The sequence below is a fragment of the Pongo abelii genome, chromosome 15 (genome assembly GCF_028885655.2).
Source record: "Pongo abelii isolate AG06213 chromosome 15, NHGRI_mPonAbe1-v2.0_pri, whole genome shotgun sequence".
In the NCBI taxonomy this organism is placed as follows: Eukaryota; Metazoa; Chordata; class Mammalia; order Primates; family Hominidae; genus Pongo; species Pongo abelii.
This window is the reverse complement of record NC_072000.2, coordinates 78,595,392-78,659,397: the sequence shown is the minus strand read 5'-3', so window position 1 is coordinate 78,659,397 and position 64,006 is coordinate 78,595,392. Positions and strand designations below refer to the sequence as shown.

Below are 64,006 nucleotides of genomic sequence, written 5' to 3'. Positions count from 1 at the left end.
GCTCCTGGACAATGTGGAGAGGAAGGCATCTCTGCCTGCCTCAGGCCTCAGCTCAGCACCAAATCTCCAATATCCTCTCAGAACTGAGCCCCCAGGAGCCTGCCTGGGCCAGCACAGGGACTGGCCTGGCCTCTAGGTCACTTGGATGGAGGGCCCTGGGGAGGCAGGTTATGCACATCCCATATCCACGTGTGTACCTACTTGTAAGACACAGCTATACACGTATGCACACACACATGCTGCTGGGTCGTGAACCCCAGAAACAGAGATTAGCCTGTGAGATGGATATGAGGGGCTGCTGTTGGGATAACATTTGTAAAAGCATGGAGAGGGAGGCAGATATGGGCAGAGGGAGAGGTCAGGCTGCAATGCAGTCCTGAATGACAGGCTGGGCCAACCCACAGGGGAGCCAGAGTTGACCCAAACTGGGGTGAAGAGCCAGGTCTTTCCACTCCCTCATTGACCAGTCATTAGATGTGGGCCACCCAGAAAGAGGGTGTGACCTCAGGCTAGGCAGTGGTCTTCAGCTGAGACAACGCAAAAAGATTTGCCCTGAAGACTGTTTGCTGCCAGGACCTGCAGCAGCTGGAAAGCTGTCCATCCTTCCTGAAGGGGCCCTGAACGGCATACCACCACGTCCACCACACCCACCCACCCAGCAGCAGATGCGCTGGTGCCCACCTAGGTCCCCTCTGCATTCACCTCTTCACACTGAAGGCTGTTTCAGTCGTGTTCTACACAGGTTCCCTGGGCTCCCCAGTGGGCCTGAGTTCAGTTGCCTGCAGCAGCACTCTGCTTGATACATGCCCTTCATTGGCTGACTCCCTCTCCCTGCCTCCTTCCCTACTTCCCAACCGTGCTTCCTGGGATCATCTCCCAATAAACCGCCTACAATTGAACCCTTGTCTCAGGGTTGGCTTCTGGGAGAAGCCAAACCCCGGCACACAGCATGCATGTTCACGCACACATGTACATGTTCCATATATATGCACACACTTGCACATACATGTACCCACACACAGGCATACACATACACATAGGCACAGCCATGCACCACGCAAACCTTTGTGCACACACATGCACACGTACACAGGCACAGCCCACACGTGCAAAAGCTGTATGCACACACATACCCACACATGCACCACGTGCACATACAAGAGGTGAAGAAGGAGGCTCACACCTGTAATCCCAGCAATTTGGGAGGCTGAGACAGGAGGATTGCTTGAGCCCGGGAGTTCAAGACCAGCCTGGGCAACATAGTGAGACCCCATCTCCACAAAAAAATTTAAAAACTAGCTGGTCGTGATGGATGGTGGTGCATGCCTGTGGTCGCACTACTACATGGGAGGCCGAAGCAGGAGGATCGTTTGAGCCTGGGAGGTCGAGGCTGCAGTGAGCCATGACCACACTACTGTACTCCTGCCTAGGTGACAGAGTGAGACCCTGTCAAAAAAAAAGAGAGATTATTTTTAAAAAAGGAGGAAGAGAAGGAGGCACGGTGGCTGAGGAGTCTCACCTGGCCCTGCCTGTGCTGTGGTCCCACCCATCACCAGCCTGGCTGGGGCCCCGGAAAAGGCACTGGGCAGCGTGCACCCTGGTCCAGGCCCTGCTTGGGCTGGGCAGGCAGCCTCACGGTCCACAATTCTCACCTCCTTCCCAGCCCTCTGAAATGCTGTTCCAGGCTTTCAGAAGGGGAAAGAGAAGCCAAACAATTTTCTATCTTTTTTTGTGGGGGGGATGGAGTTTCACTCTTGTAGCCCAGGCTGGAGTGCAATGGTGCGATCTCGGCTCACTACAACCTCTGGCTCCCAGGTTCATGTGATTCTCCTGCCTCAGCCTCCCGAGTAGCTGGGATTACATATGCATGGCACCACACCCAGCTAATCTTGTATTTTTAGTAGAGATGGGGTTTCACCATGTTGGTCAGGCTGGTCTGGAACTCCTGACCTCAGGTGATCCGCCTGCCTCGGCCTCCCAAAGTGCTGGGATTACAGGTGTGAGCCACGGCGCCTGGCCACAATTTTCTATTTTCAACCCTGGACCTGCCCCTCTCCTTTTCACCCCATCCATACCCTCAGCTGCAAATTCAGGCTCTGTAGGAGAAAATGGAATCAGAAACAAAGCCCTGGGGGCCTCCCTCATGCAGCCCCTAGAAAGGATCCATCCTGTGGAGCCCAGGCTTGTCCTGATCAGTCCCTGGAGCACAGACACCCACCCACCCACCCCCTTCCAGCTAAGGGCCGCCTCTGGCACGCCTGGGGCACTTGAGGCCTCCTGCTTCCCAGCTCTGCCTGCGTCTGGCTGCCTGAGGCCCCTGGGAGGCATAGGGGCTTCAGCTACTCCCCTTCAGGCTGGTTCCTCAGGCTGGCAGAGACAGGCTGGGGGCAGGGAGGGTCCCCTGGGTAAAGGTGCCCGTGACGAGCTGCAATGCCAGCATATCTGTGCAAATATTACCAATTATTTTCCTCACTATAAACACCCAGCAGGAAGACAGAGAAGCAACCAACCCAAACTGTTCAAAATAGAAACTGAAATTGCTGCACAGGGAAGTCAGGGCAGCCAGCAGAGTGGGGGCCCTGCAGCAAGAACCCAGCCCCCGTCCCCGCAGCTGCCCTGATGTTGGACCTGCTCTGGCCGCCCCCACCCTCCAACCCCATCTCAACTTTCTCCCCTACAGGCCAGGCTGGAATGGGATGGAAAAGGGCCTCACCTAGGGGACGTGGGATATAAGGGAGGATGGCCAAATGGGCCCTGTGTGGGGGTCGGCAGATGGCAGAGGGGGCAGCCCCAGAGGAGCCAGGAACTGAGGCCACCTGGCCTGTGGTCCAGGGCAGCTGCTGGGCAAGTGGAGCCACGGGGGCTGTGGGCAAAGTAGTGGGAGGAGAGCCTCCCTTCACTGTTCCCCAGCCCCAGGGAAGAAGGGGTGTCCTAAGGGTGGCAGGCCAGGGGTCCTGGGGGCTGGACCAAGGGGCAACAGTGACCTAGCCCCACTCTGAGTGACAGGAATTTTTCTGATGGTGGGAAGGACTAGAAACCCACTCCCAGAACCCCGGCAGCCTTCTCCATCTCTCCCTCCCCATGAACAGGGCGGATAGACAGCAGGTCCGTGGACACAGCTGCAGGGATTGTCAGAACAGTGAAATACTTCCACAGTAGTTGATAAACAGGCCAAGCCCTAAACCCTCCCAGTGTTTCCCTCTCCTGCCTCCCCGGCCCCTCCCCAGAACTCCAGACTTCTCCACTCCAGGAGCTGAAGTGTTAACAGCTGACACAGGGCCCCACCCCCTCCCAAATGCATCTGTCCAAGCCTGACTGCCCTGGTGGTTAAATGGCTCTGATGTTGCCCCTGGGCACATGCACCACTCTGCACCCTGCTGCTTCCCAGAGACTCCGCACAGTCCCTGAGCCCCACTCAGAAGGTGGGGCAGGGGTCAGTGGCCAAAGGTGTGAGTCCTGGAACGCTGCAGCAGGAAGGAACCCGGGAGGTGATCTAGTCACAATCTCTCGTGCTATAGATGAGACAACAGAGACCCAGAAAGGGTTGCCAGTTGCCCAGTGTCACACAGCAAGTCACCAGCCAAGCCCAGGCCTTGCCTCACAGGCCCTGGACTTGCTGAGCTAGGCTGGTGATGTCTGCTTGCCTTGGAAACAGAAAACCCAGGGACAACTGCCGCTGCTGCCCAATGAATATTAACAAACTTGCTTCTCTCAGCCTTCCTTCCCGGGCTGTTTCCGGCTTCAAAGGCTTCCCCGGCTGGCCCCTCCCTGGGGCTGACACCTTGGCCCTTCTATTTTTGGTGGCTTGGTAGGGGTGGGGCAGGAGAGCGACAGCCTTGCTTTTGGCAGCCCCCGGGTGCTCTCTCATCCTCTCTGCCATGGGGGGAGGCGCTACTCTGGGCGGGGGAGTCCCCACGGAGAGACTCAGATGTTCTGAACAAAAATAAAAGGTGCTCGTGCGGCCCATCTGCATTTCCAAATACTTCCAGCCCACATCCCTTGAACTGCTTTTACCTCTCTCCCACTAAAGAGCCAGGCGGGTTTCAAAGCCGGTTCTAGCTCCTCCAGGAAATGACAGAGAAAGGAACTCCCAGGGGGCAGGATCCCTCAGAGGCAGCCAGAAGGGGACAAAGGGGACAGTGAGTGTGCTTGCACCAGTGGGCAGGTCTGGGGTGAGGCAGCAGGGCCAGGCTACGTTGACAGAGAACCCTGGGTGCACAAAGGACCTTCACACCACTCTCTCTACCACTGAGGCTGGTGTTCTTGTCCCCATTTCACAGACAGGAAGACTGAGGACTGTGAGGCCTTTCCCAGTTCCACAGATCAGTGAATGATGCCTCGGCCTCTGGGAGCCTGCTGTGGCTCCACCCTCACCCACTGCCTCCCTCCCTGAAGCCAACTCCTGGCCATTTTCCCTCATTAACTTCCTCCAGCCCTGTCCCTAACACTTGCGCTCTGAGCTGGCTGGCCCAGAGCACAGCCCAGTGGTTAAGAGCAGAGGGGAGCCCACCACCCAGTTCAAATCCCATCCCCAGCCTCTGTGCAACTTCGGGTAAGATGTTGCTTGGTGTTTTCTCATCTGGAAAACGGGGATCGTGATGGTGACTGACCCCATTAAGATGACTGTGAATATTACATGAATTAACACTTGTATGGCTCCCGCAACATTGAGTGTCCCGTAAGTGCTATATGGAATTTCTTTAAAATTATCTCCAGCTGACCACCATTTAAATGGCTTCCCTGCCAGAAGTGTGTCACCTCCCTCAGCCCCATCCCTTCCATAGCCAGAGATAATAGCCAAAGTCCCGATAGCTCCAGCCCCTGATGATCTCTGGGCAGATCTCCTCTGGCAGCAAGCTGAAGGCAGGGCCTGTTTCCCGTCTCGCTGCCTTTGTTTAGGCTGCTCCCCCTGCCTGTGATTCTCTTATCTGCCTCCACACCCTGAAATTCTTTTCTTCCAAACTAATAAAAATAATTTTCCAAGACACGTCTCAAGAAAACCTCATTTTCTCGGCAGCTGTTTCTGTCAACTCACCCCAGCCCCAACACCAGGTAGAACTAGCCACCCTCTTTCGTGAACCACCACTACACCTGTTCATATCGACATGACGGCCACATCTACACATCTGCTTTTCTGAGGATGGAGCTCGTGTTTGCTCAGGGCATCCCAGGTCTGATGTAGGGACTGCCTTCAACAGACTCTTGTTCACTGTTAACATCACTGGGAAAGAAGTGACTTGCCTCCAGGCTGGAGGGAGTCGGGGCAAGGTTCTTTCCACTTTAATTTCTTCTTCAATGGGAAAATCACCCACGTCTTGGGGGAGATGGGAGCAGGGAGGAAGTCTCTAGGTGGCAAGGACTTTACAATTCCAAGGACGATCAAAGAGACCAGAAACAGCAGTATGAGCCCGTGGGGTGCCCAGCCTGGTGGTATCTGCAAAGGGACACAGCACAGAACTTTACCCACCTCCTCCCCCCTTTCATCAGGGATGCCATAAAGACCACCCTTCTGGTGCTGCAAGGTCTGTGCTCTGTAGGAAGAATAAACAAGGGGAACAAAGAAGCCAGAGCAGCTACTCGCTGCTCTCCTCCTCTGGTCTCCCCCAGGCTGTGGGCTGAGGATAGAGAAGAGGTTCTTCCTTGGTTTCCTCTGCATCCAACTTAGACCCTGGGTCACCCCCAACCCCCATTGTCCAAAGGAGCCTACAAGTCTGGGTACCACTGGCCTGTCCACAGTCACCTCTGAAGACCAAGGCCAGAAAATAGGAGCACTTTCCCATCCTTCACCAAGTCCTGTGACTCTACCACTCCCCAATCTCCCTGACTCTATTTCCTGCCATCACCATCTCTAAGCCCTAATCCAAGCCCCCATCAGCTCTTACTCAGACTCCTGCAAAACCTCTTAAATGACCTATCACATGATGCAACATGGATGAACTTTAAGGACATCAGGCTAAGTGAAATAAGCCAGTCTCCAAAGAACAGATACTAGATGATTCCATTTATGTGAGGTACCTCGAGTAGTCACATTCCTAGAAAGAGAAAGAAGAATGGTGATTGCCAGGAGCTGGGGGAGGGAAAAACTGGGATTTGTTTAATGGGCATAGAGTTTCAGCTTTGCAAATTGAGAAAGTTCTAGAGATCTGTTGCAAAACAACATGCAGGTACTTAATTGTACTGAACCGTACACTTAAAATGGGTAAGATGGTAAATTTTATGCTATGTGTTTGTTTTGTTTTGTTTTGAGACGGAATCTTGCTCTGTCTCCCAGGCTGGAGTACAGTGGCACAATCTCTGCTCACTGCAACCTCTGCCTCCCAGATTCAAGTGATTCTCATGCATCAGCCTCCCAAGTGGCTAGGACTAAAGGTGCATGCCACCGCACTCAGCTAATTTTTGTATTTTCAGTAGAGACAGGGTTTCGCCATGTTGGCCAGGCTGGTCTCGAATTCCCAACCTCAAGTGATTCCCCCACGTCGGCCTCCCAAAGTCCTGAAGTGCTGGAATTACAGGCGTGAGCCACCACACCTGGCAAGAAATTTTAAACATAGTTTATCTGTTTCCTTGTAAGTACCTTAGAGCAAGCTTGTCCAACCTGTAGCCTACACAGCCCAGGACAGCTTTGAATGCTGCCCAACACAAATTCGTAAACTTTCTTGAAACATTATGAAGTGTGTGTGTGTGTGTGTGCACGCGCGTGTGTTTAGCTCATCAGCTATCGTTATTATTAGTGTATTTCATGTGTGGCCCAAGGCAATTCTTCTTCTAGTGTGGCCCAGGGAAGCCAAAAGATCGGACACTCCTGCCTTAGAGTAGGGGAGCGCTGTAATTGACACATCTCTTATTTGAGAAGTAGTGCCTGTTGCCCTTATTAGGTTTAATTACAAAATTTGATCATGATCATACTGTAGCCTCTCAAAGTGGTCTAGAAATTGTCAGTGGTATACATGAAGCGGCAGTGGTGTCTGGAGCACTCTGAAATGCTATGAAAGTTGTACGTATTTCCAAACATTTTTAAAATGAAAAGGCACTCTTGTGTTCTCATTCTGTGCGCTTTGCTATTGGAGTGACAAGGCATTTAAAGATGTTTCTGGCTTTTTTTTTTAATAAGGTGGTGTTAACTATCTGGTTATTGACTAGAAATCCTGAGTTATCAATTGTATATATGTACGGTTTGTAAAAAGAACAAAACAACCAAGGCAGACTCTTGACGGCTCCTTGCTTGGCATTGAGGCTGTGGGGGAAGATGCCTGTTGGAGGGGCTGTAGCTCAGGGCGTGCACTGTGAGGCTGGACCTGTTGACTCTGCAGGGCTTCCATTTAGCTCCAAGTTGTCTTGTTTCTCCATATAGTGACACAGCATTCTGCTGCCATTCTTAGCTGTGGACAAAGAGGGTCAGCTGGCATGAGAAGTGTTTGGGGGGTTTTGTTTGTTTTAGTTAAGTGTGGTAATTTTTAAACTTTTTTTTTTGAGACAGGGTCTCACTCTGTTACCCAGGCTGGAGTGCAGTGGCGTGACCTCGACTCACCGCAGCCTCAACCCCCTGGGCTCAGGTGATCCTCCCACCTCAGCCTCCTGAGTAGCTGGGACTACAGGTACCTGCCACCAGGCCAGGCTAATTTTTGTATTTTTTTGTAGAGATAGGGTTTTGTCATGTTGCCCAGGTTGGTCTCCAACACCTGGGCTCAAGTGATCCGCCCACTTTGCCCACCTCGGCCTCTCAGAGTGCTAGGATTGTAGGCATGAGCCACCACGCCCAGCAGAAAACTGTTTTTAAACAAACTGTAGAACTCCTCATTATCAGCAAAGCAAGAGACATCACATCAATGAAAGTTCAAGAACTGTCTGTATTTAAACACGATTTGTAATGTTCTGTTATTTTTTGTATGTTGAGAATGCTGAAATGTGTTTGAAGTTAAACAAATGTGTCACATTTTTTAAATATTCTAATACTATTATAAATCTGTCCAGTCTCTTTTCGAGGATGATTTTAATGCAGAGAGGAAAAAAAAGCAACCCTCTGAAATGTCCTCCCTGTCCCCTCCCTGGCCTCTTTTTAGCCAAATTGAACTTTCCTGAAGGCAAATTTGGTCAAGTCATCCTCCCTTGATTAAAGCTTTCAAAGGACATCTATTTCTCTTAGATAAAAAACCAAACTAACCTGCTTATGAGCCCCTGCCACTTCACACCACACCCCAAGCTCTCTGCACCCCACCATGTCTGCCTTCCTTCAGGCCTTCACACTTGCAGGGTCTTTGCGTATGCAACTTCTTCTGCCTGAAATACTTTTCCTTTCCTTCTTGGACTAATTAGCTCCTATTCGTCCTTCCTGCCTTGGTTCTAAAGCCACTTCCTCTGGGAAGCCCTCTTCTACCCAGCCTGGCCAGGTCTATTCCCATGATTGAAATCTTTGAGCCCCATGTTCTCCTTCTTCAAAGCCCGGGTTCCAGCTGCAATTGTGCGTTTATTTCTCTGAGTATCAGATTAATGTCTGTCTTCTCACATTATAACTCCTGTGCCCAGGTAGGTGACAACTTAAGCAAACAAAAACAAAAGGACTGTCAAAGACTCATAAAATCAACTACATAAATTGAAGCATCATAATAAAAAGATAGAGTATTTACTCCGTGCCAAACCTTGTTCTAAGCACTTTACAAATATTACTCAGTGAACCCTTGGAATATCCCTAGGAGGCTGGTTCTATTCAGATCCCTGCTTTAGGGATAAGGAAACTGAGGTCCAGAAAGGTAAAGTAACTTGCCCTTTGTCACACAGCTAATAGGTGGAAGTTGGAATCTAAACCCAGCTAGCAAGGGGAATTTGAGCACAGGTCATCCTCCTCCACAGTTCAGGCACCTCAGTCATGACCCCATCCCAAACCTCAAGCCTGATGCCACTGATCTGTTTCTCTCTGCCCTCCTCACTTCCCCCATTGCCTCTTTCCTCTTACCTTCCCTAAATGACACTAGGGTCATAGAGAGAGGCATGTGTGTTTTAAGGAATAGCTGCTCCCTGCAACCTCAAGAAGCCCGGCAAAACTGCCTAGCACCTGTGAAGCCAGCTAGTGGATGGTGATGACCAAGAATAGCCTTTGGTCTTCTACGAGGAGGACAGAGCCATAGGAACCCACAGCCCATAGGGACCCAGAACAGACACCTAGAGAGGGAACAGGGATCCTGGGAAACAGAACCATCAGGACCTGGGGAGGGGGTTGGTCCCTGCGTTGGGGATGACAGCCAGTATCCAGCCAGAGACGTGTGTCAGTGGCATGAGTGCAGGTCCTGGCTGCCATACCCTTCCCACTGCGCAGCCCCCTGCCTGGGAGACAGGCCATTTGCCACCCTGCCCATGCAGGGAAACTGTGTGTTGCTCAGGATAGCTGGAGGGATGTGCTGGAGCCAGAGGTTTCCTGTGGATAGCTGCCTGCTTACGTTGGATAAACCACGAGCAGGCAATGAAAGGAGACTTCAGAGTTTTAGACTTGGATTCTAAAGTGCCACCATATGCCAGCTACTGTGCTTATTCTTTTTTGAATTAGCCCACATTTTATAGACCATAAAACTGAGGCTCAGAGAGGTAAGTTAAATTGCCCAACTAGCAAGGAAGTGGGGCGCCTTTGAATTCATTGCGAGGTCTTCAGTCTCCAGATTAACCCTCCGCTCCTCAAACCCCATCTTCCAGCAAGGAAGAGTCTGAAAATGGGGGAAAAACTCAGGTGCAGGGACCAGCTTCCACTCCTACCTGAAATAATTCTTCACTTTCTTCTTTACCTCAACCTGGGCAGGAGCTGTGTCTGGTTGTGTGAGCAGGGAAACATCTCATTACTCACCAGCCCTCTGCCCAACACAGCTGGCCCCCTTAACTCAAAGCCCCCTCCAGTCCCCCTACAGGCTCCGAATCCCCTCTTTTCACACTCCCACAGCCTGCAGGTAGAGGGGTGATGAGCAGCCTTCTCCAGCTGCACCATCTCCCAGGGGCAGGATGTGGAGGATTCCACACTCCAAGAAGCCAATTAAGGATCCTCACCCTGGCAGAGCTGCTGGACCTAGTGCTGCTTGAACACTCCCTGCCCCACTCGCCCCTGCTCCCAGGAGTCTACCTGGGATGCCTCAGAGCTCCCCAGCCAGGGGCCAGGCCGAGTAGGATGGGGAGCTGCCCTCTCCCCTTCCACCAGCCAGCTCTGGCCCCTGCCCAGGCTCTGCCCAGACTCCCAACTTCCTTCCATGATTAAGCATCAATTAAATATTGACTGAGCATCTGGTAAGCATAAAACAGTCTACTACGTTCTCCACAGCAGAAACCATCTCTTTTCTGCAGAAGTGAGGCCAGTGGGGATGGCCTCCGTGCTGATCCTTGTGCACACCAAGCATGCCCCTGCCTGGGCTTTTGCACTGGCCGGTCCTGGTCCTTCCTCCAGAAACAGCCTTCTCCCAGTGTCTGCCATATCTGCATTGCTCACTCCAACATCACCTCCTCCAGGCCATCCCAGACAGGCCTGTCTTAAGTAACCACCCTGCTCCTATCCCCTGACCTATTTCATTTTTCTTCATAGCTCCCCTCCTTCCTGACATTTGTTTACCGGTCTGTTGGTCAGCCTTCCCCTGTTTGGAATGCAAACTCCACGAGAAAGAGACTCCTAGGTCTTATTCATGGCTGACTCCTTGGGGCTTAGAACAGGGATGGGCACATGGGTTCCCAGTAAAGATCTCTTCAATGAATGAGACCCAGCTGGAACCAGCTCTGTGACCCCCTGCAGAGCCCCTCCATCCACCTCCCAGGGCTTTGGCCTCCCACTCATAATGTGAAAGGATTGGTGCTTTCTAACTGGGGTCTTAATCAGGATCCCTAAGTGTGATCAAAAGGAGAATGAGGGCAAGGGGTCCATGAACTATTTTTTTAAATTGAAGTAAAATTCTCATAACATAAAATGAATAATGCCGTGGTGTTTATTTCATATACAGTGTAGTGCAACCACCACCTCCATCTAGTTTCAAAACACTGTCGTTACCCCAAAAGGAAACCTGCACTCAGCAAGCAGGTGCTCCCCATCCCCACGCATGCCCAAGCCCTTGGAAACCACCAATCTGAGTCCTGTCTCTATGGATTTACCTATTATGAATATTTCATATAAATGAAAAAATACAATACATGGCCTTTTATGTCTGGCTGCTTTCCTTTTACATAATGTTTCTGAGGTTCGTCCACATTACAGCATGCATCGGCACTTCATTTCTTTTTATGGCTGAACAATATTCCATTGTCTGGATAGACCACTATTTGTTTATCCATTCACCCATAAAGGCTGTGAGCTATTTTTACAAGCTTTTCCCAAATCTGTGATAAGACCATAAAATTTATTTTGGCTAAAGACAAATTTGAAAAATTTGTTTTGACTGTCCCCTATATTTTCATCTAAAATCTGACTACATTTTGTTGGGCTAAGATGTGTTTGGTGCCAGGCACGGTGGCTCATGCTTGTAATCCCAGCACTTTGGCAGGCTGAGGCGGGCAGATCACGAGGTCAGGGGTTCAAGACCAGCCTGACCAACATGGTGAAACCCTATCTCTACTAAAAATACAAAAATTAGCCAGGCATGGTGGGCATGCCTGTAATCCCAGCTACTCAGGAGGCTGAAGCAGGAGAATCGCTTGAACCCGGGAGGCAGAAGTTCCAGTGAGCCGAGATCGTACCACTGCACTCCAGCCTGGGCGACACAGCAAGACTCCGTCTCAAAAAAAACACATGTGTTTGGTAGACAAGAGCTTATAAAATACGAATCATAGAAAGAGAAGTGCTTGTAGGTCTCAGGACCTGATTCTATGGCTCTGCTTAAAATAACGTGGTCAGCCCCACCAGCACAGCCTCCTCTGTGGGTGGCTCGGAGTGGGCCACCATTCTCAGCCTTGTGTGCACTTTATCTTCACTCCTCACCCTCAGGCTCTCTGAGATAGGGACTGTCATGACCATTCTGTAGATGTGGCAGCTGCTCGAGGTCACACGGTGAATAGTGGTGGATTTGGCAACCGAGCCCAGACTGGGATTCAGAGGACAAACCCGTAACCACCCGGTGCTCAGCTGGTATCTTGGTCACACCTTGTCAAGCAGCCCTGCTGACCAGGAACCAGGTGAGCAGAGCAGACAAAAGCCCTGAGGAGAGGCAGTAGAGCTCAGTGGTTGGCGAAGGCGGGGTATGCACTGATTCAGGTGATAACAACCTGCTTCACGAGGTTGATGGGGCACTTAAATGAGACCAGGTGAAAAAGCAAATCTCGGTGCCTGTGACATCACCGTAACTACTGCATACTGACTGCAGGAGAAAGGGAACTCAGGCTTATGAAGGAGGTAAAATAGATAGGATAGAACCTAGCTTTCAGAAAGTCTAGCTGGGTGCAGTCGCTCACACCTGTAACCCCAGCACTTTGGGAGGCCGAGGCAGGAGGATCACTTGAGCCTAGGAGTTCGAGACCAATCTGGGCAACGTGTTGAGATGTTGTCTCTACAAAAAATTTAAAAATAGCCAGGTGTGGTGGCGTGTGTCTGTAGTTCCAGCTATTTGGGAGGCTGAGGTGGGAGGATCCCTTGAGATGAGGAGGTTGAGGCTGCAGTATGTTGTGACTGTGCCACTGCACTCCAGCCTGGGTGAAAGAGCAAGACCCTGTCTCAAAAAAAAAAAAAAAAAAAAAAAAAAAAAAAATCCTGAAAGTTGGTATTCTAAAGAGGGAGAGAGAGCCACACCAATGATCACACAGTAGTCACTTTGGCATATGGGCTTTGGTTTCATTGTCTATAAAATGTCCCTACTATGTTTCACACATACCCTTATTAAAGTACCTACTGATTTCAATCATTTGTTTGCATGCCTGTCTCCTTATTCTACTGTGAGCTCCTTGAAGAGAGAATCCCATCTGTTCATCTGTGAACCGCTGTGCCTAGCATATGCCCAGCCTAGGCCCATGGGAGTTTAGAACATGTTTGAGAAATAAACAACTGTGAACTCTGAGGACTGTTCCAGCTCAGAACTTCTCTAAGTCTCAGTTTTTAGTTCAACAAATAATCTGTGGTGCACTGGCCTGGGCACTGCAGGACACAAAGAGATAAGCCAATAAGCTTTCAACAGTATTCCAAGAACAGGTATTTGTGATGAATCAATTTTTAGGAAGTCATACTACAGATACCCTTGTCCACCTGCCCAAAGATGTAGGCTCAAGGATTCTCACTGAAGCCTTGTGTTATGGTAGCATTAAAAGATTGGAAACAGGCCTGGCGAGATGGTGCATGTCTGTAATCCCAGCTTTTTAGGAGGCCAAGGTGGGAGGATCACTTGAGCTCAGGAGTTTGAGACCAGTCTGGGCAACACAGTGAGACACCATCTCTACAACAAATACAAAAATCAGCCTGGCATGGTGGCATGTGCCTGTAGTCCCAGCTACTCAGGAGGATGAGATGGGAGGATCACTTGAGCCCGGGAGGTCGAGGCTGCAGTGAACCAAGATCACACCACTGCACTCCAGCCTGGGTGATAGAGCCATACACTGTCTCAAAAAAAAAAAAAGATTGGAAACAACCTAAATGCCCATCAGTAGAGGGCTGGCTGCATAAATGCTGGTATTAAAAAGAATGAAGCAGGCTTAAATATGCAAAACATGATACAATCTCTGAGACAGATGATTCAGTGCAAAAATAAATTTACAGAAGTCTATGTACTATCCTATTTGTGTGGTTTTTCCCCAAGGAATACATACATACATACATACTTAACAAATGCAAAGACTAGCTCTAGAACAGTGCTGTCCAATAAAATCATAATGTAAGCCACAATTGCAAGCCATGTATGTAATTATGTAATTTTAAATTTTCCAGTATTCTCATTAAAGGGTAAAACCAAATAGGGGAAATTAATATTAATATATTTTACTTAATATAGCCAAAATATTATTGTTTGAACATTTAATCAATATTTTTAAATTACTTTGTATCTATATTTTTGTACCAAGTATTTGAAATCTGTATATATTTTACACTTACGACACATCTCAATTCAAACTAGCCACATTTCAAGTGCTCCATAGTCACATGCCACCATACTGGACAGGACAGTTCTGGAAGGACTTCAGAGGATGGTAACAAGAGAGATTTCAGGTAATTGAAAATCAGGAAAGGGGCTGGGAGCAGTGGCTTGTGCCTGTAATCCCAGCACTCTGGGAGGCCGAGGAGGGCAGATCACCTGAGGTCAGGAGTTCGAGACCAGCCTGGCCAACAAAGCAAAACCCCATCTCTACTAAAAATACAAAAATTAGCTGGGTGTGGTGGCACATGCCTATAATTCCAGCCACTCAGGAGGCTGAGGCAGGAGAATCACTTGAACCCGGGAGGTGGAGTTTGCAGTGAGCCAAGATCACACCACTGCACTCCAGCCTGGGTGACAGAGCAAGACTCTGTCTCAAAAAAAAAAAAAAGAACAAAGAAAGGAAGGAAGGAAGGAAGAAAGAAAGAAAGAAAGAAAAAGAAAGAAAAAAAGAAAGAGGGAAAGAAAGAAAAGAAAAAAGAGAAGAGAAGAGAAAAAAGAAAGAAAAGAAGGAGGGACGGAAGGAAGGAAGGACGGAAGGAAGGAAGGAAGGAAGGTAGGAAGGAAGGAAGGAAGGAAGGAAGGAAATCAGGAAAGGAAGAAGTAGCTTTCACTATATGCTCTTTTGTTCTGTTTGACCTTTTTTTCCCTATGCACGTGCGTTACCTATTTTTTAAAACTCATCATTTTAAAGGAAAGGAAAAGCCAGAAAGAGAAACAGAAAAGCAGGGATGTTGGTAGGAGATTCCAGATATGCAGATGCAATGTCACGGGGGTCAAGAGAGGGGAGCTTTTCAGAAAATGAGGAGGAGGTGGAGGAGGTACCCTGAAGTGACTTCAGATTTGACACCTGGGACATTGCTCATCACTCATCGGTGACATCTGATCACTGCTTCGGGAGAGGGGAGGGGTGGAACAAGACTGCAGCCAGTTAGGAGAGGGAGGCCATCCATGTGGTCCTCCATGGAGAGGAGAACCACAGACTCTCACAAGGGAGCTAAGCAACCCATGACCGATGCAGAGGTGGCCCAGGTGATAAGGGCTGCAGGGTGGCTCCTGGAAGCCCTGGGCAGGGAGCATGGGATAAAGGCAGGTGGAGAACAGGTGGCTCAGGTAGCAAACATGACCTGGAAACAGCATAATGCTGAGGAGCGGAGATGAGTCCCCCTGGGACTGAGTGATGAAGAGGAGGGGAACCCAGGAGGCTGGGAGAGAGCAGTAATAACCAGCTCAGCTAACAACTGACTTCTTACGCTCTTGGGGCCCCAGACCCCTTTGAGAATTTGACAGCAGCTGAGGACCCTCCCTGAGGAAAAGCACCCCTGCACACACAATTTTATACACAACTTCAGGGCTGGTCAGAGCCCCTGAGGGCCACCCCAGGTTACACCTACCACACCGCTCACTGTGGCCTACAGGATGTGGCCGAAATTCCTCACCCGCCCTTCACAGTCAGGCTCCACCAGCCGCTCTGGCCTCATCCTCTGCCCACTCACCCCTGTTTCTCAAGAGCCAATTCTCTCCTTCCCTTTGTTCTGGGTGTGTTTGACTCTAAGCTGGCCTTTCCCTTTCAGGAATTCTTCCTCCTCCTCTTCACCATTCAGAAGCTGCCTCCCTCCTCCAGGCACTGTTAATTATGTCTTCCACTGAGTACACACACCCAAATTAAATGTCGCATATTATTATAGTTTGCTTGTGTTTCAGTTGTTCCCATCTCCTCTCCCACCAAGATTTTACTTAACCTGAGAGCCAGGACCTTATCTGTTGCATAGGAAGTACCTAATAAATGAATGAGGAGGCCAGGCTCAATGGTTCACGCCTGTAACCCTAGCATTTTGAGAGGCCGAGATGAGAGAATTGCTTGAGCCCAGGAGTGGGAGACCAGCCTGGGCAACATAGCAAGACCCCCTCTCTACAAAAATAAAAAAATTAGCCGGGCATCGTGCCACGTGCCTGTAGTCTCAGCTACTCAGGAGGCTGAGGTAGGTGAACTGCTTAAGCTCGGGAGATTGAGGCCACAGTGAGCCATGCTTGTGCCACTGCACTCCAGCCTGGGTGACAGAGCAAGACCCTGTCTCAAATAAATAAATGAAATAACATCGAATTAGGGAAGAGACCCCGGGTGGTCCTGTTTCCAGCAGCCCCTGAGGACCCAGAGAAGGGTTTGTAGGCACTGTAGTTGAATGTTTGGCCATGCTCCCACCTAACAGGAATGATATCTTTTGCTTAGGAAGTGAGTGTTGACTCTTACTCCATAGTTGCAAGGTAGAAGTCCCAGATTGTGGACTGGGGAGAATGAAGCATAGGGCTGAGGAGGAGCCCTGTGAGTGTGGCTGCCAGATGGTTTTTTGTTTGTTTGTTTTTTTGTTTGTTTTGAGACAGAGTCTCTCTCTGTTGCCCAGGCTGGAGTGCAGTGATGCAATCTTGGCTCACTGCAGCCACGGCCTCCCTGGTTCAAGCGATTATCCTGCCTCAGCCTCCCGAGTAGCTGGGATTACAGGTGCCTGCCACCAAGCCCAGCTAATTTTTGTATTTTCAGTAGAGACAGGGTTTCACCATGTTGGCCAGGCTGGTCTCAAACTCCTGACCTAGTGATTCCGCCCGACTCGGCCTCCCAAAGTGCTGGAATTATAGGCGTGAGCCACCGTGCCCAGCCTAGCCAGATGTATTTTTTAATTGAGGTGGAATTAACATAACATACAATTGACCATTTTAATTCAGTGGTATTTTGTGCATTCACAGTGTTGTGCAATCACTGTCTCTTTTTAGTTCCAAAACTTTTTCGTCACCCTAAAACACCCCTAGCCATTAAGCAATCGCTCCCCATTTCCCCCTCTTCTCCTTCCTCAGCAATGATCAAAGTTGTTGAGTTGCAAGAGTCCTTAGTCTGAATATTAAACTCCTCTACTTTGCAAATCTTTTCTCCCTTTTGTAGATAACATCCTAAGATGTGCAAAACTTTTTAATTTTTATGAAGTCTGGTGAACCTATTTTTGTTGTTGTTGCTCATGCTTTTGGTGTCAAATCTAAGACTTCTTTGCCAAATCTAAAGTCATCAAGATGTACCCCTTTGTTTTGTGCTTATCGTTTTAGCATTTATATTTAGATTGTTGATCCATTTTTAGTTACTTTGTACATGTGGAGTAAGGTAGGGGTCCACTCCATTCTTTTGCATGTGGTTATCCAGTTGTACCAACATCATTTGTCAAAGAGTTTATTCTTTCCCCTTTGAATGGTCTTGCAACCCTTGTCAAAAATCAACTAGCCATAGATATTCTAGGTCTATTTCTGGAATCTCAATTCTATTCCATCGGTCTATATGTCATATTTATCCCAGTACCACATCATTTTGATCACTGTAGTTTTGAAGTAAGTTTTGAAATTGGGGAGTGTGAGTTACCTAGTGTTGTTTTTCCTTTTCAATATTGTGACTATTCAGGGTCCCTTGCAATTCCATAAGAATTTGAGGATAAGCTTTTCCATTTCTACCAAAAAAAAAAAAAAGCTACTTGGATTTTGATGGGGATTGCATTGAATTTGTAGCTCACTTTAGGGAGTATTGCCATCTTAACTACACTAAGTCTTCCAATCAATAACATGCGATGTCCTTCCATTTATTTAAGTCTTCTTTAATTTATTTCAGCAATGTTTTGTAGTTTTCAATGTGCAAGCCTTTCACTCCTTGGTTAAATTTATTTATAGGTATTTTATCTTTTGGATGCTACTGTAAATGGAATTGTTTTCTTAATTTCCTTTTCAGATTGTTCATTGCTGTTATATGGAAACACAACTGATTTTTGTGTATTAATCTTGTACCCTACAACTTTGCTGAATTTGTTTATTAGCTCTAGTGGGGTTTTTTAGGGGAGATTCTTTGGCATTTTCTAGATACAAAATCATGTGATCTACAAATAGAGATAGTTTTATCCTCCCTTTCCAATTTGGATGCTTTTTGTTTCTTTTTCTTGCCTAATTACTCTAGTTAGGACTTCCAGTACATTCTCAAATAGCAATAATAAGGTTGCCAAATTTAGCAAACAAAAATACAGGACACACATTTGGACAGGACAGGATTTGGGACATACTTACACTAAAAATTTTATCATTGTTATTCTGAAATTTAAATTATCTGGATTTAAATTTGTCTGTATTTTATCTGGAAGATCCCAGGAAACGGCCCCACAAGTGTTCACGCTGCCAACCAATCCTTCTTTACCCTCCCCACGATTCCTCTCAGGCTATTGCCATTCTGGCCCTGCCCTTCTGGAAACTTGGATACCAGAAACAGCTTTGTTTAAGCCTCAACTCTGTGATCCCCACTGTGCCAGACACTAAGAAAGTGGCTCAAAATAACTGCTTCCTTTCCACTCCTGCTCTCAACAAGCAGAGGTGACGGTCAGGTTTTGGGAGAAGCTAAAAAGACAAAGCCTATGCCACCATCACCCTACAGCCAGATGCTGAGGCCCTGCAGAGAAAGGGGTTTAACCGAGGTCCAGAAGTTTAGGTTGGGGGTGGGAAGGGTTTTGAGAACAGGGTGAATGTCTAGGACTTCCCACCTCCATAAAGATGTTTCCACAAGTTTTTCTCTTTGATCTTCTCAGCAATCCCTAAGGAATCCTGGCAGTTATGATCGCCCCTAGTTCATGAGTGGTGGAAGTCAGCACCAGAGAGCTGAAATGACCACCCAAAGCCATGCAGCTGACGAATCCTCTACAGAGCAGGGTCTGCACCAGGCTCTCTGAGTTCCACCAAGCTCAGTGCTCTCCAGAATGGAAGGCAGTGGGACTTTGACTCCTCATCCAAGCAGAATAACCACTGGGCTTCAGGAAGACCAGTCCCTCAACTCACTCTAGACTATTTCAACACTTGTCTCATCACTAGGCTTGCTGGGCCTTCCTATGGCACCCCATCCACCTCTCCACCCTCAGCCCTAGGGATTCTGGGGAGACAGAACAGAGCCCACTTGCATCTAACCAAAAAATGAGACTTTCTGCCTCTTATTTGCCCACCTTTAATCCTGTTAATCTGCCTTTCACCCCAGGACCTCTCTCCTTGCCTCCTTCCCCATCCCAAAACTGAGTTGAATGCCTGTGATGCCTACTTTATTGTTTTTATTTGTTATATTGTTAGCATCATTATTATTAATGGCCAAAATTTATACATTTATATTCACCCACTCCTTGGGACTGTTTATCCATTTAATTCATATTTGCTGTATTTTTTGAGCACCTAGTGTGTGCCACAGACTATGTCAGGCCCTGCATAGAACCAAAATTTATACATTTATATTCACTCACTCCTTGGACTGTTCAACTCTCCATTTAATTCATATGTGCTGTATTTTTTGAGCACCTGCTATGTGCCACAGACTATGTTGGGCCCTGCAACTAAGCCGAAACCTTGGCAGTGGTTCTCAACCCTTGAGGAAGCACTAAACATGGAAAGGAAAAACCGGTACCAGCCACTGCAAAAACATGCCAAATTGTAAAGACCATCGATGCTAGGAAGAAACTGCATCAACTAATGAGCAAAATAACCAGCTAACATTATAAGGACAGAATCAAATTCACACATAACAATATTAACCTTAAATGTAAATGGGCTAAACGCTCCAATTAAAAGACACAGACTAGCAAATTGGATAAAAAGTCAAGACCCATCAGTGGGCTGTATTCAGGAGACCCATCTCATGTGCAGAGACACACATAGGCTCAAAATAAAGGGATGGAGGAAGATCTACAAGCAAATGGAAAACAAGAAAAAGCAGGGGTTCAATCCTAGTCTCTGATAAAACAGACTTTAAACCAACAAAGATCAGAAGAGACAAAGAAGACCATTACATAATGGTAAACGGATCAATTCAACAAGAAGAGCTAACTATCCTAAATATATATGCACCCAATATAGGAGCACCCATATTCATAAAGCAAGTCCTTAGAGACCTACAAAAAGATTTAGACTCCCACACAATAATAATGGGAGATTTTAACACCCCACTGTCAACATTAGACAGATCCATGAGACAGAAAGTTAACAAGGATATCCAGGAATTGAACTCAGCTCTGCACCAAGCAGACCTAATAGACATCTACAGAACTCTCAACCCCAAATTAATAGAATATACATTCTTCTTAGCACCACATCACACTTATTCCAAAATTGACCACATAGTTGAAAGTAAAGCACTCCTCAGCAAATATAAAAGAACAGAAATTATAACAAACAGTCTCTCAGACCACAGTGCCATCAAACTAGAACTCAGGATTAAGAAACTCACTCAAAACTGCTCAACTACATGCAATGTGAACAAGCTGCTCCTGAATGACTACTGGGTACATAATGAAATGAAGGCAGAAATAAAGATGTTCTTTGAAACCAATGAGAACAAAGACACAGCATACCAGAATCTCTGGGACACATTTAAAGCAGTGTGTAGAGGGAAATTTATAGCATTAAATGCCCACAAGAGAAAGCAGGAAAGACCTAAAATTGATACCCTAATATCACAATTAAAAGAACTAGAGAAGCAAGAGCAAACACATTCAAAAGCTAGCAGAAGGCAAGAAATAATTAAGATCAGAGCAGAACTGAAGGAGATAGAGACACAAAAAGCCCTTCAAAAAATCAATGAATCCAGGAGCTGGTTTTTTAAAAAGATCAACAAAATTGATAGACTGCTAGCAAGACTAATAAAGAAGAAAGGAGAGAATAATCAAATAGACACAATAAAAAATGATAAAGGGGATATCACCACTGATCCCACAGAGATACAAACTACCATCAGAGAATACTATAAACACCTCTATGCAAATAAACTAGAAAATCTAGAAGAAAGGGATAAATTCCTGGACACAAACACCCTCCCAAGACTAAACCAGGAAGAAGTTGAATCCCTGAAAAGACCAATAACAGGCTCTGAAATTGAGGCAATAATTAAGAGCCTACCAACCAAAAAAAGTCCAGGACCAGACAGATTCACAGCCAAATTCTACCAGAGGTACAAAGAGGAGCTGGTACCATTCCTTCTGAAACTATTCCAATCAATAGAAAAACAGGGAATCCTCCCTAACTCATTTTATGAGGCCAGCATCATCCTGACACCAAAGCCTGGCAGAGACACAACAAAAACAGAGAATTTTAGACCTACTTCTCTGATGAACATCAATGCAAAAATCCTCAATAAAATACTGGCAAACCGAATCCAGCAGCACATCAAAAAGCTTATCCACCATGATCAAGTGGGCTTCATCCCTGGGATGCAAGGCTGGTTCAACATATGCAAATCAATAAACATAATCCATCACGTAAACAGAACCAAAGACAAAAACCACATGATTATCTCAATAGATGCAGAAAAGGCCTTCGACAAAATTCAACAGCCCTTCATGCTAAAAACTCTCAATAAATTAGGTATTGATGGGATGTATCTCAAAATAATAAGAATTATTTATGACAAACCCACAGGCAATATCATACTGAATGGGCAAAAACTGGAAGCATTCCCTTTGAAAACTGGCACAAGACAGGGATGCCCCCTCTCACCACTCCTATTCAACATAGTGTTGGAAGTTCTGGCCAGGGCAATCAGGCAGGAGAAAGAAATAAAGGGTATTCAATTAGGAAAAGAGGAAGTCAAATTGTCCCTGTTTGCAAATGACATGATTGTATATTTAGAAAACCCCATCATCTCAGCCCAAAATCTCCTTAAGCTGATAAGTATCTTCAGCAAAGTCTCAGGATACAAAATCAATGTGCAAAAATCACAAGCATTCCTATACACCAATAACAGAAAAACAGAGAGCTGAATCATGAGTGAATTCCCATTCACAATTGCTTCAAAGAGAATAAAATACCTAGGAATCCAACTTACAAGGGATGTGAAGGACCTCTTCAAGGAGAATTACAAACCACTGCTCAATGAAATAAAAGAGGACACAAACAAATGGAAGAACATTCCATGCTCATGGATAGGAAGAATCAATATCGTGAAAATGGCCATACTGCCCAAGGTAATTTATAGATTCAATGCCATCCCCATCAAGCTACCAATGACTTTCTTCACAGAATTGGGAAAAACTACTTTAAAGTTCATATGGAGCCAAAAAAGAGCCTACATTGCCAAGACAATCCTAAGCCAAAAGAACAAAGCTGGAGGCATCATGCTATCTGACTTCAAACTATACTACAAGGCTACAGTAACCAAAACAGCATGGTACTGGTACCAAAACAGAGATATAGACCAATAGAACAGAATAGAGCCCTCGGAAATAGTACGACACATCTACAACCATCTGATCTTTGACAAACCTGACAAAAACAAGAAATGGGGAAAGGATTCCCTATTTAATAAATGGTGCTGGGAAAACTGGCTAGCCATATGTGGAAAGCTGAAACCAGATCCCTTCCTTACACCTTATACAAAAATTAATTCAAGATGGATTAAAGACTTAAATGTCAGACCTAAAATCATAAAAACCCTAGAAGAAAACCTAGGTAATACCATTCAGGACATAGGCATGGTCAAAGACTTCATGTCTAAAACACCAAAAGCAACAGCAACAAAAGCCAAAATTGAGAAATGGGATCTAATTAAACTAAAGAGCTCCTGCGCAGCAAAAGAAACTACCATCAGAGTGAACAGGCAACCTACAGAATGGGAGAAAATTTTTGCAATCTACCCATCTGACAAAGGGCTAATATCCAGAATCTACAAAGAATAAACAAATTTACAAGAAAAAATCAAACAACCTCATCAAAAACTGGGTGAAGGACATGAACAGACACTTCTCAAAAGAAGACATTTATGCAGCCAACGGACACATGAAAAAATGCTCATCATCACTGGTCATCAGAGAAATGCAAATCGAAACCACAATGAGATACCATCTCACACCACTTAGAATGGCGATCATTAAAAAGTCAGGAAACAACAGGTGCTGGAGAGGATGTGGCAAAATAGGAACACTTTTACACTGTTGGTGGGACTGTAAACTAGTTCAACCACTGTGGAAGACAGTGTGGTGATTCCTCAAGGATCTAGAACTAGAAATACCATTTGACCCAGCCATCCCGTTACTGGGTATATACCCAAAGGATTATAAATCATGCTGCTGTAAAGACACATGCACACATATGTTTACTGCAGCACTATTCACAATAGTAAAGACTTGGAACCAACCCAAATGTCCATCAATGATAGACTGGATTAAGAAAATGTGGCACATATACACCATGGAATACTATGCAGACATAAAAAAGGATGAGTTCATGTTCTTTGTAGGGACATGGATGAAGCTGGAAACCATCATTCTCAGCAAACTATGGCAAGGACAGAAAACCAAACACCGCATGTTCTCACTCATAGGTGGGAATTGAACAATGAGAACACTTGGACACAGGGTGGGGAACACCACACACCGGGGCCTGTCGTGGGGTCGGGGGAAGGGGGAGGGATAGCATTAGGAGATATACCTAATGTAAATGAAGAGTTAATGGGTGCAGCACACCAACATGGTACGTGTATACATATATAACAAACCTGCACATTGTGCACATGTACCCTAGAACTTAAAGTATAATAATAATAAAAAAAAAAAAAGAAAAAGACTACCTAGGGAAGTTAAAAAATTCCCAGACACACTCTAGATTGATGATCAAAATTTTGGGGGTAGGACTTAGGCACTGATTTTTTTTTAATTGGCCGATTAATTTTATGTCATTTACTTCCTATTTATTAAGTGTAGACTATGACATCTTTAGCTGGCAGGGTTAGATAGGACAGACTGATAATCTTCTTTGATATTTAAACATCATCTTTGACATTGAATGTTTAAGAGTGGCATATTTTAAGCAGGACTCAATACTTCTTGGGAGAGACTTCATTAAAACACTCATTTTTCTCTACATTTTATAATAAAAAAAGCCAGGCTCAGTGGCTCACGCCTGTAATCCCAGCACTCTGAGAGGCCGAGGCAGGTGGAGTACAAGGTCTGGAGTTCGAGACCAGCCTGACCAACATGGTGAAACCCCGTCTCTACTAAAAATTCAAAAATTAGCCGGGCATGGTGGCGCATGCCTGTAATCCCAGCTACTCAGGAGGCTGAGGCAGAAGAATCACTTGAAACCGAGAGGCGGAGGTTGCAGTGAGCTGAGATCGGGCCATTGCACTCCAGCCTGGGTGGGCAACAGAACGAGAGTCTGTCTCAAAAAATAAATAAATAAATAAAATAATAAAAAACTTTAAGCATGCAGCAAAGGTGAAATAATTTTGTAACGAACACCCACCTAGATTCTCTCAGTGACATTATTGCTCTATCCATCTATCATCCTTCCTCCATCTATCATTCCATCCTCATTTTTAAAATATATTTCAAAGTAAATGACAGACATCCATCCACGCTCCCTAAATATTTCATCATGCATATTATCAACTAGAGTTCAATATTTGGTTATAGTTTTGTTTTCCTTTTTTTTTCCTTTGAGACAGAGTCTCTCTCTGTCGCCCAGGATGGAGTGCAGTGACACAATCTCAGCTTACCGCAACCTCCACCTCCCAGCTTCAAGCAATTCTCCAGCCTCAGCCTCCCAAATAGCTGGGAGCTGGGATTACAGGTGCCTGCCACCACGCCCAGCTAATTTTTCTGTATTTTTAGTAGAGACAGAGTTTCATCATGTTGGCCAGGATGGTCCCAAACTCCTGACCTCAGGTGATCCTCCTGCCTTGGTCTCCCAAAGTGCTGGGATTACAGGCCTGAGCCACCGTGCCCAGCCTCTTTTCCTTTCAATATAAAATTTACATTATAATGAATTGCCAAATGTACATTTGCTTAAGTGTACATTTGCTGAGTTTTAACAATTGCATACACCTGTGGAAATCAAATCCCTATCAAGATATAAAACATTACCATAACTCCAGAAAGTTCTCTTTTGCTCATTTCCTGTCAATCCCTTCCTTTTTCCTTTAAGAGGCAATCACTTTTTCTGGTTTTTATTTTCTACCATAGATTAGATTTGCCTGTTCTAGATCTTTATAGAAATGGAATTATGTAGTACAAACTGTTTCATGTTAGGCTTCTTTTGTTCAGCGTAGTGTTTTATTCATGTTACATGTATCAGTAGTTTATTTTTATTAATGAATAGTGTCATTCTTATAGATAAAAATAGTGTTTTAGCATTTTCTTACTGATAAACATTTGAGTTGTTTCCAGTTTGGAGTTTTTAGGAATAAAACTTCCATGGGCTGGGTGCAGTGGGTTACACCTGTAATCCCAGCACTTTGGGAGGCCAAGGTGGGTGTATCACTTGAGTTCAGGAGTTGAAACCAGCCCGGCCAACGGATGAAACCCCACCTACTAAAAATACAAAAATTAGCCAGGCGTGGTGGTGCATGCCTGTAATCCCAGCTACTCCAGAGAGTGAGGAAGAAGAATTATTTGAACCCTGGAGGGGAAGGTTGCAGTGAGCCGAGATCATGCCATTGCACACCAGCCTGGGCGACAAGAACAAAATTTGGTCTTTAAAAAAAAAAAAAAAAAAGCTTGAACATTCTTATACAGATATTTTTTGTGGAAATATATTTTCTTTTCTCTCAGGTAAATACCTAGAGGAGAAAATGTTGAGTCAGAGGGTAAGCATATATTTAGTTTTTTAAAGAAACTCCCAGGCTAGGAGCAGTGGCTGACACCTGTAATCCCAGCACTTTGAGAGGCCAAGGCAGGTGGATCACGAGGTCAGGAGATGGAGACCATCCTGGCTAACAGGGTGAAATCCCGTCTCTACTAAAAATACAAAAAATTATGCTAAGAAATAGATCTCGATCTCGATCTCTCCCTCTCCCTCTCCCTCTCCCTCTCCCTCTCCCTCTCCCTCTCCCTCTCCCTCTCCCTCTCCCTCTCCCTCTCCCTCTCCCTCTCCCTTCTTCGGTCTCCCTCTCCCTCTCCTTTCTTCGGTCTCCCTCTCCTTCTTTTTTTGGTCTCCCACTATTATCGAAGCTGGACTGTACTGCCATGATCTCGACTTGCTGCAACCTCCCTGCCTCGGGCTCCTGTGACTCTCCTGCCTCGGCCTGCCGAGTGCCTGGGATTGCAGGCGCGCGCCGCCACGCCTGAATGGTTTTTGTATTTTTGGTGGAGACGAGGTTTCGCCGTGTTGACCGGGCTGGTCTCCAGCTCCTGGCCTCGAGTGATCTGCCTGCCTCGGCCTCCCGAGGTGCTGGGATTGCAGACGGAGTCTCGCTAACTCAGTGCTCAATGGTGCTCAGGCTGGAGTGCAGTGGTGTGATCTCGGCTCGCTGCAACCTCCACCTACCAGCCTCCTGCCTTGGCCTCTTAAAGTGCTAAGATTACAGCCTCTGCCCCGCCGCCACCCTGTCTAGGAAGTGAGGAGCATCTCTGCCTGGCCACCCATCGTCTGGGATGTGAGGAGCCCCTCTGCCCGGCCGCCCTATCTGGGAAGTGAGGAGCGCCTCTGCCCGGCCGCCCATCATCTGGGATGTGAGGAGCGCCTCTGCCCGGCTGCCACCCCGTCTGGGAGGAAGTGAGGAGCGCCTCTGCCCGGCTGCCCCGTCTGGGAGATGAGGAGCACCTCTGCCCGGCCGCCCCGTATGGGAGGTGAGGAGCGCCTCTGCCTGGCCGCCACCCCGTCTGGGAGGAAGTGAGGAGTGCCTCTGCCCGGTTGCCCCATCTGGGAAGTGAGGAGCGCCTCTGCCTGGCCGCCACCCCGTCTGAGAAGTGAGGAGCGCCTCTGCCCGGCTGCCACCCCATATGGGAAGTGAGGAGCGCCTCTGCCCAGCCGCCCCTTCTGGGAGGTGAGGAGTGCCTCTGCCCAGCTGCCCCGTCTGGGAGGTGAGGAGTGCCTCTGCCCGGCTGCCACCCCGTCTGGGAGGAAGTGAGGAGCGCCTCTGCCCGGCTGCCCCGTCTGGGAGATGAGGAGCACCTCTGCCCGGCCGCCCCGTATGGGAGGTGAGGAGTGCCTCTGCCTGGCCGCCACCCCATCTGGGAGGAAGTGAGGAGTGCCTCTGCCCGGTTGCCCCATCTGGGAAGTGAGGAGCGCCTCTGCCTGGCCGCCACCCCGTCTGAGAAGTGAGGAGCGCCTCTGCCCGGCTGCCACCCCATATGGGAAGTGAGGAGCGCCTCTGCCCAGCCGCCCCTTCTGGGAGGTGAGGAGCGCCTCTGCCCAGCTGCCCCGTCTGGGAGGTGAGGAGTGCCTCTGCCCGGCCGCCCCATCTGGGAGGTGAGGAGCGCCTCTGCCTGGCCGCCACCCCGTCTGGGAGGAAGTGAGGAGCACCTCTGCCCAGCTGCCCCATCTGGGAAGTGAGGAGCGCCTCTGCCAGGCTGCCACCCACTATGGGAAGTGAGGAGCGCCTCTGCCCAGCCGCCCACTCTGGGAAGTGAGGAGCGCCTCTGCCCGGCCGCCCACTCTGGGAGGTGAGGAGTGCCTCTGCCCGGCCGCCCCGTCTGGGAAGGGAGGAGCGCCTCTGCCCGGCCGCCCCGTCTGGGAAGGGAGGAGCGCCTCTGCCCGGCCACCCCGTCTGGGAGGTGAGGAGCGCCTCTGCCCGGCCGCCACCCCATCTGGGAGGAAGTGAGGAGCGCCTCTGCCCGGCTGCCCCATCTGGGAAGTGAGGAGCGCCTCTGCCCGGCTGCCACCCACTATGGGAAGTGAGGAGCGCCTCTGCCCAGCCGCCCACTCTGGGAAGTGAGGGGCGCCTCTGCCCGGCCGCCCACTCTGGGAAGTGAGGAGCGCCTCTGCCCGGCCGCCCACTCTGGGAGGTGAGGAGGGCCTCTGCCTGGCCACTCCGTCTGGGAAGGGAGGAGCGCCTCTGCCCGGCCGCCCCGACTGGGAGGTGAGGAGCGCCTCTGCCCGGCCGCCACCCCATCTGGGAGGAAGTGAGGAGCACCTCTGCCCGGCCGCCCCGTCTGGGAGGTGAGGAGCACCTCTGCCTGGCCGCCACCCCGTCTGGGAGGAAGTGAGGAGCGCCTCTGCCTGGCTGCCCCATCTGGGAAGTGAGGAGCGCCTCTGCCCAGCCGCCACACCGTCTGGGAAGTGAGGAGCGCCTCTGCCTGGCCACCCCGTCTAGGACGTGAGGAGCGCCTCTGCCCGGCCGCCCAGTCTGGGAAGTGAGGAGCGCCTCTGCCCGGCCGCCCTGTCTGGGAAGTGAGGAGCGCCTCTGCCCGGCCGCCCTGTCTGGGAGGTGAGGAGCGCCTCTGCCTGGCCGCCACCCCGTCTGGGAGGAAGTGAGGAGCGCCTCTGCCCGGGCGGCCCCGTCTGGGAAGCGAGGAGCGCCTCTGCCCGGGCGGCTCCGTCGGGGAAGTGAGGAGCGCCTCTGCCCGGCCGCCCCGTCTGGGAGGAGAGGAGCGCCTCTGCCCGGCTGCCCTGTCTGGGAGGTGTACCCAACAGCTCCGAAGAGACAGCGACCATCGGGAGCGGGCCATGAGGATGATGGCGGTTTTGTTGAAGAGAAGGGGAGGAAGTGTGGGGAAAGGAAGGAGAGATCAGATTGTTGCTGTGTCTGTGTAGAAAGGGGTGGGCATAGGAGACTCCATTTTGTTCTGACTAGGAGAAGTTCTTCTGCCTTGGGATGCTGTTGATCTCCGGCCTTTCCCCCAGCCCCGTGCTCTCTGAAACATGTGCTGTGTCAACTCAGGGTTAAATGGATTAAGGGCGGTGCAAGATGTGCTTTGTTAAACAGGTGCTTGAAGGCAGCATGCTCTTTAAGAGTCATCACCACTCCCTAATCTCAAGTACCCAGGGGCACAAACACTGCAGAAGGCCGCAGGGTCCTCTGCCTAGGAAAACCAGAGACCTTTGTTCATGTGTTTATCTCCTGACCTTCTCTCCACTATCATCCTATGACCCTCCCATATCCCCCTCTCCGAGAAACACCCAAGAATCATCAATAAATACTTCATAAATTAAAAAAAAATAAAAATAAAAATAAAAGCTACAACTAAAAGGAAAAAAAAAAAAGAAAGAAAGAAAAAGCAAAGCAAAAAAAAAAAAAAAAAGAAATAGATCACAATGCAGAGTACACAAGTAAGGTTGGAGAACCCAAAGGCCAGTGGGGCAGAAAAGTTTTGTGTAGACACAGTGTCCCCCACTCTCACCCACTACAGATTCTGTGCCGCTGTCCACAGAGTATGAGTGCTGGATCCATCCTGTCCATCAGCCAGGCATGGACTGGTGACCAACCCATATGTTCACCGGCCCCACTCCCTATTGTCAGGGTGTCTTGAGTAGAAGAACACAACCACTTCAACAGGTGGCCTTAATAGGTCCTATCTGAAGGGCAGAAGCTAGCCGACTCCCCAGCTCATGGAGCAGCCAAGGGGTATTGGGGTACACAGTCTCCTATGGGGACCCTGGGGATAGGTACTGACAATTGGCAAGCCAAAACTAACTTAGAAAAGGGCTGTTGTTGCCCAAGTTGGAACTGGCCTAATTTGAAACATGCTAGTAGTGACTGGGCCTTACACAGGATGCCCTTCTAAGCAGTCTGTTGTGTCCAATTTTGCTCTGGGAACAGCCACATTCTGCCTTAGGATCCAGCTGCCAGCCATAAGCAGAATTTTAGAACTGATTCTGGTTTCTACCCATCACAGATGCAGAACTATTCCCTCATATTTTTTTTTTTACTTTTTGAATTTTAAAAAATATTTTCATATTTTGAAATTATGTTTTTATGTGTTACTTTTTATCTGTTGTAATACTGACTTGAAGTAGGGATAGGGCAATGTACTTGTCCCCCCAAATAAGAATTGGAAAATTTTACTGCTTAAAATGGATGATGACTCATTTGACCCTCAGGAACTGTTTCCTAATGAATCACTGACTTGAATTATGTCATTTATTTATTCTGTCTCTCCTTTTGTGTTAGTTCCCTGGCCTCATGTTGGTGAAAAGGGAGTTTGGTGATGTGTAACCTTTAAAAAGTGCATTTATTACACATTTCCCAGCACCATGTAATTTGAGCATTGTGATTCTGGCTTTTTATTATGTCTCTTTTGTGCTTATTTTCAGTTTTTTTAATTCCTGAATGTTCTGCAATCTCTCCTTACTAAATGCTTGAATTACAAGTATACGCAAAAAAAAAAAAAAAAAAAAAAAAAAAAAAAAAAAAAAAAAAAAAAAAAAAAAAAAAAAAAATACAAAAAATTAGCCCGGCGTGGTGGCAGGCGCCTGTAGTCCCAGCTACTCGGGAGGTTGAGGCAAGAGAATAGCGTGAACCCGGGAGGCGGAGCTTGCAGTAAACCGAGATCGTGCCACTGCACTCCAGCCTGGGCAAGAGAGCAAGACTCTGTCTCAAAAAAACAAAACAAAAAAACAAAAAAAAAAAAAGGAAAAGAAACTCCCAAGCCCTTCCCATCAACAATGTATGAGAGTTCCAGTTGCTCCATATCCTCACCAATATTTAGTGTTACCAGTCTTTCTTAAGTTTAGCTGTGGGCCAGGTGTGGTGGCTCATGCCTGTAATCCCAGCACTTCGGGAGGCTGAGGTGGGAGATTGCCTCGAGCTAAGGAGCTCAGGACTAGCCTGGGCAATATAGTGAGATCTTGTCTCTACAAAAAATTAGCCCCAGTTACTTGGGGGACTGAGGTGGGAGAATCACTTGAGCCCAGGAGGTTGAGGCTGCAGTGACCCACGATTGTGTCACTGCACTTCAGTCTGGGTGACAGAGCAAGACCCTGTCTCAAAAAAAAAAAAGTTTAGCCAGCCATGGGTGGGTAATACCATCTCATTGTGGGTTTTTTGTTTGTTTGTTTGTTTTTGTAGAGGCGGGGGCGTCTCACTATTTTGCCCAGGCTGGTGTCAAACTCTGGCTTCAAGTGATCTTCCCACCTCAGCCTCCCAAAGTGAGGGGATTACAGATGTTGGCCACTACTCCTGGCCCGCATTGTGATTTTAATTTTCGTTTCCCTTGTGTCTTACGATTTTGAGCACAATTTCATGTACTTATTGGCCATATGTATATCTTTTTTTGTGAAGTGTCGGTTCATATTTCTCGTCAATTTTGTTGTAATTGAGTCATTTGTCTTAAGTTGCAAAAATTCTCTTATATCCTGTCTACCAGTTCTTTGTCAGATATATTTTATGAATATTTTTTCCCAATTTGTAGCTTGCCTATTTGTTTTCTTAATGGCATTTCTCAACCCAGAAATCTGGGTTTGTTTTTTTTTTTGAGACAGAATCTCACTCTGTCACCCAGGCTGGAATGCAGTGGTGCGATCTCGGCTCGCTGCAACCTCTGCCTCCCAGGTTCAAGCAATTCTCCTGCCTCAGCCTCCTGAGTAGCTGGGATTACAGGTGCCCACCACCACGCCCAGCTAATTTTTGTATTTTTAGTACAGACAGGGTTTCACCATGTTGGTCAGGTTGGTCTTGAACCTCTGACCTCGTGATCCACCCGCCTCAGCCTCCCAAAGTGCTGGGATTACAGGTGTGAGCCACCACAGCCGGCCTGGGTTTGTTTTTTTTTTTTTAAACTTTTTATTGACGTATACATAAAGTACCCAAACACAAGTATACAGCTTGGCAAATTCTCACAAACTGAACACACCCAAGTACTAGAATTTGATTTAAGAAACAGCATTTCTGGCAAGGGTAGTGGCACATGCCTATAATCCCAACTACTTGGGAGGCTAAGATGGGAGGATCACTTGAGCCCCAGGAATTTAGGGCTCCAGTGAGCTCTGACAGAGTGAGACCTGTCTCTAAAAAAAAATACAGAGCATGGCCGGGCGCGGTGGCTCATGCCTGTAATCCCAGCACTTTAGGTGGCTGAGGTGGGAGGATCACGAGGTGGGGAGTTTGAGATCAGCCTAGCCAACATGGTGAAACCCCGTCTCTACTAAAAATACAAAAAGTATCCAGGCATAGTGGCATGCTCCTGTTATCCCAGCTACTCGAGAGGCTGAGGCAAGAGAATCGCTTGAACCCAGGAGGCAGAGACTGCAGTGAGCCGAGATTGTGCCATTGCATTCCAGCCTAGGCGACACAGCAAGACTCTGTCTCAAAAAAAAAAAAAAAAAAACTGAGCATTTCCAACACACCATAAGTGCCCCCTCATGCTTCCTTCCAAGTACTATCTCTCCCCAAAGGTAACCGTTATCTGACTTCTAACAGCATAAATTAGTTTTGCTTGTTTTTGTGCTTTACATAAATGGAATAATACAATAGCTCCTCTTTCATATCTGGCTTCTTTAGCTCAACATGTTTTTTTAAGATTGATCCACATTGTTGAGTATAGTTGTAGATCATTCATTCTCATTATCACGTAGCATTCCATTATGTAACTACACCACAGCTTATTTATCCATCCTACTGTTGACAGGCATTCAGATTATTTCCTTTGGTTATTATGAAAAGTGTTTTTATGAATATTCGTAAACACATTTTTGCTAAACACGTTTACATTCTCTTCGGTATGTATAGTCATGCGTTACTTAACAACAGTGATATATTCCAAGAAATTCGATGCTAGGTAATTTTGTCATTGTGCGAACGTGATAGAATGCACTTACACAAACCTAAGTGATGCAGCCTACTACACATGCAGGCTATATGCTACAGCCTATTGCTCCTAGGCTACAAATCTATACTGCACGTTGCTGGACTGAACACTGTAGCCAATTACAATGCAATGGTAAGTATTTGTGTATCTAAATATAGAAAAGGTACAGTAAAGCCAGGCACGGCCTGTACTCCTGAGTAGCTGTTGGGATTACGCCTGCAATCCCGACACTTTGGGAGGCCAAGGAGGGAGGATTGCTTGAGCCCAGGAGTTCAAGACCAGCCTAGGCAACATAGTGAGACCTCATCTCTACAAAAAAAAAAAAAAAAAAAATCAAAAAATTAGCTAGGCACGGTGGCACGCACCTGTGGTCCCAGCTACTCTGGAGGCTAAGGTGAGAAGATTGCTTGAGCTTGGGAACTTGAGGCTGCAGTGAACCTTGATCCCGCTACTGCACTCCAGCCTGGTTAACAGAGTGAGATCTTGTCTCAAATAAATTTATTTACTTTAAAAAGGTACAGTAAAACCATGGTATAAAAGATTTTTTTTTAAAATTATACACCTGTATAGGGCACTTACTATGAAGGAAGCTTGCAGGACTGGAAGTTGCTCTGGGTGAGTGAGTGAGTGAGTGGTGAGTGACTGTAAAGGCCTAGGGCGTGATTGTGCTCTACTCCAGATCATATAAACGCTGTATATTTAGGCTACACTAAATTAATTTTTTAATTTTTTCCTTTTTTATTTTTTCTTTTGAGATAGAGTCTCGCTCTGTCACCCAGGCTGGAATGCAATGGTGCAATCTCACCTCATTGAAACCTCCGCCTCCTGGGTTAAAGCAATTCTCCTGCTTCAGCCTCCCAAGTAGCTGGGATTACAGGTGCACGCCACCACCCCCAGCTAATTTTTGTATTTTTAGTAGAGATGGGGTTTCACCGTGCTGGCCAGGCTGATCTCGAACTCCTCAGCTCATGATTCACCCACCTTGGCCTCCCAAAGTGCTGGGATTACAGGCGTGAGCTGCGGCGCCCGGCCACTTTTTTTCGGTTTTTTGTTTGTTTTTTTGTTTGTTTGTTTGTGACGGAGTCTCGCTCTGTCGCCCAGGCTGGAGTGCAGCGGGCTATCTCGGCTCACCACAAGCTCTGCCTCCTGGGTTCACGTCATTCTCCTGCCTCAGCCTCTGGAGTCGCTGGGACTACAGGCGCCCACCACCATGCCCGGCTAATTTTTTCTGTATTTTTAGTAGAGATGGGGTTTCACCGTGTTAGCCAGGATAGTCTCGATATCCTGACCTCGTGATCCACCTGCCTTGGCCTCCCAAAGTGCTGGGATTACAGGCGTGAGCCACCGCGCCCGGTCTTTTTTTCTGTTTAAAATTATTTTGGGGGCTGGGTGCAGTGGCTCACGCCTGTAATCCCAGCACTTTGGGAAGCCAAGGTGGGTTGATCACTTGAAGCCAGGAGTTCGAGACCAACCTGGCCAATACAGTGAAACCCCATCTCTACTAAAAATACAAAAATTAGCCGGGCGTGGTGATGGATGCCTGTAATCCCAGCTACTTGGGAGGCTGAGGCAGGAGAATCACTTGAACCCAGGAGGCGGAGGTTGCAGTGAGCTGAGATCACGCCACTGCACTCCAGCCGGGGCAACAGAGAAAGACTCCATCTCAAAAATAAATAAATAAATAAACATTTTATATTTTAAACTTTTTTTGTTAAAAACAGACACAAACCTTCTTATCCGAGAAAACACCAAATGGCGGATGATGCCGGTGCAGCGGGGGGGCCCGGAGGCCCTGGGGGCACTGGGATGGGGAACCATGGTGGCTTCCGCGGAGGCTTCGACAGTGGCATCGGGGGCCGGGTTCGCGGCCGTGAACGTGGCCAGGGCCGAGGCTGCGGAGCTCGCGGAGGCAAGGCCGAGGATAAGGAGTGGATGCCGTCACCAAGCTGGGCCGCTTGCTCAAGGACATGAAGATCAAGTCCCTGAAGGAGATCTGTATCTTCTCCCTGCCCATTAAGGAATCTGAGATCATTGACTTTTTCCTGGGGGCCTCTCTCAAGGACGAGATTTTGAAGATTATGCCCGTCCAGAAGCAGACCCGTGCCGGCGCGTTTGTTGCCATCGGGGACTACAATGGCCACGTCGGTCTGGGTATTAAGTGCTCCAAGGAGGTGGCCACTGCCATCCGTGGGGCCATCATCCTGGCCAAGCTCTCCATTGTCCCCGTAAGCAGAGGCTGCTGAGAGAACAAGATTGGCAAGCCCCACACCGTCCCTTGCAAGATGGCAGGCCGCTGCGCCTCTGTGCTGGTGCACCTCATCCCTACAACTGGGGACACTGGCATCGTCTTGGCGCCTGTGCCCAAGAAGCTGCTCATGACGGCTGGTATCAATGACTGTTACACCTCAGCCCAGGGCTGCACTGCCACCCTGGGCAACTTCACCAAGGCCACCTTTGATGCCATCTCTAAGACCTACAGCTACCTGACCCCCGACCTCTGGAAGAAGACTGTATTCACTAAGTCTCCCTATCAGGAATTCACTGACCACCTGGTCAAGACCCACACTAGGGTCTCGGTGCAGCGGACCCGGGCTCAAGCTGTGGCTACAACATAGGGTTTTTATACAAGAAAAATAAAGTGATTAAGCCTGAAAAAAAAAAAAAGAAACACAAACATACACATTAGCCTAGGCCTACACAGGGTCCAGATCATCAATATCACTGTCTCCCACCTTCCATTGTCACATCTCATCCCACCAGAAGGTCTCTAAGGGCAGTAACACATATGGGGCCGTCATCTCCTATAATAACAATGCCTTATTCTGGAATACTTCCTAAAGGACCTGCCTGAGGCTCTTCTTGAGAAGGTATCATTCTGAAGAAATACATGGTGGTTTGCTTGGTTTGTTTCTCCTTCCTTTTCCTTTTTTTTTTTTTTTTTTTTGGGACACAGATTCTCACTCTGTCACCCAGGCTGGAGTGGAGTGCCGTGGCACAATCACAGCTCACTGCAGCCTCAACCTCCTGGGCTTGTGATCCTCCCATCTCAGCCTCCCAAGTAGCTGAAGCTACAGGCATGTGCCACCATGCTCAGCTAATCTTTTTACTTTGTTGTAGAGATGGGGTCTCACTATGTTGTCCAGGCTCTTGAACTCCTGGGCTCAAGCAATCCTCCTGCCTCAGCCTCCCAAAGTGCTGGGATCAGAAGTGTGAGCCACTGCACCTGGACCTGTTTCTTTTTTCATCATAGATTTTCTTGTCAGCAAATACTGCACCATAAACATTCCTCTCTATTAAGGAAAATAGAGAGGAATCCATTGTCAGGGGGTCCATGTTTCCAAAATTTTTTGTTTTTTTTTTTTGAGACAGAGTCTCGCTCTCTCGCCCAGGCTGGAGTGCAGTGGCGCGATCTCGGCTCAGTGCAAGCTCCACCTCCTGAGTTTACTCCATTCTCCTACCTCAGCCTCCCGAGTAGCTGGGACTACAGGCGCCCACCACCACACCCGGCTAATTTTTTGTATTTTTAGTAGAGACGGGGTTTCACCATGTCAGCCAGGATGGTCTCGATCTCCTGACCTCGTGATCCACCCACCTCGACCTCTCGAAGTGCTGGGATTACAGGCGTGAACCACTGCGCCCGGCCCATGTTTCCAAGCTTTTTAAGGAGCTGGTTGAGGTCTGTAAAAGCTTTTGCTAAGCCCTTCACTGTGAATTTTCTTGGAAGTTCTTTTTCTTCTGCAGTTTCTTTTTCTCTTGTCTGTTCTTCAGCTATGTGTTCCTGTTCCAGTTCCAATAACCTCTCATTCATCGGTTCCTTAGGAACCCCCTCTAGGACCTCCTCAATGGCATCCTCATCCACACTGAGGTTAAAGTTGTTTGCCATCTCCAACCACAGCTATGCTAATTTTTTGCAATCCTTATCCTTGGCAAATCCTTTGAAGTCATGAACAAACCTATTCAGTTTCTTCTTCAGATGCCATGCAGACGTGCCTTGATGACATTGCCCCAGTCCCAAGCAAGGTCCTTGGTGCGGTCGTAAACGTTGTAATCCTTCTAGAATTACATTAGTGTCTTCTTAGTGTCTCTCTCAGTTGCAGTAATAGCCTGGGTAAAGGTCTTCCTTGGGTAGCTGATATGGTTTGGCTGTGTCTCTACCCAAATCTCATCTTGAATTGTAGCTCCCATAATTCTCATGTGTTGTGGGAGGAATCCGGTGGGAGATAATTGAATCATGGAGCGGTTTCCCCCATACTGTTCTCATGGTAGTGAATAAATCTTACAAGATCTGATGGGGCCGGGCATGGTGGCTCATGCCTGTAATCCCAGCACTTTGGGAGGCCAAAGCAGCCAAATCACTTGAGGTGAGGAATTTGAGACCAGTCTGGCCAATGTGGTGAAACCCCACCTCCACTAAAAATACAAAACTTAACCGGGTGTGGTGGTGCGCATCTGTAATCTTAGCTATTGGGGAGGCTGAGGCAGGAGAATTGCTTGAACCCAGGAGGTGGGGGTTGCAGTGAGCTGAGATCACGCCACTGCACTCTAGCCTGGGCGACAGAGCGAGACGTGGACTCAAACAAACAAAAAAAGATCTGATGGTTTTATAGGGAGAAAGCCCTTTCTCTTGGTTCTCATTCTGTCTTGTCTCCAGCCATGGAAAATATGACTTTCATCTTCCACCATGATTCTGAGACCTCCCCAGCCACGTGGAACTATGAGTCCATTAAACCTCTTTTTCTTTATAAACTACCCAGCCTGGAGTATGTCATTATCAGCAGCGTGAAAACGGACTAATAGAGTAGTAGCCCTTAAAAGCTGCTACAGCTCCTTGATCCATTGGTTGGATCAAAGAGGTGGTATTTGAAGGCAGAAACACCACTCTGATACTGGGATGAAGATCACCAGTAAAAGGCAGACGTTTGGGAACATTATCAACAATAAGCAAAATCTTGGAAAGTATGTTCTTCCCCAAACAATACTTCTCCACTGTGCTGGCATAGCAATTCAGGAGTGCACCTTGGAAGCGGAGGTTCCATGACTTTTCATTGCTCCTGAAGTACACTGGCAGTGTGTGCTTGTTTTTTTGTTTTAATTTTTAATTTTTAATTTATTTATTATTTATTTTTTTCTGAGATGGAATCTCGCTCTATTGCCAGGCTGGAGTGCAGTGGCATGATCTCAGCTCACTTCAACCTCCACCTCCCGGGTTCAAGCCATTCTCCTGCCTAAGCCTCCCGAGCAGCTGGGATTACAGGCATGCATCACCATGCCCCGCTAATTTTTGTATTTTTAGTAGAGATGGGGTTTCACCATGTTGGCTAGGATGGTCTCGATCTCTGGACCTCGTGATCCACCCACCTTGGTCTCCCAAAGTGCTGGGATTACAGGTGTGAGCCACCACGCCCAGCCTTTTGTTTGTTTTTTAAAAGACAGGATCTCACTCTGTCACCCAGGTTGGAATGCAGTGGCATGATCATTGCTCACTACAGCCTTGAACTCCTGGGCTCAAGAGATCCTCCTCCCTTGGCCTCCCAAAGTGCTGGGATTACAGGTGTGGGCCACCATGCCAGGCCTCAACATGCATTTATTGATAAGCTGCAAGGCCCTGGAGTTCTTCCTGTTCCAGATCACAAAGGGTTTCCGTTTGTAACCTGCCACATTGCTCTCAAGCAAGACTGTTATTCTGTCCTTAAAAGCCGTGAAACCTGGCATTAACTTGGCCTCTTTATAAATGAAAGTACTTTCAGGCATCCATTTTCAGAATAGGAGGTTTCATCCATATTAAAGATTTGCTCCTGCAAGTAATTTTCCTCACAATCAGCTTATCTAGAGTTTCCAAAAATTCTTCAGCTGCCTTCACATCAGCACTTACAGACTCACCACTCACTTTCACATTATGTAATGAATAACGATTCTTGAATAGTTTAAGCCACCCAGAGCTAGCAGTAAATTCCACACTGTAGTTGGATTCAGTCTTTTCTTTCAACATCACAAACTTTGCTTTGTCAGTGATTGTCATGTGGCTGAGAGGGATATGCTTCTGTGTCTGGTCTTCAATCCAGGTCATTAGAAATGTAACCAGATCAGATTTAGGCCCTTCTCTCATTTTTGTTCATTTCATTGCCTTCAATGAAGCAGATCCTTTAACAGCTTCCATCATTTTGTTCTTGTTCTTCAAAATCATAGCTATGGTGGAATGGACCTGCCTGCCTGGCAAGCAATAGCCATTGCGGATTTGCCACCTTTGTAGTTCTTAATCACTTTTAATTTTGCTTCCAGGTCAACCACTCGATGTGGCCTCTTCCTGGCAACATTAGCTGTGAATTTTGTATGTGTGGGGGCCATAAAACAAAATGACGCAAGGTCAAATCAAACAGAGAAAAAGGTGTAATCAAGAGATGCAGTAAACGCAAGATGTATGTAGGAGTGTACTCTAAAATAACAGGAAGGCTGAGGCAGGAGGATCACTTGAACCCGGGAGTTTGAGGCTGCAGTGAGCTATGATTGCACCACTGTACTCCAGCCTGGGAGACAAAGCAAGACCTTGTCTCTAAAAATAAAAATCAGACCAGGCACAGTGGCTCATGCCTGTAACCCCAACACTTTGGGAAACCGAGATGGGCAGATTGCTTGCACTCAGGAGTTCGAGACCAGCCTGGGCAACACGGTGAAACCCCGCCTCTACCAAAAATACAAAAGTTAGCTAGGTGTGGTGCCGCATGCCTGTAATCCCACCTACTCAGGGATGGGGAAGGCTGAGGCAGGAGAACCACTTGAACCTGGGAGGTAGAGGCGGCAGTGAGCCGAGATTGTACCACTGCACTCCACCCTGGGCAACAGAGTGAGACTCTGTCTCAAAAAAATAAATAAATAAAAAATAAAAATCAATTAATTTAAAACATGTATTTTTCTAAAATAAATAAATAAAATAACAATTAAAACGCGCAGCATAGGCCGGGTGCAGTGGCTCATACCTATAATCCCAGCAGTTTGGGAGGCCAAGGTAAGAGGATTGCTTGAAGCCTGGAGTACAAAACCAGCCTGGCAACAAAGTGAGACCTTTATCTCTACAAAATAAAATAAAAATTCAAAGTAAGTACAGTATAGTAAATACATAACCCAGTAATAGAGTCGCTAATTATCATTATCAAGTATTATGCACTGTACATAATTGTGTGTACTATACTTTTATATGACTGGCAGCACAGATTTGTTTACACCAGCATTACCACAAACACATGAGTAATGCATTGCACTACAGTGACTTTATTTTTCATTTATTTATTTATTTATTTATTTATTATTTTTTTTTTTTTGAGCAAAGTTTCCCTCTGTCGCCCAGGCTAGAGTGCAGTGGCACAATCTCAGCTCACCACAAGCTCTGCCTCCTGGGTTCACGCCATTCTCCTGCCTCAGCTTCCTGAGTAGCTGGTACTACAGGCGCCCACCACCACACCTGGCTAATTTTTTTGTATTTTCAGTAGAGATGGCGTTTCACCGTGTTAGCCAGGATGGTCTTGATCTCCTGACCGCGTGATCCACCTGCCTCAGTCTCCCAAAGTGCTGGGATTACAGGCGTGAGCCACCGCACCGGCTTATTTTTCCTTTTTTTTTTTTTTTTTTGAGACAGAGTTTCGCCCCTGTTGCCCAGGCTGGAGTGCAATGGCACAATCTTGGCTCACTGCAACCTCTGCCTCCCGGGTTCAAGTGATTCTCCTGTCTCAGCCTCCCAAATACTTGGGCTTACATGTGCCTGCCACCATGTCCAGCTAATTTTTTTTTTTTTTTTTTTTTGTATTTTTAACATAGGCAGGGTTTCGCCATGTTGGTCAGACTGGTCTCGAACTCCTGACCTCAAGTGACCCACCCACCTCGGCCTCCCAAAGTGCTGGGATTACAGGTGTGAGCCACCACGTCCAGCCTACAATGACTTTAAGACTTCTACCACATCACCAGAAGATAGGAATTTTTCAGCTCATTTATAATGTTATGGGACCACTGTTTATAAGTGAACTGTCATTGACAGAAACAAAATTATGTGGCACATAACTGTATTTAGTAGTAGAATTCCTAGGTCATAGAGGATGTATATATTCATTACTAAAATATCTTTAATAGATATTGCCAGACAATTTTCCAACGTGGGTGTACCAATTCACCATCCCATCTGAGGCACCAGAGGTTTTTAACATTCTGCAGGTGATTCTAATATTCAGCCAAGGCTAAGAAGCACTGCCTTGCAGTGTTGATGATAACTTTAGGGAGGGCTCTGATGGAGAGCTATGAGAACCTGTAATGACGAGGCTTGATCCAGGAAGGAAGGAAGGAAGGAAGAGGTCCCAGAAAGGGTGCTTGGCTGATCTCTGAGGGTTCACTCTAAGAGGCCAGACGGTAAGGAAGGCTAGCACAGCTGCAGCACAGGGAGAGTGGTCGGAGACTGTGGGGCAGAGAGGCAGGCAGGGGTTAGAAAATACCAGGCTTTCAAGGCCATGTCAAGGATTATCTTTTTATCCTTTTATTTGGAAATAAGGCCGGGTGCGGTGGCTCATGCTTGTAATCCCAGTGCTTTGCGAGGCTGAGGTGGGTGGATCACTTGAGGTCAGGAGTTAGAGACCAGCCTTGTCAATATGGTGAAACCCCATCTCTACTAAAAATACAAAAAAAAAAAAAAAAAAGGCCAGGCACGGTGGCTCACACCTGTAATCCCAGCACTCTGGGAGCCCGAGGCAGGTGGGTCACTTGAGGTCAGGAGTTCGAGACCAGCCTGGCCAACATGGTTAAACCCTGTCACTACTAAAAATACAAAAAAAATATAGCTGGGCATGGTGGTGCATGCCTGTAATCCCAGCTGCTCAGGAGGCTGAGGCAGGAGAATCACTGGAACCTGGGAGGCTGAGGTTATAGCTAACTGAGATCACATCACTGCATTCCAGCCTGGGCAACAGAGTAAAATGTGACTTTCATCTTCCACCATGGAAGATGAAAAATAAATAAGTAAAACTATCTCAAAAAATAAATAAATAAAATAAAATCATTTTGAAATAATTTTAAGCTGATAGAAAAGTTGCAAAAATAATAAAGTCCCATGTATCCATGTAACTTCCCCTCATGTTAAAACTCACATAAGTATCATAAAATGATCAGAACCAGAAAAATAGCAGTACAATATTACTAACCAAACTACAGTGCTTAGTCACATTTCACCAGTTTTCCCCCAATGTCTTTTTCCTGTTTCAGGATCCAATCCAGGGTCCACGTTGCATTTAGTTGCTGTCTCCCTCGTCTCCTCCAATCTATGTCAGTTCTTCAGGTTTGCCTCATGGCTTTGACACATTTTAAGAGTACTGGTCAGTTAGGATGCAGAGTGTCTTGCAATTTTGGCTTGTCTGACATTTTCTCAGGATTAGATCAAGGTTATAAATTTCTGGCAAGAATTCCACAGACATTATCTTAGCACTGGCACTGTTAACCTCAATCACTTCATTTCCTTGGCGTCTGCCAGGTTTTCCCATTGCAAAGTGACTGTTTTAACATTTTTACTAAGAAAAAAGGGATGGCATTGAAGGATTTGAAGCAAGGGAAGTAACTTTAGATTTATGTTTTAAAAATCCCGCGCTGGTGGCAACATGAAGAACAGATTAGAAGGGGCTAGAATGTATGTGGGGAAGATTGGTTGGGAGTATACTGCAGTCTAATATGTGATGGTGGAAGCGGAGAGAAGTAGGCAGATTCTAGAGATGTTTAGAAATATCCTGGCCAGGTGTGGTGGCTCATGCCTGTAATCTCAGCACTTTGGGAGGCTGGGAGGCAGGAGGATTAGTTGGGCCCAAGAGTTCAAGACCAGCCTGGGCAACATATTGAGACTCCCATCTCTACAAAAAAAAATATTTTTTTAAATTAGCTGAGCATGGCTGGGCACAGTGGCTCACCCTTGTAATCCCAGCACTTTGGGAGGCCAAAGTGGGTGGATAACCTGAGGTCAGGAGTTCAAGATCAGCCTGGCCAACATGGTGAAACCCTGTCTCTACTAAAAATACAAAAAATTAGCTGGGCGTGGTGGCGGGTGCTTGTAATCCCAGCTACTCGGGAGGCTGAGGCAGGAGAATCACTTGAACCCAGGAGGCAGAGGTTGCAGTGAGCCGAGATCACAACATTGCATTCCAGCCTATGTAACAACAACGAAACTGTGTCTCAAAAAAAAAAATTAGCTGGGCATAGTGGTGCACACCTGTGGTCCCAGCTACTCAGGAGGCTGAGGTGGGAGGATCGCTTGAGCCCAGGAGGTCGAGGCTGCTCCAGCCAGGGAGACAGAGTGAGACTCTGTCTCATAAAAAGGAATATCTAGAGATATTTAAAACCGTAGGGCAGGTTAATGAGACCATGCAGAGATTCTGATTTAATTGGTGTGCAGTCTGGCCTGGGCAGAGCCAATCTTAAAAGCACCCATGTAATTGTAATGTTGAGCCGCAGGTGAGGTCTGTGTCCAGCCCACAGCTTGCTCTACACGGGCCTCAGATGAAAGCTACTCAGAAGAACAACACTCAATCTGCTCAGGTCTGTTTGGACACATGGGGATGAAGATGGAGCTGGGGGGGCATCCCCTGCCATCTTCTCACAACCCAGAGAAAGCTGACTGGTGGGGAGGGTAGAGGAAGCTAATGAGAGCAGGGGACCCAGGGAGCACTTACTAGCACACCACTGACTCCCTAGGTAGGGTTGCCAGAGAAAATACAATCAAATCAGAATTTTTGGTAAATAATGAATAATTTTTAGTATGTCTCAAATATTGCATGGAGCATATACATACTAAAAAATTATTATTTTTGGCCAGGCACAGTGGCTCACACCTATAATCCCAGCATTCTGGGAGGCTGAGGTGGGTGGATCAATCGAGGTCAGGAGCTCGACACCAGCCTGACAAAAATGGTGAAACCCCATCTCTAATAAAAAAAAAAAAAAATACAAAATTAGCCAGGCATAGTGGCACACAGCTGTAATCCCAGCTACTCGGGAGGTTGAGGCAAGAGAATCACTTGAATCTGGGAGGTGGAAGTTGCAGTGAGCCGAGATCACACCATTGCACTCCAGCCTGGGCAACAAGGGCAAAATTCCGTCTCAAAAAAAATATCTATTATTTGTTTATCTGAAATTCAAATTTAATTGGGTAGTTCCTATTTTTATTTGCCAAATGTGGCAATTCTATCCCCAAGACAAGGATCCAATGGGTTTGGCTCATTCCCATCCAGTTCAGCAGCTTCCAGACCAAAGGGACTATTCTCTGCCTCTGCCTCCTCCTCTCGCTCCTGTCTCATCCCTAGTCTGGCCTGACCAAGAGCAGGTCAGTACAGGCACCGGCTCCCTCTCACCCCACTGACCAGCCTTTACTTGAGAACACACAGGGGTTTCTGTCACAGGACCTGGGGGAAACACTCAGCCTTCCACTCCAAACACACTCACTTCTTCATTCAGTGAATATTTTTTGAGCACCTACTATGTGCCAGGCGCTGTTCTAGCCAGAGGGATAAGCAGTGGACAAGTCAGATGAGTTCCTGCTCTCTGGGGGCCTCTGTTCCTGCATTTCAGGTTGAGGAAATGGACAATAACCCAGAAAACGACTGTTGAAATGGTGATGACAGCAGTGAAAGGACATGGCAACAGTGACTGAGACCAACTTGAGATGGGGTCTGAGAGGGCCTCACTGAGCAGGTGACATTACTTTGAGTTGAAGGACTGGCAAGAGCCAGCTACATAAACACGTAGGGAGGAGTCTTCCATCGGGTAGGGCTCCAGCACGTCTGGCCGGTTGGTGGGACTTGCCAGTTCCTGTGGTGTGAATACTCCATCCTAGCCAATTCCAAGCTACCCATATGACACGGCAATTTTAAGAAAGCTAATATTTATGTATTTATTTATTTACTTTTTTGAGATAAGGTCTCACTCTCACTTTGTTACTCAGGCTGGAGTGCAGTGGCACAATCACAGCTCACTACAGCCTCGACCTCCCAGGCTCAAGTATTCCTTCCACCTCAGCCTCCTGAGTAGCTGGTACTACAGGTGCACACCACCACACCCGGCTAATTTTTTTTGTAAAGATGAGGTTTTACCACAGGCTGGTCTCAAACTCCTGGACTCAAGCCATACTCCCACTTTGGCCTCCCAAAGTATTGGAACTACAGACGTGAGCCACCGCGCTTGGCCAGAAGCTAACATTTTAAATGGTTTTGGACCTTAGAGTGTGAGGGCCAAATGGCTGTATTAAGATCCTACTCACATGGGGTTTTTCCAGGCTATAGGCCTCAGTTTCTTCTCCCCATCCATCTTCTCCACTCATTCACGGCAATTTTTGATTTTTAGACAGGGTCTCACTCTGTCGCCCAGGCTGTAGAGCAGTGGTATGATCTCCAGGGTTCAAGTGATCTTCCCACCTCAGCCCCCTACCTCCCAGTAAGTAGCTGGGACTACAGGAGTGCACCACCATACCCAGGTAAGCACTGAGACTTTTGAGAGGCCCTTTCGGAAATCCAGGAGAGGCAGTCTTGCTCCTTTTTGCCCCACAACACCATTGCCTCCCTGTTTCCTCTCATAACATATTCCTGGCTGGAGAAAAACTGACTTTAAAAACCAAAGTCTTAGGCCAGACGCGGTGGCTCACACCTGTAATCCCAGAACTTCGGGAGGCCAAGGCGGGTGGATCACGAGGTCATGAGATCGAGACCATCCTGGCTAACACGGTGAAACCCCGTCTCTACTAAAAATACAAAAAAATTAGCCAGGAGTGGCGGCGTGCGCCTGTAGTCCCAGCTGCTGGGGAGGCTGAGGCAGGAGAATGGCATGAATCTGGGAGGCGGAGCTTGCAGTGAGCCAAGATCGCACCACTGCACTCCAGCCTGGATGACAGAGCAAGACTCCGTCTAAATAAATAAATAAATAAATAAAAAACCAAACTCTTGCCAGGCAAGGTGGCTCATGCCTGTAATCCCAGCACTTTGGGAGGCCGAGGTGGGTAGATCACCTGAGGTCGGGAGATCAAGACCATCCTGGCTAACACGGTGAAATCCCATCTCTACTAAAAATACAAAAAATTAGCCAGGCGTGGTGGTGTGCGACTGTAGTCCCAGCTACTCGGGAGGCTGAGGCAGGAGAATTGCTTGAACCCAGGAGGCAGAGGTTGCAGTGAGCCGAGATTGTGCCACTGCACTCCAGCCTGGGCGACAGTGCAAGACTCTGTCTAAAAAACAAGCAAAACAAAGAAAACACAAGTCAAAGATATTTGGCTCCCTCCTATTTCCATGAAGATGAGCTCTGAGGATCAGTGGATCCTGCAGCCATCAGCCCCTGTCCTGGATACTGCCATGCAACTAAGTTATGCCTCCCTTGTTGTGTCCCAATTCTATTTTTTGTCTTTTGTGTGTGTGTGTGTTTGTGTGTGTGTGTGTGTGTGTTTTGTTTGTTTGGTATTAGATTCGAGGTTTTTTGTTTGTTTGTTTGGAGACAGACTGTCGCTCTGTCACCAGGCTGAAGTGCAGTGGCACAATCTCAGCTCACTGCATCCTCCTCCTACGAGGTTCAAGCAATTCTTCTGCCTCAACCTCCTGAGTAGCTGGGACTACAGGCGTGCACCACCATGCCTGGCTAATTTTTGTGCTTTTAGTAGAGACAGGGTTTTACCGTCTTAGCCAGGCTGGTCTCGAACTCCTGACCTCGCGATCTGCGTGCCTTGGCCTCCCAAAGTGCTGGGATTACAGGTTACAGGTATGAGCCACTTCACCCAGCTTTTTTTTTTTTTTTTTTTTTTTTGAGACAGGGTCTCACTCTCCCAGGCTGGAGTGCAGTGGTACAATCTCGGCTCACTGCAACCTCTGCCTCCTGGGTTCAAACGATTCTCCTGCCTCAGCCTCCCAAGTAGCTGGGTTTACAGGCATGCACCACCATGCCTGGCTCATTTTTTGTATTTTTAGTAGGGACTGGGTTTCACCTTGTTGGCCAGGCTGGTCTCGAACTCCTGACCTCAAATGATCCGCCCACTTCAGCCTCCCAAAGTGCTGGGATTACAGGCGTGAGCCACTGCACCTGGCCTTTTTTTTTTCCTCTTATTTTTAGACACAAGATCTCACTCTGTAACTCAGGCTAGAGTGCAGTGGCTCAATCATAGCTCACTGGCAGCCTTGAACTCCTGGCCTCAAGTGATCTTCCTGCCTCAGCCTCTCAAAGCAGTAAGATTACAAGCATGTACCATTGTGCCCCAATTTTGTTTTTGGTTTTGTTGTTGTTGTTGTTGTTGTTGTTTTGAGATGGAGTCTCGCTCTGTTACCCAGGCTGGAGTGCAGTGGTGCAATCTCAGCTCACTGCAAACTCCGCCTCCCAGGTTCAAGCGATTCTCCTGACTCAGCCTCCTGAGTAGCTGGGATTTCAGGCACCTGCCACCATGCCCAGCTAATTTTTGTATTTTTAGTAGAGACGGGGTCTCACCATGTTGGCCAGGCTGGTCTCAAACTTCTGACCTCAGGTGATCCGCCTGCCTCAGCCTCCCAACATGTTGGGATTACAGGCGTGAGCCACCATGCCCGGCCCACCCTCCCAATTCTAACTTAAGTGACAACAGATAACTCTGCCCAGTTAAGGAGCCTAGAAACTGATCTTGACTGTAATACCCGCAGTCTGCCACACTGCAGAGGCAACTGTCTGAGCCAGGATGGGCTGCAGCGGGGGAGGGAGGCAGGTGAAGGAAAGAGAACCAAAAGCCACTCAGCCTGGATGCTCCCCAAATACCTCCCTGACCCCACAGCCTGCACTTCTTCTCCTCCTGGCCCTGGGGGCTGCAGTATGGAGCTGGGTGAGGCATTGGTGAGGACCCCCGTGGCCTTCCTGCCTTCTGCCAACCCAGTGTTCTCCGCAGGCAGAGGGTCATACATGAGCAGCTGCTTGCCCAGTCTCCTCCTGGCTGCCCTCCTATCTCTGTTCCCCCAGCTCTCTGCCTGGCAGGGAAGACCTCCTAGAGTTAAGTAGATTTCATGCTATTTTCAAAGTCATTTTTCATGGAAAAAAAAATTTTTTTTTGATGGAGTCTCATTCTGTTGCCCAGGCTGGAGTGCACTGGCGCGACCTCAGCTCACTGCAACCTCCTCCTCCTGGGTTCAAGCGATTCTCCTGCCTCAGCCTCCAGAGTAGCTGGGATTACAGATGCCCGCTATCACACCTGGCTGATTTTTGTATTTTCAGTAGAGACGGGGTTTCGCCATATTGGCCAGGCTGGTCTCGAACTCCTGACCTTGTGATCCACCCGCCTCGGCTTCCCAAAGTGCTGGGATTACAGGCGAGAGCCACCGCTCCCAGCCACATGGAAAAATTTTTATACCATTAAACCTACTTTCTGCTGCTTCTTATCTAAAACCTTCCCTCCTCCTCTTCCATGAGATAACCTAGCAATGGGAACACTTACGAACCCACTACTGACACCCTACAGGTAACCTGGGTGTCACTGGCTGGGGTTGGGGAGAAGCAATCACACTAGGAGAAGGTTCTGGTGAGATATCAGGCCAATGAAAGGAGACAGCCATGGGGCAGGAGCAGGATCCCCTGCACACACTCTCAGGACTTTGCTTCTCAGCCTTCCAGCCCCATCCTGACAACTGCCTGGTGGCATGAGCCCTGTCCCCTAGCTTCCCATCCTCCTGTGACAGCCACCAAACTGGAATGAGTCTTTTACAACCAGTGACTAGGGTCACCTGAGGGGCAACTGAGGCATTTCCCAGAGACTCCCAGGCAGCCGACACTCAAAGAGCTGGCTCATTCTCAGAAAATAGGCCACAAGGTACCAGACACAGATCAGCCAGCATAGGCTTCCTGTGAGCCTGCTGCACTTTTTGCCCGTTCCATATGGAAGCCTCTATCACACTGTGTCACACCACAGCTGCTGCAAACTGAGGCCTTTGTGAGGACAAGAGTTGAATACAAACGGCTCTGTCTCCTCAGCTCACAGCACAGAGCTCAGCCTCTCAGAGGCTGCTAGATAGGAACCTATTACATCTGCCAGATCCCTTGTGAGCAGGGCCGACACAGCCCTTGGCCAAGACTTGTCCAGTAGCCTCAGGTGTGACCTGGCATGAAAGCTGTGCTCAGGGAAAAGGATGGGACAGGGATGGGCTGGACCAGTGGAATTCTCTTCCCTGTGATTACCCGGCAGTGTGCAACCTTGTGAAACCTGCCATGTTTCTAGGGTACTGCTGGGATGGAGGTATGGGAGAGAGAACGTTCTAGGACGACTCTCAGCTTTCTGGACAGTTTAACTAAGAACCTGATGCTGCAGAAACTGGGGTGAAAAATACTCAGAGAAGTGTGTCCAAGGGGAACGGGGGGATGAGCCAGATTGGCAGGCAGTGAAAATGAAGCAATGGTGGGACATCCAGGAGCAGCAGTTGGGATATGAGGTGGATGCTCAGGACCCAGAAGCCACCAGCAATGCCCTGGGGCCTGAGTGCTGGACTGCAGAGAAACATTTGGGGAGCAGCTTATGTTGATCTCCATCAAAATCCTCTTCCTCCAGGGGATAAATGTGGAGATAATTTTTTTTTAATTATTCAATGTTTCACTGGATTTTTTAGGGGGTGGTGAAGCTTTTATATTTAAGATTGTTAAATCTTAACATCATCTGAGGTCAGGAGTTCAAGACCAGCCTGACCAACATGGTGAAAACCCGTCTCTACTAAAAATACAAAATTAGCCAGTCGTGATGGCGCACACCTGTAATCCCAGCTACTCAGGAGGCTGAGGCAGGAGAATTGCTTGAACCCAGGAGGCGGAGGTTGCAGTGAGCCAAGATTGCACCACTGCAGCCTGGGCAACAAGAGCAAAACTCTGTCTCAAAAAAAAAAATTGTTAGAAGCACTTGTTAAATTACAACTGCACAGAATGTTGGAAGAAGATGCAAAGTTAACCTCACATTTTTTTTTCTTCCTTTATTCACACATTGTTCATTTCACTGGACTTTCTTTCTACACTGCATCAGAGACAGAAAATCGTGAAGAAAAATACAAATAAGTTCAACAGATGTTGATTTCAAAAATCAGCATGAAGTATTCTTAGCAAATATGGTCACCACTTGGTATCCCTGCCTTTCTAAGCAGATTAGAAAGGGAACAGCTTTTCTACACAAGAATAATTTATCCATACTTATGAAACCTTTTCCAAATCAATAAATATTGATATGCCATTTTTAATCTTAATTTCTTCCAACAGAAGCTAAAATTTCTGCCTGTGAGTTCAGGGCTCAGTGCTAGCCTCTGGCAAAAACACCTTTCAGTCCTGGGACAGGAGTGTCTTTAACCTAGAGGGTAACCTTGAACGACAGTATCCATGGGTATTGACTTCCTCCTAGAAAACAGGAATCAGACTCCCAGGGGTTCTCAAACTGGGCTCATCTAACACTATGTGCAGGGTACTATCCTATAGGCATTACTGTAATCCCATCTTACAGATGGAAAAAGTGAGGCACAGCAAGGTTATGTAACTCATCCATGTGCATATACTACCTCTCCAATGTCTAAGGTTGGAGTCAGCAGGTGTGAATGGGGCCCTGGAATCCACACTCCTAATAAGTTCTCACGGAGACTGCAATCCAGGTGGTTTTTAGACCCCACTGTGAGATACTCCTCCAGGCATCAGAGGATTTGCTCTGGTTTGAGAGTGCAGGCAAAAGAGGAAACAGGAGAATCCAGAACCCCAATAAGGGTCGTTCTCGGGAAGTTGCTACCACCCTCTGACGGCCAAAGCAGTAAGGCGGATACACCGGGGGTTGGGAAATCAGAGCCGCCTGCGTATTGGGAACCCAGAGACTTTGTCTGTTGCTGCACCCGATTGCCATCTGCTGGCTATATGTGGCTATTGCAGGCCAGATGGGAACATCCCCAGTCCAACCGCTCCATCAAATGTTAAATGGTTACATTGGTGGTGGGGCTTCAGTGAAGACTCCAGGGCTCAGTCCAGAGCCTCAACAACGCCACTTGTGGGAGGGAGAGAAGCATGCAGGGGAAAAGGTCAGTCTGAATGAGGGGTTGGTGGGGAGAAATAAGCCGGAGAGGAAAGTAGGGGCCAGAATCAGGTGGGCCTCAATACAGAGTTAGGATTTTGTACTGAGGGCAGCGGGAAATCCAGCAGTGAGTCAGACTTTCGGTAGGATCATCCTGGCCTGTCAGGAAGAACTAGGATAGTATGAGTGGAGGCAGAGTCGGTTTGAAAATTGTTCCAGTATCAAAGATGAGGAACAGATGCTGGTATAGATTAGGGGGTAGCTGTGGGGATGCAGAAAAATGGTCCACAAGAAATATGGAGGAAGGAGGATTATGTCTGATAAAACCAAATCCCAAAGGAAAACAGCAGGAAAGGGATAGAGATCCCATTTCACTCATTCCTTCTTGCAACACATTTTAGCACCTACGATGCCAGGAACAAATCTACCTGCTGGGAACACGGTGGTGTGAGCAAGCCAGGGAAAAAAGCCCAGATTTTCATGGAGCTTACATTCTGCTGGGGAGGTGGGCAATAATCAAATAAGCAAATAAACAAGAGAAACATCAGATGGGAGTAAACACCATGAGAATGAAAAAGTGGTGTGATGGTGACCCTCAGAGATCTGAATGGTAAGAAGTCTGCCATGTAAATATGACAGGGAAAAGCATTCTAGACCATAGGAGCAAATGCAAGGGCCTTTAGAGCAGAAACAAGTGTTCAAGACCAGAGGCAGCTGGTATGGCTGTAGCATGGTGGGTTAGGGCCAGCATGGAGCAAGAGGCAGAGTCAGGGGCAGATTATCTGGGCTTTGTAAGGCAGCACAAGGAATTCTAGGAGTAAAGGGAAGCCACGGACACATTTTAGGCAGGAAAGTGAAAATCCGATTTCGTAAACTCTCTCGCTGCTCTATGGAGAATGGGTTGTATAGGGGCCAGGCATGGTGGCTCATGTCTATAATCCCAGCACTTTGAGAGGCCGAGGCAGGCAGATCTCTTGAGGTCAGGAGTTCGAGACCAGCCTGGCCAACATAGTGAAACCCTGTCTCTACTAAAAAGACTAAAGTTAGCCAGGCATGGTGGCACATGCCTATAATACCACCTACACGGGTGGCTGAGGCATGAGAATTGCTTGAACTCAGGAAGTGGAGGATGCAGTGAGCTGAGATTGTGCCACTGCATTCCACCCTAGGTGAGAGAGACTCTGACTCAAAAAATAAATAAATAAAAATAATGGGTTGCAGCACTTTGGGAGGCTGAGGCGGGTGAATCAAGAGATCAGGAGTTCAAGACCAGCCTGGCCAAGGTGGTGAAACTCCATCTCTACCAAAAATACAAAAATTAGCCAGGCATCGTGGCAGGTGCCTGTAATCCCAGCTACTTGGGAGGCTGAGGCAAAGAATTGCTTGAACCTGGGAGGTGGAGGTTGCAGTGAGCCAAGATCACGTCACTGCACCCCAGCCTGGGCAACAGAGCGAAACTCTGTCTCAAAAAATCATAAAAATAATGGATTGTATAGGGGTATAGGGGCAAGAGTGGAAACAGGGAAGCAGGGAGATGGGGTAGGAAGCTGTGATGTGGGCCAGGAGAGACAATGGCAGCAGAGAGGAAAGAGGGTTCTGGGTATCATTTGGAGTCAGCGTCAATAGGACTTGCTGATGGATTGGATGTGGGGTGAATAAAAAGCAGAGGTAAGAATGACTCCCCAGGAGCACAAGGATGCCAGCCACTGCAGGAAACCTAGACAAAAGGAGAAGGGCCTAAGGAAACTTCTTCCCTAATGATTCCTCCCTCACCAAACAGGCAAAGGCCTGGGCTTAAAGCTCCCATTACATCCCTGCTGCTGCTCATTACAGCAGGCTGCCCTCACCCTTGTCCCACCAGACAGAGGGAGCATGCAAATTAGCCACTGTAAGGCTTTGTCCTTATCTGTGACTGGGCCTACCTGCCTGAGCACATTGCAAGGACTAAATAGAATGCCTGGCACAGACTTGACTCCAGGTGCTGGCCTGGCCTCCATGGCCCAGGGCCAGCCTCACAGTGGGCCCCTGTCGAGCCAACCTGTAGTAGCAGCAGCCCCTTCCCCACCTGGGAATGCCAGGTTTCTCCCATGGGAGGGAGGGCATTTCCAGGTAGCCAGAGCTCCACCCTTCAGCTGGAAAAGCACCCAAGATCACTTCTAGATCCAATTCAGAGTCCCCAGAATAACTCTTTTCATCCCCCAAGCCCTAGACCTGAGTGTGTCCCATCAAGAGAGAGAGGTCACTCTTGTCCCCTCAAACCAAAGGGGAACATGGGAATGGGCAATCACATTCTAGCAAAACAAATACCAGAGACCAAGCACTGTGGGCACTGCATCACTTTATTTCTTTGGTTTTCAAACTTTACTCTGGAACAGGGCAAATTCAGTCTCCCACCTGCCTGGCCGCTTGGTGATCTCTCACTGAAGATGGGCCTCCAGCTCCGAGGAGACGCTCAGCAGAAAGGTGGAATCCCCAACAGACAGCCAGGCTGGCCGAGGACTGCAGGGTCCCAGCAGGTGGATCAAGCACCCACAAGCAGAGATTCTGGGCCATAACCCCCAAACAGAGTCTGCATCTCCTCCCAGCCTTGCCCCACCTGGTACCACACTCCTTGCTGGGGAGAGGCCAGCCCCTCAGTGATCTCCGGTGCCTCAAGATCTCTGGTGCCTCAATGCCATCCCTTAGAGTCCAGCTGTGATTCTTCCTATACATCCCTGCTGCTGCTCATGCTGACCTGGCACCTTCTCCCTTGGGGATGCCAGGCACAAGCTGCTGATCAGCTCCACATTTGATTTTCTTTCTTTTTTTTTTTTTTCTAAGAGATGGGGTCTCACTACATTGCCCAGGCTGGTCTCTAACTCCTAGCCTCAAGTGGTCCTCCTGCCTTGGCCTCCCAAAGTGCTAGGATTACAGGCATAAGCCACCACACCTGGCCCCCATATTCAAGCCTAATGTTCCTTTGGGAAACAACTAAGAGGATGCCAACCCCCAAAAGAAACTGAAGATAACATTCTGCCCAGTGGGACCGATGATCATGCTATAATGCTCCTTTTGTCCCCAGGAAAAGCTGAAAGCAGCTCTAGCTAACCAACCCCCCTCTAAACCCCCTGCCATACATACGGCTTCCAACTCCAGCAAGGGGGCCAGCCAACCCACTCAAATCAAAACCAAAAACTAAATCATAATAGTAAAAATATGACCAGCAAACAACCAAAGAGGATATCTCTGGTCCCACAGCTTCCTACCGGAGACCAGATGGCTGATTTCTGGCACTCTCTGTCCTGGAGCCAGAAAATAACAAAAATATACCCTTGGACTTAGGGTAGACACTGTGGGACCCAGAGCAAAGGACATCCTGGCCAAGCCTGGGGTCAGCTCAGGTCCCTGACCCTCTCCAAACTGGTCCCCCTTCCTCCCAGCCCCTTTTGTACCTCCCTGTCAGCCATCTACCAGGGTGAGGCCGTCATAGAGGGCTCGCTTCCACATGTAGTATGTGGAGCGGGCAGTGAGGGGAAAGAGGGCGCTGAACTCCTTGTAGGAGGGGAAGCTCTTGGACTGGAAGCGCTTCTGCAAGAACAGCTTGGCCTGGGCCTTGAACTTTGTGGTAGCGATCACGTCCATCACCAGCATCCGGCCATCCCTGCCACCCGCTGCTGCCACCACAGGTTGGCTCAGCAGGGACCCACTGTGGGGCTGGCCCTGGGCTGTGGCCCCCTCTCTGGAAGGCCCTCCCTCTACATCTTCCAAAGAAGCCCCCACAGGTGGGGCCATCACAGCTGTCATATCCCTGCCGGCCTCCTTCTCCTGCTTCTCCTCAGCCTCCTGCCCCCCTTTGCCCAAGGTGGGGGCCGGCACCTGGAGTTTGGACAGGCCTCTGGGCCAACCCCGAGCAAGACTCTTCCAGACCCAAAAGGCAGAAGGTGACAGGCTGGGGTAACGGAGGCGGAAGCGGCAGAAAGGGAGATGCCCACTCAGCACCTGCCTGCGGGCAGCCCTGCGCAGACGCCTCTGCCAACGGGACAGGGGCATCCTTAGTGGCAGGAGCTCCCGGGGGGCGGGAGGCTCCTCACCCGTGGCTTTCCTTGCCCCCTCTTCCACCTCACTCTTCCAAGGAATTACAGCCCCTTCCCCAACAGATGCCGACTGGGGAGTCCCGGCAGCAGAGAGGGCTGGTGCGGGCTTGAAGCTGGGGTTCCTCCGGAGGGCCTTTCGCCGCCAATTGTAATAGGTGGACCGTGAGATGCCAGGGAACCTGCGTTTGAAGCAGCGATAGGGTACCAGTGTGTTCAGGGAGATGCAATGCTCCAGGTACAACTTGGCCCGCTGCATTAAGACCATTCCAGGGCTTGACACCGCCAGTGCGGAGCACTCCAGCTCCTCCTCAGCCACCTGCTCCTCCGGCAGCTTCTCTAGCTCCTCCATGCCCAGCACCTCCCTGGGGGGCAAGGCCGGGCAGGTGCCAGAGCCCAGCAGCTCATGCTTCCAGGCATAGTAGGTTGAGCGGGAGATCTCGGGGAACCGCTGGAGGAACTGCTGAAGCGGCACGACGCCCCCCCTGTGGAAGCTGTCCTGCAGGAAGTGCTTGGCGGAGAAGCGGGCAGCAACTTTCTGCCGGTGCTCCTGGGACTGCCGACGCCAGCGGTAGAAGGTGCTCTTGGTGACGCTGTAGCGCTCACAGAGGTGAGAGTAGCTGAGGCCAGGTTCACGGTTGAGCAGCTCCAAGGTCTTGGCCGGCGATGACAGTGGGGCCAGGGCTGGAAGAGCTGGGGCCACGCCAGGGGCACCTTCAGCCTCCACCTCTTCCAGCCCCACCACAGGGGCAAAGTACTGGTGGCGGAAGAAGTGGCTGGTGAGGGGCTGGCCAGCCCACATGATGTGCAGCGTGGAGGGCACGTGGTCGCAGCGGCGGGGCCGGATGACACGGTTGAAGTAGGGCCGGATCTTGAGGTTGCGCATGGGGTAGATGGAGTAGATGTTCCGCTGGAGGACAGAGGCGAGAGCATACAAGTGCCACACGTTGGAGAAGCTGCTGGGGAAACAGGAGGCCTTGACGTCAGCATCGAAGATGGCCTCCAGCGTGGCGGGAGGCAAGCTGGTCATCTCAGGGGACTCCTCAGAGCACAGGGAGTAGCGCACAGCCTGCAGCATCACTTTGGAGTCGATCATGCCCTGGAGGTAGTAGTGTCGGTGCAGCAGCATCTCTACCACGGTGCGGGCCCGCAGCTCCAGGCTGAGGCCTGCGTCACCCCACAGCAGCATGCTGGCCGCCTCGAACAGCAGGCTGCCCTCCCCCTTGCACACCAGCGGCAGCATGTTCCTTGGAGCATCCTCCGGATACAGGCTCAGGGCCACCGAGTCCACTTCCAGCACCTGGAGGCCAGGGCCTCCCTCCCGGCAGGTGGGGAGAGTGAAGGAAGACAGGACCTGCTTGGCCTCCAAGGCAGCACCTACGAGACCCTCCAGGCCTTCGCACTCCACTGCCTCCTGCAGCTCCTGCAGCACCTTCTGCACCAGCTGGTTCCGAGAAGTCATCCTTGCCAGGGCAAAAGATAAAGGGGCAGTAGTCAGGTGGAAGTGCCCAGATGATGACTAGCAAAGGTGCCCTGTCCACTCCTGCACTTTCTCCTAAAAGGTAATGTCTATCTGCTCCCATCCTCCCAGAACAGACGGGATTGGTTCATCACTGAATGGTACTGAGGAAAAGTGTGGTCTCTGGAACCTGGCTTTGAATCCTGGCTCTGACATAAGCTTGGTCACCTTGATCACTTCCTCTCTATGCTTCTGTTCATTTTCTACAAAATGGGAATGGTGTTTTAAAATCTGCTTTATAGGCCAGGCACGGTGGCTTATACCTGTAATCCTAGCACTTTGGGAGGCCGAGGCAGATGAATCACTTGAGGTCAGGAGTTCGAGACCAACCTGGCCAACATGGTGAAACCCCATCTCTACTAAAAATACAAAAATTCGCCAGGCATAGTGGCAGGAGCCTGTAATCCCAGCTAGTCTGGAGGCTAGGGCAGAAGAATCACTTAAACCCAGGAGGCAGAGGTTGCAGTGAGCTGAAATAGAGCCACTGCACTCCAGCCTGGGCAACAAAGTGAGACTGTCTCCAAAAGGGAAAAAAAAAAAATTAATAAAATATGCTTGAGTTGTTCTGGGCATAAATGAGACAATAAAGAGATGTTGGCTGGGCGTGGTGGCTCATGCCTATAATCTTAGCACTTTGGGAGGCTGAGGTGGGTGGACTGCTTGAGTCCAGGAGCTCGAGACCAGCCTGAGCAACATGGCAAAACCCCATCTCTACAAAAAATACAAATCTCTACAAATACAAGATTGTGCAGTGGCACAATCTTGACTGGCTGCAACTTCCACCTCCTGGGTTCAAGCGATTTGCCTGCCTCAGCCACCCGAGTAGCTGGGATTACAGGCGCACGCCCCCATGCCCAGCTAATTTTTGTATTTTTAGCAGAGATGGGGTTTCACCATGTTGGCCAGCCTGGTCTCAAACTCCTGACCTCAAATGATCTGCCCGCCTCAGTTCCCCAAAGTGCTGGGATTACAGGCATGAGCCGTCATGCCCAGCCCTAACAAATATAATTTTTTATGCTGTATAATGAATTGTCAATTGTTTCCACTAAAGATCTACATCACTCAGTGAGCATTTTCCAAATAGCCAATGGGTGCTGTTACAAAGTCATGCACTTGTAGAAGAATCATTCAAAGTATAAAAGAAACCCATGGTGCCAGGTGTGGTGGCTCATGCCTGTAATCCCAGCACTTTGGGAGGCCGACGTGGGCGGATCACGAGCTCAGGAGATTGAGACCATCCTGGCCAACGTGGTGAAACCCCGTCTGTACTAAAAATACAAAAATTAGCCGGGAGTGGCAGCGCATGCCTGTAGTCCCAGCTACTCAGGAGGCTGAGGCAGGAGAATTGCTTGAACCTGGGAGGCGGAGGCTGCAGTAAGCCAAGATCGCACCACTGCACTCCAGCCTGGTGACAGAGCGAGACTCCATCTCAAAAAAAAAAAAAAAAAAAAAAAAAAAGACCCATGGATTTTAATATAACAGGGTACAAAAAGTTCATGGATATGTTTCAAATTCCACATTATAACTAAGCTTTGAGAGGCTACTACTTGTAAAGTTTTGGTATAATATCAAAAAAATCCACTGAAAAAGTGATCAAAATACTCCTCCTTTTTCCATCTATATATCTAGATGAAGTTAGATTTTCTTCAGATGCTTCCACCAAAACAATATATCAAAACAGATTGAATATAGAAACAGATATGAGAAACTACCCATCTTCTTTTAAACCAAATACTATGGAGATACAGAAAAATGTAAAATGTAAAAATGTAGAATAATGTGCTCTCGGACATTATTTAACATTTTTCCAAGTCTCCATAGTATCTGGTTTAAAAGAAGATAGGCCGAGGCAGGCAGATCACTTGAGGTCGGGAGTTCAAGACCAGCCTGGCTAAAATGGTGAAACTCTGTCTCTACTAAAAATACAAAAATCCATCCTGGCTAGCACGGTGAAACCCTGTCTCTACTAAAAATACAAAAAATTAGCCGGGCACGGTGGCGGGCGCCTCTAGTCCCAGCTACTCAGGAGGCTGAGGCAGGAGAATGGCGTGAACCCGGGAGGCGGAGCTTGCAGTGAGCCAAGATCACGCCACTGCACTCCAGCCTGGACAACAGAGCGAGACTCCATCTCAGAAAAAAAAAAAAAAAGTAATTTTTTTTTTGCTTTGGAAATGTCACTTTTCATAAAAATGATTATTTGTTACTGTATAACAGGCTTTTTAAAATTTATTTCTCAGTTTTAATTGTGTATACAATATACATTGGTAGATATAACCTATATAATAAACAAAAGGTTTTTAGGGTCTGCAGACCATACAGGAGTCCTGAAACCAAAAAGTTTGAGAAGTGCTGCCCCAGAACAAAAACAGCCTTTCAAAGGGGCAGCAACAATCTATTCACTGCACAAAGATCTAATAACTACGATTTACTGAGCATTTACTATTTGCCATGCACTGTCCTAATCCTGACACTAATACTTTAAGTACTACCATTATCCCCAATTTACAGGTGAGGAAACTGAGGCAATTGAAGTTAACCTAATTTGCCCAAGGTCATAATACAAGTTAGTTGAAACCAAACACTTTTTTTTTTTTTTTTGAGACAGAATCTCACTCTATCACCCAGGCTGGGGTACAGTGGCTCATTCTTTGCTCACTACAACCTCCACCCCCGGGGTTCAAGCGATTCTCCTGCCTCAGCCTCCTGAGTAACTAGGACTGTAGGCACATGCCACCACGCCCAGCTTATTTTGTAGAGATGGGGTTTCACCATGTCCGACAGGGTGGTCTCATGGTCTCAAACTCCTGACCTCAGGTGATCCACCCACCTTGGCCTCCCAAAGTGCTGGGATTACAGGCATGAGCCACCATGCCTGGCCCCAAATGCTCTTTAAGGTCTGTGATTCATCTCCTGTTTAAACCATTAACCACCTTTTAACACAAAACTAATCATCTTGATTACTGGTATGTTTTTATTGTTCAGTTGCAAAGCAGAGTGGTATTCCTTCATAGACACTTTTTACATTAGGAGAGGGACCATTATCCTTTCTGGTTTCTCAGATCATGTTCTCAAATTAAACTTGTTCTCAGAGTTCAATAAATTGCTTTAGATGAGCCTTAGGTTTAAAAATGGTGTTTGGGTATATACATTTTTCAGATCAAACTGTACGCTTAAGGCCAGGCGTGGTGGCACACGCCTATAATCCCAGCACTTTAGGAGGCTGAGGCAGGAAGATCACTTCAGCATAGTTCGAGGTTACAGTGAGCTATGATCACGCCACTGGACTTCAGCCTGAGCAACAGAGGAGACTGTCCCCAAAAAGCAAAACAAAACAAAAAAGCTACATTTGAAAGGAGTGGATGAATGCAAATTGTAATTTAGTAAAAATGTTTTAAAAAATTAAAAGTAGGGCTGGGGCGCAGTGGCTCACACCTGTAATCCCAGCACTTTGGGAGGCCGAGGCAGGTGGATCACAAGATCAGGAGTTTAAGACCAGCCTGGCCAAGATGGTGAAACCCCATCTCTACTAAAAATACAAAAATTAGCCAGGCGCGGTGGCAGGTGCCTGTTATCCCAGCTACTCGGGAGGCCGAGGCAGAAGAATTGGTTGAACCTGGGCAGCAGAGGTTGCAGTGAGCCGAGATCGCCCACTGCACTCCAGCCTGGGTGAGAGAGTGAGACTCCGTCTCAAAAATAAAAAATAAATAAAAAAAAATTAAAAGTACTGAGGCCGGGCGTGGTGGTGGCTCAGGCCTGTAATCCCAGCACTTTGGGAGGACAAGGCAGGTGGATCACAAGGTCAAGAGATCAAGACCATCCTGGACAACATGGTGAAACCCTGTGTCTACTAAAAATACAAAAAAAAAAAAAAATTAGCTGGGCATGGTGGCCCGCGCCTGTAGTTCCAGCTACTCAGGAGGCTGAGGCAGGAGAATCACTTGAACCCAACAGACGGAGGTTGCAGTGAGCCGAGATCGCACCACTGTACTCTAGCCTGGAAACAGAGCGAGACTCCATCTCAAAAAAAAAAGTACTGAGGGAACACCCACCAGAATTTTACTTGATAACCAAAGAAGAAAAGTCGTTTAAAAATTGGTAATCAGCCCAAGTGCGGTGGCTCACGCCTGTAATCCCAGAACTTTGGGAGGCTGAAGTGGGCGGATAGCTTGAGCCCTAGGAGTTAGAGACCAGTCTGGACAACATAACATAACCCTATCTCTACAAAAAAAAAAAAATTAGACTGCATAGTAGCATGTGCCTGTAGTCCAGGCTACTCAGGAGGCTGAGGTGGATAACCTGAGCCTCAGGGGGCTGAGATTACACCACTGCACTCCAGCCCGGGTGTCAGAGTGAGACTGTCTTAAAAAAAAAAAAACAAAAAAAAAACCTGGTAATCAGAATCACCTTTGGATAAAATTTCTAGGCTGTAGATTTCTTTAAAATGTGTATATTATAACAAATCTGGTATAACCTCTCACCATATTTCTATTTGTACCATATCATTTAACTCTAGAAGTTGGCTTTTATTAATCTGTCAACTTTTATGCCTTTTATATTTACTTTAAAAAGAAAACTATTACTTTTCTTTGGATTCAGGAGATAAACCATATCAGTTCTTAGTAAAGACAGCACTTACATTATACAATTTTTAAAAAAGGAAACCTGAAGAACAAACTGTGTACACATAGACAAGACATTTTGGCAGACAATGATGTCAAGCAAGACGTTGGGTTTTTGTTTTTCTTGCATGATGTCACTTGTTGAATGCTATTTTACAACTGCATACAAATGAGTGCTCTGCTAGATACTTTGTAAACAAAATTAGGAAAATAGCTACCATTTACTGACTGCTTCCTATGTGCATTTAACTAGGTAATTCAACCAAAATCTCAGGAAAAACAAGAGGGAACAATATATTGAAGCTGTGTGGATGATATTTTTATACCCTTACATGCAATTAGCCGATTTCCTGGGCAGAGCATGATGTTCCCTGAAGTGTTAACAAGTATCTGCCAGCTTTTCACCCTCAAGCATTTGGAGTTCAGGCTTTTCAGAGGTACTTTTGTTTATATGTGGTTCTCACCTTCCTTCCATGTGAACTACAATTCCATCACACCTATACTATCTACAGGATCCCTAGTCTGAGTTCACACCTGGAGCCTCCGGGTTTACATTAAGTAGCTTTCCCAAGACCACACAGCTTTTAAAAGCTACAAAGTCTAAGCAGCCTGACTCTCAAGCTCCCCTTCTAAGCACTATAATTCCATCTCCAAAATTCTCATTATCCAATGGATCCAGAAACTTACAGATTTTTAGGACTTTAAGACAAACCTGGCCATTTTACAGATAAGGAAATTGAGGTCCAGAAAGGTAAAGTCGACTTGCCTGAATTCATACAGCAGTGTCCAGATACCTTCCAACACAACGTCCAGATATGCCACACTTCCTCTTGCACAGTCTCCACCTGTCCCCACCCTCCTCGTCCCACCCTATCTACTCTTCCCAGGCCCAGTTCCACCCGGCTCCACCCAATTTCATTCCTTTCTCTTCCCCAAAGAGGTAGGAGGTACAAGTATGTGATACCCCACTTCTGGCTTCCTCAAAAGCTTAAGGAAAAGCAGCTCCACACTCACTCCCAACCCACAGATGGATTGGCCCACCAGAGAATAGGGCCGTGTGGAAAGAGTAGGGGCTGCACGGGGAAGCCTATCACTCTTAAGTAGACAATTGATGATGGGGTTCAGGTGCAACAGTCTTTTTGACAATGGCTCTCTTCCTAGAAGTGCAATGCAAAGCAGACAGGCCGGTTGCCAGGTGCATTCAGGGAAGGAGGTGCAAAAAGTGATAGCTAATCTATGGACTTTGCCCAGCTGGCCTGCCCTGGCCCCCACAACTCTTGGAAGTGATCTGAAAAAGTATGAAACCAAGGAGGCAAGGCACACTTGGATTGCACAGGCTCTCCCCTCCTCTTGCCTGAGATTAGAAGGGTGGGGGTAAAGGCAGGACATCCAGAGGCATCCAGCCAGGATCTTAGCTCCAGTAAAGCCAGGGAATGAATGAATGGCCACAGGCTACTCTGCAGGGCACTCACAGCCTCGCCTTCACCAAGGTCAGCCTCCCAGCTCTCGCATTCTTTGTTTCAAGCATATGGGGTCTCAGAACCCAGGTCTGGCCTCTTGTCCCCTGCATCTTAGGAGTGAGCCAGGAATCTGGGTGGGCCAAGGGATGGAGGGGCAAGAGATCTGCTGTTATGAGCCTGGCCTGGTCTTTAGAACAAAATCCTTCCCCACCAGCCTCATCCTGGGCTCTAGCTTACCATGGATCCCGTGTTCTCAGCCCTCCCTTTTCTTCCTCTCCCTCCCAAAGTAGGCGCTATGTTCTCTATAGTCAACCTGCACCTGGGCCACTGGTCTCAGTAAGGCTGTGGGTTTGATTCTCCCCTGGATGGCTGGCTCCTCACCCGGCCTTGCTCCATGCCTCTCTGCCCTGCCCTCCCTGCCCTGGCCACACCAGCCCGACTGCACAGGCTGCACCCTGCCAGGGCCTAAGGGAGCGCCAGCCATCTTTGCACCCTCCCTGGTGGCCCTGGAGGCCCAGCCGGGCAAGGGCAGCTGCCAGGGTTGGCTGGTGGCAGCCAAGCCTTTGGGCTGCGACTTCCCAAGGAAATTCCCACCACCAAGGGTAGTGGCTGCACCTTGGGTCACAGGGGTGGGCCTCAGGCCACCAAGTCAATCCAGCCCAGCTCAGTTGCTCTACTGGACCACGTGTTTGGAAGGGAGGAAGAGTGCAGCCCACAAGGGGAAGCAGCACAGGCTCCTGGTTGCCCCTTAAGGTGCCAGGAGGCAATGAGTGGCAAAAGAGGGAGCTGGCAGGTCCAGGGCTCCAGGGACGAGGGATCCAACCTGAGAAGCTCCGGGAACCTGGGGAGGGACGGAGGCCAGACCGTTGTGTAGGGTGGGGAAGGGAGATAGGCAGACGGGTGGGGGTGGGGACAGGGCTGGAGGTGGAGGTGGGGGTGGGGAGAAAGAGAACTTGAAACAATGTGTCCTCTCCCTCTACATACACACCCAGACACACACACACCACAGCATCTTCACGGGGTCACTCCTTGACCTGGGCCCAGTAGGGTCCCGAGATCATCCCTGACCCCGCTGGAGCCTCCAAACTGTACGGGGCACCCCCACCCTTCCTAGTTTTGAGGAAACTCGCTGTTTTACTGACCTGGAGGGTGACCCAGAGCCCTGGGGGCATCCACTTCTCGCTCCACCTTCCAGCCTGGGACATTTAAGTCACCCTGTGGGGAAAGGCCTTCTCAGGCAGCGTCCCCAGCCGAGCTCGTCTCACTCCAGAACCAGTTTCATATCTGTAGAGGACCATTGAGCATGGACCGTCTACAGCCAACTGGCCGGTGGGGAAGCGGCTTAAGCCACTCCCCCCAGGAAATCGCCCACCCTCAAGTGCTCTGTACCAAGATGAAAGAAGTGCAAATTCGGGGGTCACTTCCAATGGTAAAGTGATAGCAGCTATTGTCATCCACTCTCCCCAGCTGGGGGTGTTAAAGCGCCCTGACCCAGCTCTGAAACAAACCCCAAACTGCCCAGAGAAAAGTTGAAAGAAAGTTGAAAGATTTCCAAAGAGTTTGGGGGGAGGGGAGGGAAGGGGAGGAGAAGGTTCAGATCGAAAGACCTAGGGGAAGAAAATCTGTGGCCAGGCTTGCAGAGGAGGTGGAAGAGAGCAAAGCTGGGGCCCAGAAACTAGCTATGGATGATTGCTTAAGAGAAATACCTTGAGGCTCTCTGAACCCTCAAAATGCATCTCTT

At 48.2% G+C, this 64,006-nt stretch overlaps 1 protein-coding gene and 1 pseudogene across 1 annotated transcript; one reads left to right on the top strand and one right to left on the bottom strand.

Moving 5' to 3' along the window:
* Nucleotides 1-34,320: 34,320 nt before the first annotated feature.
* On the top strand, nt 34,321-35,187 carry LOC100451524 (small ribosomal subunit protein uS5-like; annotated as a pseudogene).
* Nucleotides 35,188-53,363: 18,176 nt separating this feature from the next.
* VRTN (vertebrae development associated) lies at nt 53,364-63,643 on the bottom strand. The gene is made up of 2 exons (XM_009249291.4): nt 63,408-63,643; nt 53,364-56,130 (listed from the first exon to the last, which is right to left on the bottom strand). Exon 2 carries the CDS (start codon nt 56,127-56,129, stop codon nt 54,036-54,038), a length of 2,094 nt encoding a protein of 697 aa, XP_009247566.4. The 5' UTR covers nt 56,130; nt 63,408-63,643; the 3' UTR covers nt 53,364-54,035.
* Nucleotides 63,644-64,006: the final 363 nt, after the last annotated feature.

Coding starts and splice junctions, on each gene's coding strand:
- VRTN (XM_009249291.4), bottom strand. CDS start 56,129: ATGACTTCTCGGAACCAGCTGGTGCAGAAGGTGCTGCAGGAGCTGCAG.